The sequence below is a fragment of the Peromyscus maniculatus genome, chromosome 13 (genome assembly GCF_049852395.1).
Source record: "Peromyscus maniculatus bairdii isolate BWxNUB_F1_BW_parent chromosome 13, HU_Pman_BW_mat_3.1, whole genome shotgun sequence".
Taxonomy (NCBI): domain Eukaryota; kingdom Metazoa; phylum Chordata; class Mammalia; order Rodentia; family Cricetidae; genus Peromyscus; species Peromyscus maniculatus.
In genome coordinates this window covers 38,722,100-38,794,188 of record NC_134864.1, presented here as the reverse complement: position 1 = coordinate 38,794,188, position 72,089 = coordinate 38,722,100, and the positions used below count along the sequence as shown (strand labels likewise).

The window sequence follows — 72,089 nt, the reverse complement described above, 5'->3', positions numbered from 1 at the left end:
ACATTAAAGTGATGAGTAGGGTTTTAGGGAGTTATTATGTCAGCTTATGTTATCTTTATCCTCTCGTGAAGGCAGCAGAAATCAAGTTAGCCCACAGAGTCGGAAAAATGTTACCTAAAACATTTTGGATTATCTTGTGTTGTGGACTGAGTTGTGCCCTGTACCCCAAAGATATGCCAAGGCCTTGCCTGCCTGTACCTGTGAATGTGACCCTGCTGGAAAAAGGATCTTCGTAGATGCCATCGTATTAGGATGAGCCAAGCTGGATTATGGTAAGCCTAAATCTAGTGAGTCTTCATAGGGAGAGAGATTCAGACATAGAGACACACACAGGGCAGGGCAGGCAGGTACCTGGAGATGAAGGCAGAAGTTAGTGTTATCTCTGCTACCACACAGGGGATGGCAGCATCTGCTGGCCATGACTGTAGACCAGGGGCGAGCAAGAGAGTATTCTTTCCTAGAGCCTTCCAAACAGAATCTGGCTCTGCCTTGATTGTGAACTTTAACCTTTGGAACTGTGTGTGTGTGTCTGTGCGCGTGTGCGCATGCCCATGCGCGCGCACGTTACTTTAAATGACCGGTGAATGCCTTTCTACAGCCGTACAGGAAAAATAGCAGAAATTGATATACAACACAGGGAGGCTGGGGATTCAAAGGCAAAAACTAAGCCCATTTCTCCCCTGGAAATAAGTTATTGATAGAAAGCGCCTGCATGCCTGTCCCTGGTGCTGTCCCATCCCCCTAAACCCTCAGAGCTGAGCCTGTGATGGAAGTGCCTGCGGTCTGGGGTTTCTCTCCATCAGCAAAGGAAGTGATCTCGCCACACACTCCCTCCGGACCACTCTTTTCTTGTGTAGGAGAGTGAGTCTTTCAGGCAGGATCTCTTCCAGGGTTCATAAAAAATGTACCAATTCAGTCCTTGTGCAGGAGTTAACATTCGCCCAAAGAATTTGCCGTCCACACATTGCATCCTCTGTTCTCGCGGAATCAGTTCTTGGAGTGGGAACAGATATACTCAGAAGCGACACTACATCCCACCCCCACCCCCGCACCAGACCCCCAGTTGTGTGGTGATCCGAATGCTGGTCCTCCTTCTCTGCAGGAAATGACATTGAGCTCAGTGAATTGCCACCTTCTGCTTCAGCAGCTCAGCCTCCTCTTCCCCTTGGTTGCCTTACTGGCAATCCATTTACCGTCATTTGCATGCTGAGGTCTTTATCCTCGGCATCAAGTGTTAATGGACGTTTAGAGAAGCTGCATCCAGGCAATTTGCTTAGCTTCCGAAAGCCTTCTCTAGCTAATCCAGAGAAGCCCACTGCTCTGGGGACCCTGGTTTTTCTGATTCCCTTTCCTGACAGATGCCGGAATTATTTTCTTACACCTTTTTGTGAGTTGTTCTTGTGTGCTTAATTCTATTAGTGGCTTATATCAGACATGAAAGTCATTTACTATTAAAATCAAGTGCCGTCGTCTCAAAAAGAAAATCCCAAGGCCTCTGCTCCTTCTGAACTCGCAACCAGCAGCAGGGCTGATGCACAAATAAAAACCTTCACATTCATTGTTTTCTGTCAATCTCGTTTCTTGCTGGGGAAGTGTGAAAGCGTGTTAGGTAAAGGAGGCCATGAGGTGAATTAGATCATCCACCACGCTGGTGTAAGGCTGGCCCTGATGTTGCTGCCTTTGCTGGTGACTCCCAGCCGCCTCTGGAGAACCTCTCACCTCTTCTGCCTCAAGTGCTAATCTGTTAGTGGCCACCTATGTACTCATCTGCTAAAAGCACTTCCCAGCTGCTTTGCAGCCAGCTGGTCATGTGACCTAGTTATGGGTCGTGATGTGTAATTAGAAGTTGGCTGGGAATTTCCGGGAACGTTATTTCTTTTTAATATAGGCATGTTTCTCCCCTCTTCCTGACTCCATTCTTTTTTTCTTCCCGGGCTAACTATGAAATGTCTGGAGCAGGAACAATCATCAGGTGACTTGAAGTGACAGCTAATAGAACTGTAGAGACCTTGTGCTGATGCAGTTAGCCAACACCAGGAACCTTTTTATCATCTTTTCTTTATCCCAGACTTCCTCCATGAAGAAATCCAATGCTCGTTTTAGCCATAACACTCTCTTAAGATTTCTGCTACATTCAGTTGGACTCTATTGCCACCTTGGGGGTTCCAAGAATCCAGCGTGCCATAGATTTTATGATATGTGGAGCTGGAAGGACTATACACCAGCGGTGAGGATGGGCAGGGCTCACACATGGTGTACACATTATCCTTTTCTTGTATTCTCAACTCACCCTCTGGTTGAGGGTTTTGTTGGTGCTCTGGATTGGCATAAGAGGCCAGAACTCACAGCCTGAAGAAATCACGCCATGTCCCATCTGTCGCTCTCTCTGTGGCAGGGGTTAAAATAACCCTGCTGTGTGTGGGTTTTGTAGGCATTGGTTAATGGTCTTACCTGGTAGCTTGGTCTTTCCTGTTCCTTTGTCACCTAGGCTACCCCAGACCAAATCACGTGGTATAAAACTTCTTGCCAGACCCCCAAAACTTATAAAACCCAGATCTTTTCCTTCAGGCAACCTCCCATGGCCAGCTTCTGCGCTCCCCCTGACTCCCCGTCACCCTCTCATGACAGTCTCTCTCCTGTCCCTTGGGATGAAGTTCTTCACCAGGTTTTAAAGGGAAGCCCCTCCTTCCCTTTAAGGATTTATTATGCTGTTTTTAATATATTGTGCTTTTTAAAACACTCCTCTGCCACAGGCCCTGATCATGCCCCCCCCCCCCCCATTAAGCCTCCCAGGTCTTGAAGGGCAATTATGTGTCAACTCCTTCCACAAACCAACAATAGTGCCTCCCACACCCCCTATATATCTAGCAATCATGTGGATTTGATCTGGGGGGCAGTGCTTTTAATGAACAACTTCTTCGTCCTTTCCTTACTAATTTCGCACTGTTTGAAAGAAAAAGGAAACCCCAACTCAGACAAGGATATTTTAGTGGTCTTTGGGGGAAAACATGTAGCCCTAAGGGACTTGGGAAGTATGAAGTTCTGGGAGTCGACAGAATATCACTTTTGTACACATTGTTCTGACGAAGGACCTGCATAGGAAAACCAAGAGCAAAGCTGGCCTGACTCATCTCTTCTCTCCATGGGCTCTCTAAAAGTTTGTTCCAGAATGTTTAAGTTATCATTGGCTACCACAGTCTAACGGATGGGCGCACACAGGGACTCATTAAATGATTTGGCTGGGGCCCGTGGATTTTAGAGGCTGTGAGTGACATAGACTCCTGTGTGGTAGAGAACTCCATGATTGCATCGGGACTATTTTTAGGGTGGGGTGCCCTCTCTCCAAAGCCCTGCTGTGTGAGCTTCCTGCGTGGATAAACAAATGAACAGCCATCAGAGATAGGGCACTAATGACAGACCCAATGAGTTTCATAAGGGTTACCAACAGGAACATGGTCAACCATGAGTGAATGCACCACTGAGGAAGACGTCTCAGCAACTTTAACTGATAACAATAACCTATTTGTCATTGGGGAGGGGCACAGGGGACTCATGAGTTACTTTTCTCTAGTAACTGTTAACTGTCTATAAATCCTGAAGGATTCATATGGACCTTGTGAGTCCTTCTTGCTCTGTGATGGAATGGAAATGGGTCCAATCTTGTGCACGCCTCCTGTGGATAACTGACAGCTGCTGGGAGTTCAAGAGGCCAATGGGCATGCTGTTTCCAGAGGGCAGCACTCTAGAATTGGGGTGAGCAGTGTTCAGGGAGTGGAAGGAATCCTCTTATAAGGGCTCAGGACTTCCCTGAGTCTGGCTTTGGTCAGGTCTGGGGGCTAATATCCACTTATAAGTGAGTACATATTATGTTTGTCTTTTTGGGTCTGGATTACCTCACTCTGATGATTTTTCTAGTTTCTTCCATTTGCCAGCAAATTTCATAATGTCATTGTTTTTAATAGGTGAGTAATACTTCAATGTGTAGTGTACCACATTTTCTTTTCCATTCTTCAGTTGAGGGATGTCTAGGTTGTTTCCAGTTTCTGGCTACTACAAATAAAGCTGGTATGAACATAGCTGATCAAGTGTCCTTGTGGTATGGTGGAACATCCTTTGGGTAGATGCCCAGGAGTGGTATAGCTGTGTCTTGAGGTAGGTCTATTCCCAGTTTTCTGAGAAACTGCCATATTGATTTTCAAAGTGGCGGTACAACTTTGCACTCCCACCAGCAGTGGAGGAGTGTTCACCTTGCTCCACATCTTAGCCATTCTGACAGGTGTAAATTTTCTACATTATTATCCCCAGCTTATAGATGAAGTGCTCTGGAGAGGAACACATGGAAACAGTCCGTGTGCTGTTTAAGTCTTTGTAACATGGAGAATCCAACCAAGCTCCATCTCCTTGACCTCAGCATGTACTTGTCTCCTCTTTGACCTCAAATGGAACCATGGAATCTTCTAAATGCTTAGTTGCTTTTGTATACCTGTTACAGTCAAGGCAGGTTCACCCCTATTCCTATCTGAGCCTGAGGCTATCTTGTGATAAAAACTCAGAATCCATTGCACTGCTTTTTGATAAATAGGTTGGATTGATCCCAACATGTATCTGTTCCTTTGATTTTCTAGTGTAGAGAATAGATGGCACAATGCTATTTTCTTGACAAAGACATGAATCAATGTTTGTAGAAGATCAACTATGAGTATCCAAAACTTATTGTTCATCTACCTACCCACCTATCCACTTACCCATCCATCCATCCATCCATCCATCCATCCATCCATCCATCCATCCATGAATCCAATCTATCCCAATCCATCTTCTCATTTATCCATTCATCTACCTATTTATCCATCCCTCTGCCATCCATTCACCCATATATCCATCCATCCATCCATGTATCCAAGTATCCAATCCAATCCAGTCCAATCCATCTATTCATCTACCCACCCATCTATCCATTTATCTTTACACCAACCCATCCATACATCTACCTATCTGACTATCCAGTCCATCCATCCACCCACCTGTCTACTCATTCACATATTTAACAAGCAGGTGTTTATGGAGCTTCCATCATGTGCTCCATTAAGCCATGTGCTGTAGACTACCTGAGGCATGCCCCAGAAGGAGGAAGGAGGGGTAACCTCAGTAAAAGTGATGGTTATTTCAGGTCCATTTAGACTTCAGAAAAAAGCAAGGGATTAGTGTTGAGGGCTGGATTGGGGGAGCCTGAGCTTGCTCATTGCTTCTGTGTCATTCATTGTCCTGTGTTTTTCTTAAGCTAGATACGGCCTCCTTCCTCCGTGTCTCCTTAGAACACTCACTGCTGTTTGCTTCCTATGGATGGGCAGCTGGGAAACTGGGAAAGGCTATTTATCAGTTGCTCAAGCCCTCAACAGAGCCCACTCTTTCCATCACGTGGTTCTATCTTGTTAGCACAAGCTGCTGCGAACGAGCCGTCATCTACCATTCTCAGAACTGCTCCATCTTTGGGTCTTCTCCATTTATCAGGCCTGAGTGGAGGCACAGAAAAGAGCCGTCACTTCCCCCAGGTCACACAGCTAATCAGTTACAGTTAGGACGTTCAAGCCTGAGACTGTCAGACTCCCGAGTTCCTCTTGTATTCCCTTTCTTGCTGGCATCTCCCCCTGATCTCATGGAGCCGTTCCCAAAAGCTATGTATAGTAGGAAGCTGGTTAAAAAATGAAACAAACAAACAAACCAAAAAACAGCCAGGTGGTGGGGGCGCACGCCTTTAATCCCAGTACTCAGAGACAGATGCAGGAGGATCTCTGAATTCGAGGCCAGCCTGGTCTACAGAGTGAGTTCCAAGACAGCCAGCACTACACAGAGAAACTCTGTCTTGAAAACAAACAAACAACCCCCCCAACCAAAACCAAACCAAACCAAACCAAACCAAACCAAACCAAACCAAACCAAATCAAAAAACACCCCCCAAACAAACAAACAACAATGACAAAACAAAAAAACCAAAACCAAAATCCCAAGTCAAAACCAAACCAAACCACTGAGAGCAGAGGCAACAGGGAAAATACGTCTCCTCTGTAGGGCAGCCTCTGTGTATGGGCACACCAAGGGATGATGGGAAGGGAGGCTCCACTTGAGACTTGCTGGTTGTTGTGCTGGGGCTAAGAATGTGTGACCCTTATACTCGCTCTTGGGCATTTCCCAATGCTACCATTTTTTCCTAGTCCTTAGCTTCCTCCGGAATGTTTGGTTCCCAGTTGTTGCTCTAAGCCCTAGCTGGACCCTCCTGACCTGCACTCAACCCCCTCAGACCTAAACCCAACTGCTTGGTCAAACCAGGTGAATGTCTGACTGCTTCAGTGAGGAGAGCCGTCAGGGACCAGAGTATAAACCAATGTCTTGTCTGGACCCAAGTCCAGAATGACTAGCCCGGAGGAGATCTCTAGAAATGGCTGTTTGTTCTCTGCAACATAGTATCATAGCTATGGCTTCCTGCCCAATTTAGAAAAGAAACAAAAAGAAACAAAACTGTAGTTTTTTTTCTGATGACTTCTCAACACTCCCATATAAACCCTGATGTTCTGGGCTGGAATCCATAAAGGCAGATTTTGCACAGTGGGCCACATGGTCCAGGCACTCTTGGGCTTGTGTCTCTTCTGATCCAATTACATTTCTAGACTAAACCACCTTCATTTCTCACCTCCTAATTGATTTCTCCTCCACTGCCTCTACAGTTTTCCCTTTCCTCAGCAGCTACTCCGATCCTTCTAAATTGTGAGTCTGATTGGGTCACCCTTCTGCTCGATGGCCCCTAATGGCTTTTTATTGTCCCGAGAAGAGCCAAAGTCTTGCCAGTGGCCTCTGATGATTGAGGGCGGGGGGGGGGGGGGGTGGGGGGGGGGGACGGACGGGGACGGACTGGACAGCCATTGTTTTGGGCTTTGCAGGGCATGATGTCTGCATACACGTCTGCTGTAGCGTGAGAAAAGTCATGGAGGATGAGAGAAGGCATGGGCGTGGCTCCGTCCTGGCACAAGAAGGAAAAGGAATCTGGGGTTGGATTTGGTTTATAATTGGCAGGCTCCTGTGCCTTTTAGGGATTTAGCCTATGATACCCCTTGACCTTTTGGCCTTCTGCTCCTGTCTTGTGTTTCAGCCTCATGGGCCCCTGCAAAATCAGCAAACGCTTGCTTGGACCTCGACACTGGCTGTGGTCAGTCTAGAACATTCTTCCCCTGTGACTTTGAGTGCTACATTGGCTTTGTTCCTGTTTGCAAATCATTACCAAGAGCCGTTCCTCCCCGATCACTTCATCTGAAATGGCAAGATTCACTTTCGGCACGCCCTCCTCTTGACACTGCTTTCTTCTGCTGTGAGACTTTTGCTACCACCTGACATCGCAGCCCAATGCACGAATCAATGATTCTTGGGGGGGGCGGGTATTACCACGTGCCTCCTTCATGCCAAGCAGGGAGCTGAAATTCCACTAGAGAACAAAACAAAGGCTTTGTTATCATCATACACGAGTAGAGCTTAAATAAACATAAAGATGGGAGCTAGAGATAGCTCTGGGTAAAATGAGGCTGGGCAAGGGGACAGGTTGTGGGGATGCAACCCTCCGTCCCCCTTCCCCCTCCCCCACACTGCATTTGCCTTCTGAGTTACTACTACAGCAAGCTTTTGATCCTTACCTCTGCTGCAGTCAGAATGTGACAAAAAAAAAAAAATCATAGAGCCGACAGGGGGCGCCACAGCTCTTTAAAGAGGTGCGATCCAGACCCAGGCAGCCAGGCTTCTGAACAACGCAGGAAGGGAGCTGAAGGCTGCAGTCTAGGGACTGGGAAGTTGGAAGTTATGGGATGTAACAGGATCTGAACACCACAGCAGCCGCACCGCAAGTGTTTTCTATGGAGCGCTGCCTAAGCTACGGGGCCTTGCGGAACAATGCGCTTCTAAGTTAGATGCTTAATAAATCAGCCAGGCATGCATTATTATGCCGCAACGGAGCCCTTGTTGTGTCTTAATGCTCAATTATCCAGTGCAGAATCTGGGTCGGGCTTTCTATCATCTTGGACGTGTGGCAGGGACTGGCCCAGGTCTAATTGCTCTACACGAGAGCGGATGCTTTCGCTTCTTAGCAAAGCGAGACGCTCGGGTTGATATTTACGTGGAAGGGAACTAACTCACTTCAAGTCACAGGTTAGGAGAATTAGACCTTGACGCAGACCGTCCTTAAGGTGGTCCTACACCACTTGGCTGGCAGTTCACAGATAGTTTCTTGCCCCAAATCTTAAGATGAGTGAGAATTGAAGCTTCCGGTCTGACTACCGACTCTGGGTCCTGTACTAGGTTCTATCTGGCACATTCTCAGGACATCATGGTGTCCTTCCTATGCCTGTGGCGGGGGCCATAGACAGTAACGACTTTCCACTCTGACTCTTAAGTTAGTCGGCAGCCAGAAGAAGCCTCATTTATGTGAACACAAATGGATAATCAATTAAAAAAGAGCCAAACAAAGAAACCCTGACTCTTAGATTTTATGGACCTCTGGTGGTGTGGGCCCAGCGGCCTCTTGTTCTCAGAATAAAGGCAGGAGCAAAACCACGCCATGTTGTTGAACTCTGCCTGCCGGCTCTCGGCTGCTCTAGCATTCTCTGGAGCGGAGACAGGCAGGCACAGCAGCTGGAGAGCAAGCATCATGGCTTGAGGGCTCCTTTGCTGGCTTTCATACGCGATTTACGTACATGTTTGCTGGCTTTTATATGCGATTTACATACATCTGCATAGTCCATGCTCTGTCCACGTCTTTGCCAGTTCATTCCCTCCTCAGAGGGTCAGAGATGGGCCAGAGTCCCCCAGGACTACAATTTCTGTTAGGATTCCATGTAAGAGTCTGCTCAGTGGGGTCCTAACCGGTTGTTTGTCTGCAAGGCCGACTCTATTTACAAGTGCCGGGGGATATAGCCCATGTGACTACAGTGGTCTGTGTGCCCTTTGGATTCCTACATCAGGGCTTGAAGAGGAACAGTCCTAGATGAGAAATGGGAATCAAAACCACAATGAGACATTGCGACTCACAAACCGAGAAGTTGGCGGCTGGAGAGATGGCTCAGTGGTTAAGAGCACTTTGACTGCTCTTCCAGAGGATCCAGGTTCAATTCCCAGCACCCTCAAGGCAGCTAACAACTGTCTGTAACTCCAAGATCTGATACCCTCACACAGACAGACATGCAGGCAATATACCAATGCACATGAAATAAACATAAATAAATACATTTAAAAAAACCCCAGGAAGTCGGTTAAAATGATAAAAGATTGGTAATGCTAAGAGCTGACAAGAATATGGGTCAAGCGAACTTCTCATATGTAGTTGGAAGAGTATAGATTGGCATGGTCACTGTAGAGGATCACCATACAGGAGCATTTAGAGGTAAATGCATTGCCCCCGTATGCAAGATATTATGCTCTGAGGTCTTTCTGAGGTCTTTCTCCATGGGGTGCATGTGCTTAGTGAGATACATGTCTCAGGATATTTATTCAGAATATCGAAATATTGGAAACTGTCCAACTGGATAAACAGACTATCAAAATGTGTGCAAAAAACGGGCTGTGCTCTTGCAGTAGAAATAGTACACAGCAAAGAAAAAGGAAGAGTGTAGTGTACATTGAACAACACAGATGAATGCACAGATGCAACTCTGGGAACAGAAAACGAACACAAGAGCGTCCGTACTGCAGCAGCATCCTGTGTGTGTGAAGAGCAAGAACAGGTAAGCTCATCTGTAGAGAGAGGAGTCAGCCCCTGCTTACCTCTGGGGAAGAGAATGGGCCAGGAAGGGACATGCTGGAGCCTGCTGGGGAGACAGGAATGCCATATCAGTGTGTAAAAGTCCATCTAGTCTCCTGAAGTTTGGATACTTTACAGTGTATCTGTCAGACTTACATAAAACTAAAGGAGAACAAGAGGGATCTGGGTGAGGAAGTCTGCAGGATCCTTCTGGTACTGGGCCCCTACTGTGACTTCCAGGACTTGGCCTTTGTTTTCCAAAGTCCTAACATCACTTACTGCATGGACTGTGTTGTTCGGTAGCCAGACATCAGCTCTATGACTTGCCCGTCAGCTTAATGTTCCAACATGCTCCGAGCCTGTCATCTGCCTCTTCGATTTGAATAATATATTCCTACCTTTCAGGTGTGCCTAACTTCACACTCAGCTGAGGGTGACAGTTTGGTCCTTGTCCTTTAGCCCATGCTCACGAGAAGATGGTCGGGAGGTCTCTCTCATCCCCTTGATAAGCTTTCCAGAGCTACTGCACTGGGACACGTGGAGAGGAAGCCCTCCAGGTTGCTGAACACACTGCTCTGGATTGGATAGCCCTACGGAATCTCATTAGAATGCATAGAGCTGTCTGGACTTCTTTGGGCTAGGAGAGTTCTTGGAAGCTGAAGACCTAAACAGACCTTCTTGCATCCTTTCCTTTGGACTAGGAGTGGCACAACCCCAAGCAGGCTAATGGTGCCTCCCTGGCTCTTTCTTACCCTGTGGTAGACATTAATAATCAATTGTAGCACCTTTCTAATAAGAGTAAGTGGGGCCGGGCGTTGGTGGCGCACGCCTTTAATCCCAGCACTCGGGAGGCAGAGGCAGGCGGATCTTTGTGAGTTCGAGGCCAGCCTGGGCTACCAAGTGAGTTCCAGGAAAGGCGCAAAGCTACACAGAGAAACCCTGTCTCGAAAAAAAAAAAAAAAAAAAAAAAAAAAAAAAAAAAAAAAAAGAGTAAGTGGGAAAGTACTCCAAGTTAGTGCAAAGGAACAAAATGTGCAATTAAGGCTGCAGAAGTGCTGCATGTGTACATGCGTTTGTATATGTGCATTTGTATATGTACAGGTGTATACATGTGTGTATGGATGTCACATCCTGACACCGGGTTTCTTCCTCAACCATTCTCCATTTTGTTTCTGAGACTGGCTCTCTCACTGAACCCTAGAACTCACTGGTTTGCCCAGGCTGATTGATCTGCCCCACCCACCTCCATGATCCTCATGTTTCTGCTTTCCCAGCCCTAGGTTGTAGACACCACTGTGCCTGGCTTTTTAATGCAAGTGCTGAGAATCTGAACTCAGGTCCACTTGCTTGCACAACAAATACTTTACTGACTAAACTGTCTCCCCACCCTGCCCTGTTCTCGGAAGTCCTGGACCTCTTCCCAAAACATGACTGTATATTGTACACCAGCTGCAAAGGGCAGCAGAGACACAGAGTCCTAGTCCTAGACCCGGTTCCCTAGAAACCTATGGAAAAAGGAGAATTTGTTTCATCACGTGAGTCAGGAAAGGGCCAGAGGTGAGCTAAGTATGAAATCTCAGGCAAAGGGACCCTGGGAGTGATGTTTCTCAGAGAGAAGGAACACAACAGAGTGGTCAGCATAAGATCGAGAGAGAGAGAGAGAGAGAGAGAGAGAGAGAGAGAGAGAGAGAGAGAGAGAGAGAGAGAGAGACAGAGACAGAGACAGAGACAGAGAGAGACACAGAGACACACACACAGAGACTCTGAAGCTTCAAAGGCCTAGGGAGAGATGAATCCCCAGGCCCTCCTGAAGGGCTGTGTGTATAGGAAGTGCCCCACTAGCGCCAGGGAAGTCTTGAAAAGAGGAGCCCCAGGCGTGGCTGTGGAAAGCAAAGGTGTATTCAAACGGGACCTATGGAAAGGTGAAACATGAACACACTCCCCCATTCAAGGTAATTTCAAAAGATGCTGTGTCAGCATAGCAGTCCTTAATCCTTGCCTATTCTGGGGGTGGGGCAGGGAGAGAAGAGTCTTCATGGTCTGTGCCTGTTGGACACACCACTGTAAGAAATGGAGAAGGGCTGAAGGGTCAGGTGTTACTTATAGGTGCCCTCATTATATAGGTAACTCTGGGAGATGCCGGGCCCCTCAGGCTCCTGCAAGACCCCCTGGATTAGAAACACCATGTGGTTCCAGAACCTTCCAGACTCTGTGAAGCAGACGGGAGACTTCCATCTCACTGGTCAAGAGACACAAAGGACACACTCTCCAGTGTGTTAACTCATTTTGCTTTCCTAGTCGGGTGGTGTGCCACTGATTGTACGCACCCACGGCTGAGATGTGGGATGCAAGGGGCCTGTGTTCGCCTCCCACCTTCAAGTCATTCTCGCCTTACTCAAAGTGAAGAATGTTTTGGGTTTTTTTTTCCTCCTTTTGTGGAGTGTGGACACCTGGCCCAGGTTTCACCACCTGCTGCCTGTTAAAATTCTTTAACCTCTCTGGACCCCAGTTTCCTTGTTGGCACTTAGAAAGGAGTAGGCCTGACTTGCAACGCTGGCCCTTACTTGGGAGTCATGTGCTCATCTGGCTCCGGGTTGTGGGACTCATGTTTCTTTGTTCATTAGGAACAAAGAACAGGACTTAAAATTTAAAAGTTGTACCGTAGTTTAACATCAATACCTTCGTTTTTTTAGGCAACATTTTTTCCTTAAGAGGAGGGAGCTGGCTGGAGTAAAGAGACCTGGTTTTTTTTTTTCTGTCTTTTTTAAACATTAAAGCCCCCCGTCTTCAGGGAAGAAGAGGCCGTTGGATGTGTTTTGAATGTTTTAAATCAAAGCCTGCTGAGGGATGGAGAGCTATAGGTTTCAATAAGCACCTTCTTGCAGTCATCTGAAGACTTTCGCTTATAAGGATAATGGAATCTTCAGAAACCCTAGGAGACATGCCAGAAAGAAGTCATACACATCAGTGGAATTTTCCTAAACGACCCCCCTCCCCATTGGCCCCTCAGGAGGGTCTCCTCCACAGATTCCAAAGATATCTGCAGCCTCCTTGGTCTGTCTGGGAGAAGGAGAACCTTCCACGCAGATCTCCCCACCCACAGATCTCAGGCCTGTTGTTGACCACCCTGACTCCTGGAGCCCGAGTTCCCAGCATGCACTAGGGTGACTGCTGAGTGGCAAATGCTTCTATTGGAAGTCTAGGGGTCCGGGGCAGCTGCTGGTTCCCCGACACCTCTTCTCACAGCGCTGCTTTAGTGAAAGTAACAGAACAAATGTAGTACTCCTGGATGATATATGCAGGCTTCTTTTAACTATGGAATCTGGAGCCTGGGGTTTGCAGGGTTCGGTCTGATGCTGTGAAATCTGTGTGCAGGCCCCAACACACCGCCCATGCCTGGCTTCTACTTGGGAGGGAGATGGGTAGAGCTGGCTTCTTCCCTTTTATAGGTTTTCTTGAGATGCTGCCAAAATTCATTCCAAGCTATTTAAAGATTAAGAAATGCATTTTTGAGAACTTGATTTGATGTAATTTCAGGAAAAGACAAATGCATCTAGAGAAGACAACGCAGAAACCCTCAAAGACCCAGTTGAAAGAATGAGTTGATGTTTAATTAAAAGCAGTGGGCACGAATGGATTCTGCACATTTTCGGGGATCAGGTTACCTGGAAAGAAAGGAAAATTGTGGATGGGTATAATATAAACAAAAAGGGAGTTCAAATGAGGACTTTAAGAAATTAAAATCAAAAGGGACTCTTCAAAAAGAGTGTCCATCTTGGGTATTAACCTCCAACATCGAAATGAAAACAATTTTGAAAAGCTTAAAAAAAAAAAAAAAAAAGGCAACCCACATTTGGGCATTCTTCAGATCTCTTGGCCTCCAGCTTTCTGTGGGAAGCTAGGCTTTCCCATCCTTTGCTTGATGGGTCTTACATTTATTCTCTAAGTGCATCTAGGATTTCTTGCCAGCTCTCCAAACCACACCAACATGAAAGAAAAGGATGCTCTGCCCTCTTGGATGTGAGGCACTCTCAGGTTTTGAGTGAAGTTTATGATTAAAACATACCAGACAGTAACTAGGAGATTCTGGCTCTTGCATAGTGGGTCGCTTAGGGGAAATTATTTTGTCTCCCTGAGATCCCCTTCTTTCCATATGAGATGAGGAAAGGCGTCATAGGCCATCTGGGGGACTCACTAGTCAGTGATCTTGTCACCTCATTCCCCTAGAGTCCCATGTAGTTGTTTAACGTCCCCGAGTTGGTAGTTGGCCCCTAATGATCAGATTCTAGAGCCTTCTGCAGAAACTTCAGCGTCAGGAGGAGGTAAGCTGAGTGGCACAGATGATCTTAACCCCAAGTCCAAGAAGCTAATGTATCTGTGACTTGAAATAGGGCAGCCACGAGTGCTGGAAAAGTATCTAGTGCACCTGATGAATATAATTTTAATTTTATTTAATTCCAGTTAATTTTGACTTACATTTAAACAGCTGCACGTGGATAATGGCTAACATATTCAAATGATAGATTTTGCGTGTTGGTACAATAAGATCCCTGAAGCTGGGTATTTTAAGAATAGAGGTTTATTTGGTCTTTGATGCTGGTGTTAGGACAGTTCAAAGAGCATGGTCCTGGCAGCTGGAGTGAACCCCTGGCTGCTCTGTGTCACAATATGATGGCTAAGTGGCTTTGTAGAGAAGGAACACATGAAAGCAGAAACAAGAGAAGTAATTGCAAAAGGAAGGTCTGCCTTTGTAACAACTCGAATTTGCTTTAACCCATCCAGGCTGGGTAGACCTAACCTACCCCGATGAGATGGCCATTAATCCGTTCCAAGGGTGGTACCCTAGTGGCATATTCATCCCCCGTGAGGCTCTGCCTCTTGAAGGTTCTGCTTCCAGTTCACGAACCTTCGGTGGAAACCATGAAAACCCTAGCAGGTGGCTGTGGGAGTCTTTCTACATTTTAACATATGACAATCCCATCCATACTCTGTTGCTTTGGCCACCATTGCTGACCAACAGCATTCACCCCATTTTTTTTTTCCTTCGGGGCCTGGTTGATCCAGGTCCACTTCTAACTGCTAGAGAAACAAGATGAGTAAGGTGCAGCCCTTGAGAGCTCCCCGCCTTGTGGGAAAGAATCACAGACTTCTAGAAATGCTGGCTGTTAAGGGTGGGGCTCCCGGGAAAGTAAGTGGAGCCATTTGTCAATAACCATTGCGCACGGCCCTTTAACATTCTCTGCACAGGGATGCACGGCCAGGCATTTGCTCCACGTTCATCTGGCCCACTTTTCTTCCCTTAACCTCTGAAGCTAAAAGTAACCTGGACATTTGCCAGGTGCTGACTCAAAACTGGGTTATTTTTAGCTTTGGGTGCCTTGAAACCTAGTTAGGGAAAAAACGACCTCAAGGAACGGAAGATTCGGAGTTTCGCTTGGCAGATGCGCTGCGTGCATTTTGAATGTCAGATGGCGGACCAGGTACTGGGGGTCATAGCCATGAAGGTGACAGGTACTGTGAACCCTTCATTTTGGGCAGCTGCCACGGCACTGTAGGGGCGAAGGTAGACAATGTATAAGTCAACGGGGACAATTCCAGACAGTGTTAAGAAGAAAGGGAGATGGTGGCCATTAATATAAATAATAATTTTTTTTTTTTTTAAATCAACACAACACAACCAAATCCACTGGTCCCTACCCTGTACTCTCTGAGAAGCAGTTACGTGGGCAATGCAGAGTTTGGGTAAACATAAAAGAAGCTCCAGACCTGGCTGGGTTTGCTCGCCCTGGTGTGAATTTGGAGGCCCACAAGCTTTGCTGAGGTGGAAGGAAACGGTGTGCATGAAAGGGCTTCTAATTAGTTGAGCTCCTCCTAGGGTCTATTATTATTGTATGGTCTCCCACGACTCTTAGTTAGGGACTTCTGGTTCGGCATACAGGAGGGAAGGGGAGACTCTGCAGAGGAACTAAACACGTCTGGAGAAATGTCTGGGGGATGCTGTGTGTTAGGGTCTTCCGGAGTCGTCTTTGGAGCCTTTGGCTTCTCCAGGGAGACCTCTGCTTCTACAGAGGCTGATGAGCCACCTGACCTTAGTTATTCTTCACGTTGGGGACATATGTAAAGTGTTCCTAAAAAGCATCTTGGGGCAGAACTTTTTTCTTTGAAATGGAGTAGATGTCAAGAGTGGATGATGAGCTCTCCAGTGGAAGGGACTGATAGAACATTAAAGGCATTCAGGCCACTGGCTCCCACTTTGTGACCTGGCTCCCTCCTAGAACAAAGTAGGTGTGACACTGTGACATCAGTCTTGGGAGAATCCCTGGAACAGGGTAGGGGAGGCTCTATGGCTGAATCAGGCACCGGCCATTCCTGTGATGCTGTCCAAACCCAGCAGTTCATCTTTGGATCGACACAACAAAGTTGAGACCAATTGAAATTACTTCAGGGGCTGACTGTCAATCAGCTTTAGAGCAGGGCACACTATACTGAAAAAAAAATCCTAAACTCATCTCATCCCACAATCCCCTAATTTAACCGGAAACAAAAGGCCAGATTGGGGGGAAGGGCGTTGCCCAAGGCTTTAGAGTTGGTGGCAGGTCTCTGATGACTAGATCCTAGATTCACCTGCAGAGGCTGAGGGGTCCTTTTCTGCCATTGTTCCCTCTAAGATCACCTAACACAGTGCCAGTGATGAGTAACCATGTGGTACTGTGAACATACATTGGATGTGTGTTCTAAGTACAGTGCTGAGCACTCAACACTGCCTCATCAAATTCTTGGTACTCCAAGCCTCCCATTTGTCCCTCCTCTCCTCTTCTCTATCTCTTGGTGCCCATGATATGCTCCATGTGGAGTATGAAAGATTCTTCCTGGCTCTCTGCGGTCTTCTGGTTTCGGCGCAGGGGGTGTATGGAGAAGTAGCGGGAGGAAGCAGCGTGAACTCAAAGCATTTGTTCCTTTAGATTCATCCCTGCAGGGTTAGTGCCACGGGCCATTTGGACCTTTCCTTCCTCCTTTGGGCTTTGGCTCCGTGGTTGGGATTTCTTTGTCTGTAGGTTGGTTTGCTTGTGTGTGTCTGGTGTGGCTGACCTTGGATTAAGCCCATTCAAAGGCCTCCCTGTTAAATGTGGAGCAGAACCCCACAGAGTAAGTGCATATGGCGCCCCAGTTCACAGCTCAGGAAAGGGAGACAAGCCACACAGTAGGTGAGTCCTGGGAACTCCAGAAGTGTTAGTCCTAGACTGCCCCTGACACTCCCCTCCTAGAGCCAAGAAACATGGGTGGGTGGATGGATGAATGCTCCCGAGCTTGGCATTTCCAACACCAAGAGAGTGTGCTGTTCCTAAGTCTCTGAAAATCTGTCCATTCTTATTAGGCTGTTTTGTCTATCACTCAGGCCAGGGCCATTAAGTGCCTGGCAGGCAGCCTGTAAGAGGGGACAGTGTGGTGAGGTTCAGAGAAAGCAGACAGTAACATTGGTTTCTCTGCTTGGAAGCTTAAAGCAACAATAAACAAATAAACTGAAAAACCAGAGGGACTGGAGAGAGAGTTCAGTGGGTAAGAGTTCTTACTGTTCTTCCAGAGAACATGAATTCGTTTCCCAGAACCCAGGCTGGGCAGATTGTATTTGCCCACAACTCTAGCTAGCTCCAGGGCATCCCAAACCCTCTTCAGGCACATACTTGCACATATGTGTCACACACACACACACACACACACACACACACACACACACACACACACACATAAAATTAAGTGCCCTGAAAAAACAAGGTGACCTTAATCAATTAAAGGACCAGCAGCAAATAGCCCCCTGCCTGTGGGCAGCCTCTGGGGATGATTTCCTCTGGTGGAGACGGTCTGTCAGTATGACATGCTGCCCCGAACTGCACATCGTCTCTCCTCTCATCTGAGAACATTTTCCTCTACTCTGAATTGTGCAAGCTCAGACTGGGAGTGACAGGAGCCTACAGCTCTGCTGACCTACTTCCTGGCTGGCTCTCCAGCCGGCAGCCCCGTACAGCGTTCATTTAACCAGCTTTTCAAGGTCAGGACTTTCCAGCGTGGAGGCTAGCTTTTTGCTTGACACAAAGCCAGGTACCATCAATTGTCCTACTTACTAAAATTTCAGCGTTCCCTTTCTTTAGCTGAGTGGGAAGCATGGGGTGGGCTCCTGTTTAGGACAGATAACAAATGTAGTTGCTTTGTGCCTAAATTGGCCACTTGGTCTAAACTCCGGGTGTTTAAAAAGCAGGTTTTTCACTATTGTGAGACGCCTGGGCAGAGCCGAATGCGAACAGGGAAGGATCTAGGTGTCTGGTGGATGGTCACACTCCCCCCCCACTTTTTGTGATGCAGACAAATGTATGCGCCACATAAACACAATATCTTATTTTTTTTCACTCTTATGAAAGGATCATATGAAGCCAGCTCTCCACAGATAAAAAGCGACTGCTTTGTGTATCTATTATGGCACCTTTCATCTCGACAGGCTTTGTGAGAAACTTCTAGCCAGACTTACATTCTTCTCTGGTTTGATAAAGACAAATTGTATTCAGTGAGAGAGAAGGAGGAAAAGTTTCTTGATTATTCTCTAAATAAAAAGTCAAGAGGAATGCGATTCTTTTTGCCTTCGAGTACTTAAAGAAGCCGGCCCGCCTTCAAAACGACCTCGAGTCTTCTCTGGCTCTTCAGCACACTGAGCACTTGATCTGAGAGGAGCCTGCTCTAGCTGGGGCGCGGTGCGTGCTCATTAGGGACTAGAGCACGCGCCACACGTGCCTGCTAATCATGGGCAAGCCGGGGCGGGTGATGTGGGGAGCTGGTTTAAGCCTACCCTCTGCAGTTGGGGTCAGCTTTGCTCCCTGCTAGCTGCATGGATTTTGACAGGTTGCTCCCCTGACCCCGGTGCCTCAGTTTCCCCGCCTGGAGTGCAGAGAACAGCAGCAGTACCCTTTTAAGATGTGTGAGGGCTGAGTGTCAAGTGTTTCAAACCACAGGGAGCCCAGCGTTAGCTTTTGACTTAGTCCATTGCTCTAACAAGACAACATGGAGTGGGCAATTTGTAAACAATAGTACTCAGCTCTCGAGGCTGGGAGACTCACATCAGTGTGAGGCAGATTTGCTTCCGGTAAAGTTTTCTCCTTATGCACAAGGTCCCTGGACAATGAAAGCGGGATCTCTCTGGCAGGGAAGGCCCCAGTGACCTAGCCACACCCCAAAGGCCCTACTTGTTGCTGCTTTTGTATCAGGGTTAGGTTTCACGCATGTATGCTGGGGGGACACAGACATTGAGACAGCAGCTTTTGCTAAGCATCAACAATTGTGACCATGGAACAGAAAGCTAGGAAGAAACCTAGTTCTGTGTGTGAGGGTATGGATACATGTGTGCATATGTTCATGAATACATGTATGTATGTATGAATGTACATATGCATGCATGAGTGTACAAATAAGTGCACATATATACAAATACAGGTATATGTTCACATGTCCACAAATAAATGTACATGTGTTCATGAATGCATTGTGTGTATTTGTGAATGCATGTATTTATGCATGAGTGCATGAATGAATGTATATATGAATGCATGGGTATATTTAAGAATATATGCATGTGTGTGCATGAATGTGTATATCTATGAATGCATGTATGTATGCATGAATGAATATGTACATGTTAGTGAATATGTGTATTATATGAATGTATGTGCATGTATATGCATGTATACATGAATATATGTGTGCTTTGCTGAATATATATGTAGGTATGGATGCATAAATGTATGTATGTGTATGTATGAATACAGGTATATTTATGAATGTATGTTTGTATGCATGAGTGCATGAATGAATATGTATATGTGTGAATGCATGCATACATGTATGAGTATATATGTGAATGTATGTATGTATGTATGTATTTGTAAAGGCCTGAATGGATATGTATATGTGTGAATGCATGCATGAGCACATGTGTGTGTTCATGAGTGAATTTGTATATATGCATGTATGCACAGGTACATGTGTATGTATGAATTCATTTATGTGTGTGTACACAGAGGAAGAGCTGAGTTGCTGTGTTCTGGGAGAAAGGAATCAGGGGAAATGGAGCGAAGAAAGACTGGTCCTGGGTATTCTGCAAAAGGCTGAGATTCAGGTGTCCTGGGGACAGAGTCTTTCTCTGTCCCCTTTCGATTTAAGAAGGAAGATCGGAAGATCCAGGTATGTCCTGGGTTGCTGCGCTGCCTGGCCATCTGATGTTTTAGATTTTGCAGACACAACCTTCAGAGCTCACAGTGTCCTGAGGCCCATTGGGCAGGGGATGACTTCTGAGACGGAGTCCGCCTCAATGGCCGTTGTCACTCAAGAAGCCCCGCCAGCAGCCTGAAGCCAGTCAACAGTCTCTGCCACAGGAGTGGGTCACACAGGCTGCAGGCGCTTATGACCTCATGATTTAAAGTGTAGAATCTTTTGACCTTGCCCATTTGTCGTAAGCGAATTGCAAACATAAGAATTTTAATGGAATCATAGCAATTTTATCATTTTTGAAAACATATTTCTTAAACAACCTCAATAATTCATCTAACATTCTTATTAATATTCTGACGAGCATAGTAAATCCTTTTAATTTGTTTTCTATCTTTTATGAAATTTTAATTTTTATTAGGTCCAGAGAAAGAGAAGCTTTCTCTGGAAATGGGGGGAAGGAAGGGGAAGGTCAGAGTGGAGAAAGAAGTCAAGAAACTCAGAGGGACAGATGTGCAAACGTGGACACAAAGGCATGGAGAAAACCTCAGAGACGAAGGCGCAGGCTCAGAGAAAGTGAGAGATCCACAGAGGGAGACCCACAGGAGCCAGGGAGACAGAAGCTCAAAGAAACATCACATGTGAGGAGAGGGAAAAGGAGAGTAAGTAACAGAGAAAATGCATACACACATATGCACACATACATACACACATACATACACACATACATACACATACACACACATACATACACATACACACATACATACACACACACACATACACACACACATACACATACATACACACATACACACACATACACATACACATACATACACACATACACACACATACACATACATACACATACACACATACATACACATACACACATACATACACACATACACACATACATACACACATATGCACACACATACACATACATACACATACACACACATACACATACACATACACACACATACACACACATACATACACATACACACATACATACACACATATACATATATACACACATACACATACACATACATACATACACACACATACACACAAATACACACACATACACACACATACACACACAAATACACACGCATACACACACATACACACACATACACATACATACACATACATACATACATACACACACAGACACACATATACACACACATACACACACGTACCCACATACACACATACATGCACATATACACATATACACACATATACATACACATACATACACACATACATACACACATACATGTACACACACATACACACATACATACACATACATACACATACACACATACACACACATACACCTACACACACATATATACACACATACACATACATACACACACACATACATACACACACATACACACACATACACACACACATACACACATACACACACATACACACATACACACACATACACACATACATACACACATACACATACACATACACACATACATGCCTACACATACATACACATACACACACATACACACATACATACACATACACACATACATACACACATATACATACACACACACATACACACACACACCTCATACCATACCAAGGAAACAACAGTCATTCTGGGGAACTGAGAGCTAAATTTCTGGTTACCAGGGCATTAAAATGCTATTGGGGTCAAGCAATGGAGTTAAACTACCTATAGGATCAAAATGGTGGGACTGAGGTTGAACACACACACACACACACACACACACACACACACACACACACACACACACACACAGCTTCTCACATAGGCTTGATAAAAGCAAGTTATTTACTTTAAGAGAATCTTCCTTTAGCTCAAGGTCTGGCAGAAAAATCCTTTTCTGGTTGGATGATCAATGTCACGTGACCTCATAAATATGTTTTTTCTTCCTTCCTGGGTTGGATGCCTCTTGATCCTCTGACTCCCCTCCACCCCCAGTGGCCTGTCCGCATTCTTCTTCTCTGTTCCTGAGATCAGTGGTGGACAGACAAGGTGTAGCTATTGTCCCCTCTACACTCGGGAGCTGGCAAATCTTGTGAGGTTTTGGGGGGTGGGGGCTGGTGAGCCTGAGCACTTGATACGGGAGACAGAAATGAAATGTCTGTGACCAAGGCACCATGGCTGTGAGTCTCATACGAAGCAGCATTTTATGTAGCTATTGCAAGACCTCAAAATCCTTACGGTTTCTTAAATCCCAGGGAAATGGGCTCCAAGACACAGAGAATGTCAACTAGATCTTTGAAATTCCCTTTGGTTGCTCCTGAGAACCTTATTCCTACAGCAGTACCTTCCGATTGACAATAGCTCACTTTTATATTCACGATCTCACCCTGTCAAGGTCTAGTCTAAAATCACCCTCAGAGAATATTGTGCTGTAACTTTTAAAAAGCCCCAATCCCCTCGATTTATGCATTTAATTTATTGTGTTTCTCTGTCAGGGCCTTCCTTTACACATAACCCAAACCCAGTTGTGAGTGCCTCACACACACACCGCTAAGCTACGATGTCAGAAGGCATTTTTTTAATTTCAGGCTTGAAATTCCCACAGTGCACTTTCAAGTCCCTTGTTCTTTGGGAATTTATACGAAAATTCCCACCCCCTCCCAGCCTCCTACTTTCTGCCCCCTTTGGAAGCAGTTAATTAATTTCATTTCTCAAAGATGCTTTGTCTCCTTAAGTATTTCAGTCTGGCTAGTCTTCCTCTGGGTATCACCTTTCATCAGCGCTTTCCGTAGACTTGTTCAGAAATAGCTCATTGTGGGCCAGTTGTCTCTGCTTGCTAGGACGGTTGCTTATGAGGTCAAGGTCTGTCTGCAGTACCCGGGAGTGCCTGATCTGGGCCACGTACTCAGAGCAAGACGGCCCAATCTCTCTGACTCTCTGATCCCATCTCAAAGATTCCGGGAGATGTGACTGAAGCTGGGGAAGGATTCAGGGCGGCCTTATACACTGAACGTAAGAACTAAGAAAGGTGAGGAACAAGACCAAACTAGTGCCTTGAGAGCCCAGAGCAAAGCACTGTCAAGCCATCTGTCAAGCCAACAGGGCTAAGAATGGGAGATAGAACCAAGAGTCGGTGGCCAGACAAAGGGTAGCTTAGGAAGGGATTAGGGAAAATGGCGTCCAGGATGTCTGCTGTGACCTTTGCCGGGCGTGGACAGCTCAGATTTATGGTTTGGCCAGTATGCAACACACAGGATAGAGGGCAGGTACACGGTCACTGGATTAGAAGTTTAGGCTATGGAAGGGTCTGTTTACCATGCACCACCCCTCAGGGGCTTCCATGCCACATGGAATGGAATGGGGCAGCCTCCTTTTCCTCAGAGCAAGAATAGAGGCACTTCCTGACACGTCTATGCACAAGGCGTGATTACTCTGCCTTCTTCCTGGTCAACTGCTTTGCATGATTGGACCCGGAAAACAGGTCTGTGGTAACCCATTGCTTCTTTTATTGACCCCTTTCAACTTCCTATCTCGGGCCAGGAGCTGGAATGAGGAGGTCTTGGGGGAGAGCAGACCAGGAGAACAGGGAGAAGGTGTGCGGAGGTGAATGCCCATGGATGATGTGGTTTCAGGCAAAAGTCAGCATGGTCTAAACTGAGGAGAGTCTGAAAAGTCCTTGTGACGTTGGGACCGGGTCATGCAGTGACAGCTGAGGGTAGGGTTGGAGAGGGGCCAGGTCAATGGCAGTAGACTGGAATCCCGTGCAGGGGAAGTTCACAGTTCTGGGGAGTGCATCCACCATCATCAGTATTGCCCCGTGACCTTCGAATGGCAGTGGCTCCATCATAAAATCTAAAATGGCAATGGTCGAGGAGTTCAGTTATGGGGGTGCAGGTGTCCCCTAAGCCTGTGTGTTCCTAGAGGCTGTTAGGTTTCTGAGAAATGTATTGGATTCCACGCTGTACAGGAGCACAGGGAACTCCCTGCTTCTGCCTCCACCCTGCGACCTTTGCCAAATCCAGACATGGTGCATTATTCTTTCCCCATGGCACATGGAGCCAGAGCTGGTTTATTTATTCATTTTTTATTTTTTTTATTTTTTATTTTTTTTTTTACCGAGGAGCCTCACTTAATGAGTGCCTAAAATGTTTACTTCATATCAGGCAGGATTAGAACTAACTGCATTGACTTGACTAATTCTATCTGTGGCTAGATTGGGACACCATTTGTTCATGGGGTGGGAGCTGAGGAGCCTTTAGAATTGGGTACATTCTTTTTTTAATATTTATTTTGTGTGTATGAGTGTCTTGCCTGCATGTATGTATGTGAACGATGTTATGTACCCTTGTCCAAGGAGGTCAGAGGAAGGTATCAGATTTCATGGAACTGGAGTCACATAGGATGGTGGGCCCTATGCGATGCTGGGACTGGTCCTCTGTGAGAGCAACAAGTGCTTTTTAACCACTGAGCTATCTCTCCAGCCCCTCACGCAGGGCACTTGGCTGTTGCCATATAGCATAAGAAATCATCTTCCAGTGTGAAAATGATGTCACTTCACACGATGATTTAGGAGTAGGGAAGTCAGAATTCAGACACAGGCCCGCCTGAGGAGGCCTGGGTAACATGGACCACATGGAGGATGAGGTGCTTTGTTACAGAATATTGTAGAAACGACAGGTCTGGCCCTCGGCTTTAGGGGGGCGGGCTAAAAGGAGAGACCTAACAGCTGGCATGCAGCTGTTTGAGTATCTGAGTCAATCTCGCTAAGGGGCTGGACAGGTGAGCAAGCCACCCTGAACATCCGAGCCCCGTGGACACCTGAATGCCTGCAGATGTAGCAGTCTCACGTGGAGCAGTGAGTCGCCTGTCACACCTAATTCGTGTGCAAAATCATAAGAGAAAAGAAAATAGTTTCAAGCCACTTATCTTGGGGTGGTGTGGTATGCAGCAGCAGATACCGAACACGGGAGACACACACCCTTTAGAGCTGAATCTGTAACAAGGGATATAAACTCCACCTTTGGAATGGACTCTAGGCTATTATCTATTTTTGTAAATAAAGGTTATTAGAACATAGTTATGACTATTTAAGTGTTGCCGATGGCTGCTTCCGTACTGCAATGTCAGGGTCAAGTCGTTGGAACAGAGACTTTGTAGTCTGCTAAGTGAAAATATTTTACCATCTGGTTCTTTACAGGCGATGTTCATCAGTGCCCCAATCTGTTACACTAGTCTATGACAAGGTGACAAAGAAGATGGATTCTAAAACAGCATGTAAATCTGTGGTGGGACACTAGTCCTGGGATGATAGGAACAAACGTCTACTCACCCCAGATATGGAACTAATAATGAACCTAGTAAGGACAGACGACCAACGCCGACTTTGGTGAACCAATAAGTAAGTTTTATTGGGGTTACTTACAGGACTATGGATGAAGGTTACTTACAGGAGTAGAAGTAACTAAGAGACAGCTTCAGAACCAAAGCCCACCCCAGCATGGGTGACAGCTCACAAAAGCTGTGCACACTGCACAGCCTGCAGGCATCTTAACAGGTAGGAGAGTGTCCTTTCCAGGTGGCCCAGTTGGTCTGAGCCTCTTCCAGGCAGCTTTACCTATTCCAGGCAGTTGGGCTGCTCTCTGCCTATTTTAGGTAGCTTGATTGGTTTTGACAGTTACCTCTCACAGCAGTCTGTACTACCTTTATATTCAGGAAGAAGGAGGGGCCTAGTGTATTGGTCAGTTTTAGGGCCTTCCTGAAACCTTTGAGTTGTTTACTTCCTGATCTTAACATGTTTTCCTGAACTGTGGAACGTTCCACCTCCTGTAGTTTCACCAGCCTACATTATCTGTCTTAAGAAATGTCCCTCTAAGACGGAAGGTTTTAATCTCGGAGGGAACTGCCACTCAACAGAAGCCTGATGCTCAAAGCCCACTGGCTTTATAGGAGATGGCTTGCCTCCATGTAGAAGAAATGTCTCATTGTCTTTGGCTGTAGCAGTGGTGGGTTTTCCCTAAGACACATCTTTCTTCTGTTTCATAGTAGCACAGAGTAGGTTTGTGGATGGTTACGTTGTATTTAACAAAAATTCAGTCTCCTTTTTCTACCTCCATGAGACTGGTATGCATCTATCTCTCCCTTTCTGATGTCTTTGACTGTGAAGCTTGTTTTGGTGTGTGCCAGGTAAGAGGGTATGACATTAACCAAGGTTTTTAATGTGTCTGTGTGGTTTGGCATAAGTTCCTGCTGTCTGCATGAGAGAAGCATTGTCTCAGAAGGGACCACAGAGCAGAACTAAACCTGACCTGTGGCCTAGATTGCAAACTGGTCCAGATCCATGTGCAGCCGAGGCCAGCAGAGTACAATGAATCCGTAGACCCACAAACAGTACTTTTTTTTTTCCTTTTCCAGTGACCATTATTAGTTACTGAAAGTTTTTGTAGTTGTTGTGCGGTATATTTCAGATGTAACTAGCTGATACAAAGCCCAAGATGCATAGACAAACAGAATATTCCTTACAGATATGCTACTAGCCCATATAGCTTCTGTGTCAAAATTAGAGAAAGCATCTGTGAAGGTTTTCTGTCAGAAAATTGCTATCTAATGTTTATGCTATGAGGCACCTGGTTGCTAAGCATGGAATGGTCCTAGCAGTTAGACAGAGCCATGAAATCTGTTTCGTGCATGTCACCCAGTTCCAGGCATCACCTTTGTGCAGTGAGCAGCGCAACCGTGAGTGATGAGTGTGTACTGTGAGAGACCGCAGTAAGCGAGAAGAGCTATGGTTAACTTCTGGTGTGTCGGAGGCAGACAAAAGTAGCTTGCCGGGTGATAGCACTTTTGAGTTGACATATGTCCAAGGACATATGTCCTTGTATTTCTTCACAGACAAATTCTAATCTTTTTTTTTTTTTCTCTTGGGATTAGAGAGGTGGGCCAGGGCAAAAGTAGTGTTCTCAGCAGGAAAGAAAAGAAAAAAGCCATCAAAAAATGTTAATTTTGGAGGCTGGGCAGATGGCTCAGCAGTTAAGAGTGTTTTTACTCTCTTCTAAGGGATTTGAGTTCTGTTCCCAACATCCACATCAGGCTGCTGACAACCACCAGCTACAAGGAATCTGACTCCCTCTTCTGGTCTCAGTGGACACCTGAACTCACCTGCACACACACACACACACACACACACACACACACACACACACACACACACAAAAAAAAAAAAAAAAAATTAAGAATGTTCATTTCTCTGGGATAAACACGAGATCAAAATCCTTATTCTTTGCTTTCATTTTTTTTTCTTCCTTTCTAGGGTGATGGAGGAGAGTAGATTCACCAGCAAGCCACAATCGACAGTGTGCAATCAAATTAGTCTTTCCCAGTGCCTTATCCAAATGAGGTCAGGAGAAGATGCATAACTTTCCGAACTGCTGCTGTTACCTGGCTCAGGCCTGTGCATCCCACAGTGCTGGGGGCAGGGGCCACACCTCACCCATGGCTGTGGGAAACCTAGATTGTACAGTGGGAAACAAAACAGAAAAGATGTATTTTGAATTTTGGTCCTTGATTTATTAATGACTTGTGTTTCAGTCTTAGTTACAAAATGAGAACACTAATTATGCTTCCAATGCTTGTTAGGGGGATTAAATGAAGACAATGTACAAGAATAATCTAGAGCGGAGGAATATTTTGGGGCTGAGTAAGAAGCATGCATCTCTTTCCTCATTTGGGATGCCTTTCCATCTATATTTTTCTCTCTTGTAGTTCACCACTGCATACACCAGGCTAGTTGGCACAGGAGCTCCACCTGACTTTACCTCCCATCTCCCCGTTGGAACACAGGGCTCACAGATACATTTTTTTTTTAATATTAAGATTTTTTTTATTCATTTTTACATACCAACCACAGACCTCTCTCTCTTCCCTTTTCATGTCCCCCAGCCTTGCCCCCCCCAACACACCCCCATTTCCTCCCCTGACAAGGTGAGGCCTCCCATGGGGAGTCAGTAGAGCCTGGTACATTCAGTTGAGGCAGACCAAACCCCTCCTCCTGCATCAAGGCTGTGCAAGGTGTCCCACCATAGGTACCGGGGTCCAAAAAGCCAGCTCATGCATCAGGCATGGATCCTAATCCTACTGCCAGGGGCCCCTTAAGGAGATCAAGCTACACAACTGTCTTGCTTATACAGAGGGCCTAGTCCAGTCCCACGTGAAAGAGATACCATAATAGAAGGTGATATGGGAACAGGGAGAAACCTGATTCTAGGGAAGTTCCCAGGAATCCACAAGGATTACCCCAGCTTAGACTACTAGCAATAGTGGAGGGTGCCTGAAGTGGCTTACCCCGGTAATCAGATCGGTGAATACTGTAACTATCATCATAGAGTAACTGATGGAAGCAGATGCAGAGATCCACAGCCAAGCACCAGGCTGAGCTCCAGGAGTCCAGTTGAAGAGAGAAGAGGGATTCTATGAGCAAGGAGCATCAAGCTCATGATGGGGAAACTTACAGAGACAACCAAACCAAGCTAGTGGGAACTCATGAACTTTAGACCACAGACAACTCTTCTATCCGTCCAGGTTTACAGCGTTCTGGGGGGGGGGGGGTTGAACACAGGTCTTCAAACTTGCACGGCAAACACTTTTGCTCATTAAGCCATCTCCCCAGTCCTTCTCTTCCCTTCTTGCTGCTATCTTGTTCTAAAAGTCGTGAAAACAAGCAGATGATTGTACTTGCTCAGTTAGACCCAGGCAAGGCCCTGGCGTATCTACATTTCCTTCTAGGTTATAAAGTCCCAGAAGAGGGATCTTATTTATACTGTGTGCCAGGGCCCAGCTGGTGCCAGACACATGGCGAGCAAGTATGATGCTTATTGAATTCAGACTGTTTTATCCTGGAATAAGTGAAAGGCTAACTATATCACATCACAGTCATTTTTCAGTCCATCCATCCAATAAATATTTATTGCTTGCCCACCATCCGCATGACTGAATTTTATGGCTAAGGATAGAGATGGCGAAACCGACAATTTTACTTAGAAAGCAAATGCTCCCTAGCATTCTTCTTCTTCAAGTTTCTGGGTCAGCCTAAGATGTCTTGCAACAAAGGTAAACAGAAGACTAGATTGCACACTGAGGCAGGTAGACTGTACTGAAGCCCTGCCTCCCCACTTACTTTAAAATATGTCACTGAAAACTATTGTTCCAAAATGTTAGTGCTTGAATTTCCAATAAATAGGTGTTTACAAATTAGAATTTATAAATGTGATGCTAGTGATATTTGGCTTTTCAAAATCTGTCCATCAAGGACCTGAATAAGATGTAAGTTGAGGAAACAGCTGTCAGACATTCATTTGAGAAGCTGTCCCCTCTGCATCCAGCCTGAGGCCTGACTTAAGTTATTTGGTTTTTCAGACCTGACACAACTTGTCACCTTTAGCCTAATTAAAGCATCCCCCTGTGCGATTGCTGTAATACTTACATCAGCTCTAAAACTCCAAGCATGCTTCAGCTGCTGACCACAGGAAGGCTAACAGTGCTCTGGTCTCTAAGGAGTTGACCCCTCTGAGAACATGTCTTTAAATCAGCCAATCACAACATTTCAGGTAAGTTTAAGGGATAATGCCCACTGATTGTGTGTGTGCGTGTGCGCGTGTGTGCACGCACGCGCACGTGTGCATACACACTTGTATGTGTATACCTCTGTATGTGAAGGTCAGTGGACAACCTTGATGTTATTTCTCTGGTTCTGTTCCACTATTTGTCTGTCTGTCAGTCTGTTTTGTTTGTTTGTTTGTTTTGAGACAGAGTCTCTCACTGGCCTGGAACATGCAGCATAGGCTAAGCTCCCTGACCAGCCAGCCCCAGGGATCTGCCTGTCTCCACTTCTCCAGCTCTGGGGTTACCAACATGTCCAGCATTTTTAAACCGTGTTCTGAGGGTTGAACTCAGGCTCTGGTGCTTGCAAGGTAAGTGGGTTACTGACTGGACTGTCTTCCTAGCCTGTGTCTGTGGATCTTAATGAAGGCATAGCTGTGAGATGGTTCTCCCTCCTTCCCTCCCTCCCCCTTCCCTCCTTCCCCCTCCTCTCCCTCTTTCCACTCCTTTTGAACATAAATTCCTCACCCTCACACGTGACTCACACACACACACAGTAGCTCCTTGTAGCTGCTGTCAAGAGACAGCTAACCTCAATACCAAATTAAAACAAAGCACATACACAAACAGAATTGCTATGGGATAGTGTGTATGTCAAATGCTCTGATTGGTCAATAAATAAAACACTGATTGGCCAGTGGCCAGGCAGGAAGTATAGGCGGGACTAACAGAGAGGAGAATTGAGAGAACAAAAGGCAGAGGGAGACACTGCCAGCCGCTGCCATGACAAGCAGCATGTGAAGATGCCGGTAAGCCACGAGCCACGTGGCAAGGTATAGATTTATGGAAATGGATTAATTTACGATATAAGAACAGTTAGCAAGAAGCCTGCCACAGCCATACAGTTTGTAAGCAATATAAGTCTCTGTGTTTACTTGGTTGGGTCTGAGTGGCTGTGGGACTGGCGTGTGACAGATATTTGTCCTGACTGTGGGCAAGGCAGGAAAACTCGAGCTACACAGAACCAGGGCCATCAGAATATGAAATCACGCCACGAGCACAGCTGCCCAGAAGGCAACCAACCCTTGCTGCAAAGGTGTAGAGAACACTTTGGGCTGAGCAGACCATATGGGTTTCAGTGCCATCTCTCAGGCTCTCGCAGCCTGATAATCAGCCACGCACATAAACAAGAATGGGTGTGGCTCTGCTCCAATAAAACTTTATTTACAGGAGCAGGGTGTAGGCTGAGTTTAGCCTGCAGGCTGGAGTTGTTGATCTCTGATTTATAGGAACAGGCTTTATCATCTTTAGAATTCTCTAGAGTTATTCTCTCTCATCTTCAGGGTCCTCATGTATAGAAGTGCTAATGAATCACGCCCCAGGGAATGTGGAGAAGGTCAAGTAAGGTGGGACAGAAGAGTGCTTGGGACTGTCAGAGCTTCCCTCCTGGCAGTTAGTTCCCTTTTGAGCATCCAGTGCTGCAAGCCTTGCCTCCCTCTTCTATTGCCTGCACTGGGATAGTCTGCCTATTGCTAGTATTTCACACTTAGGAAAGCGAAGAACTAATACAATGGCCTAAGGGGGCTCACTGTTAGAGGCTACCTGTCTAGCTAGCACTCCAGGGAGAAGCTTCTAGAGCCAGGGACCTCTCTCCTTTCTCCATTTCTCTCCTTACTTTGATGCGTTACCCTTCACCTGTGTTTTCTGTCTTTGTTCTTACTATCCAAGGAAATGGGACTTCTAAGTTGCAAATCATGGAGTCAGATTTGCGTCATGTCTGCACAGTCCAGTAGCACACAGGTGTAGTCCGTAGGTGAGGGAGCTTTGTGTTGCATGGGCTCTGTATGCAGAAGGGGTTGGCATTGTCATAATTTGAATTTTGGAGGCACTGAGGGTTATGATAAATGGTGCTGGTGGCAGCACTGGTTACCGGTGAAAAAGTCACGGGCCATGGCCACGACTACTAGAGTTACAAAGAGCTTTATTAGAAAGAAGGAGGGAATAGGAGAGAGGAGAGCCAGGCCTGGAGAGAAAGAAAGATGGCAGGAGCAGAACAGAGAGCAGAGAGCAGAGAAGGAAGAGAGAGAGAGAGAGAGAGAGAGAGAGAGAGAGAGAGAGAGAGAGAGAGAGAGAGAGAGAGAGAGAGAGAGAGAGAGAGAGAGAGAGAGAGAGAGAGAGAGAGAGAGAGAGAGAGAGAGAGAGAGAGCAGAGAAAGAGGGCCGGGTCCGCATCCGGCTTTTTTAAGACTCAGATTGTATGACTATGTAGTCACCAGTGCCTGCTGATGATGTAAGATGCTAGACCCTGAGCTGCGCATGTACAGAATCCTAACAGACATGATAGAATTCTTACTCCTGTCGCAGGAGATGATATGAATTGGGGCAAAATAACCTCATTTCTTCATATGATGAAATAGTTAAAATACCTCTCTCATAGTGGTATTGGAGTGAACTATATAAAACATGTCAACAAAAGGTCAGCTGATCAGTTCAATATATATTTATTCATATTTACATAAAATTCCTGTATGTATGACATAAAAGACTCTTGGGGAGGAATTAGTAGGAGGGAGACTAAGGAGGGGGTAATGGGGGTATAGGAATATGAGCAAAGTATCATGGTATATGTGTATAAAAAAGTCTAATGAAATCCATCATTTTGTATGCTAATTAGAAAAAGAACAATAGTTTGCACAAGGGACCGGTACACAGAGACTCATGTTTCTTTTCATTGTACTCCCCCAGAGCTGGAATTGTAGCTTGTGCATAAATAGTATTGAATAAACAGATTTTTCTCACATAAATGTACTGATTATGGGTTTTCTTCCCTCTACGTCTCCCAGTTCTTCCCCACCTCCCCCCCCCCCCCCTTTTTTTGTTTTTCGATATGGTTTCACTGTGTAGCTTTGTACCTTTCCTGGAACTCACTCTGTAGCACAGGCTGGCCTCAAACTCACAGAGATCCGCCTGCCTCTGGCTCGCAAGTGCTGGGATTAAAGGCATGCGCCACCACCGCCCAGCCAGATCCACCACCTTTCTGTCTCTCATTAGGAAAAAAAACGGGCTTCTTTATTTTATTATTAGGGATAATAGCAGGATAAAATAAAACATAACAAGATAAAGCAAAAAAACTAACACATCAGAACTGGACAAAACAAACAAACAGGAGGAAAGAACCCAAGAAAAGACACAAGAAACAGACACAGATGCAGAGATCCATTTGTTCGCACACTCGGGAATCCCATAAAAATACTAACCTGGAAATCATACTATATACCCAAAGGACCCGTGAAGGCAGGCCCTGTGCATGCTGCCTCAGTCTCTGTGTGTTGATTCTGTTGATTTAGAGGGCCTTGTTTCCTTGGTGTCCTCCATCCCCTCTGGCTCTTAGACTCTTCCCACCCCTCTTTTGCAGGGTACCCTGAGCCTTGTGGGGAGGGATTTGATGGAGACATCTCATTTAGACTGAGTGTTCCAAGGGCTCTCATTCTCTGCATATTGTCTGGTTGTGGGTCTCTGTATGTATTTCCATCTGATGCAGGAGGAAGTTTCTCTGATGATGGTTAAGCAAGGCACTGATCTATGGGTATAGCAGAATGTCATTAGGAGTCATTTTATTGCTGTGTTCTTTTAGTAGACCAATAGTATTTGATTTTACCCTAGGTCCCCATGCTATCTAGTCCCAGGTTCTTGGTCACCCAAGCAGTGTGGGGCAGAGGTTCTACCTCTTCGAGTGGGTCTTAAGTCAAAATAGATGTTGGTTGGTTACTTTTACAAGCTTTGTGCCTTTATTGCACTAGCATATATTGCAGGTAGAATACCATTGCAGACCAGCGGGTTTGTAGCTGGATTGGTGTTTACATTTCTCCCTTGGTCACTTGCAGAGTACCTTCCTGAACCAAAGATGCTAACACACCACAGGGGTGAAGGCACTATGGAGGCACCAGCTTGATTTCTCTATGTTCAGTGAATTGTGTAGGTGCTGTCTTCAGCAATGTGGTCTTACCATCAGTTTGTGGAGAGCAACCTATAGTCTTGCCAACAGCTTGAGTTGTTTAGAGGTTCCTATGGGACCCTTTTGGCCAATAACTCAATTAGATGTAACCCATTCCTAATATTAGAAGCTTCATTTGATGACAAGTGCTAGTTAGGTGAGGTTCTATTTCCCCCATTTTTTGGCAATTTCGTTTAGATTACTTTCATGTATAAAAATATTTTAGAAAGCGTCTACTATATTAGGTTTCCATACTACCCCTCAAGTGACACATGATTTTAGATGTCCCTCCCTATATTCCCTCTACTGTTCGCTGTAGCTAGAGAGCTTCTCTCCAGGTCTGCCCAGCCCCCACAGCCCACTTATAAAATAAACACACAGGTGCTTATATTATTTAAACTGTTTGGCCTAATGGCTCAGGCTTCTAGCTAGCTGTTCTTATATCTTAAATTAACCCATTTCTATAAATCAATACCTTGCCACATGGCTCATGGCTTACCAGTATCTTACATGTTGGTACTCATGGCAGTGCCTATTGTTGTGATGTTCTGTTCAGAAAATATTTTCCTATGCCAATGAGTTTAAGGCTATTCCCCATTTCCTCTTCTAATAGGTTCAGTGTATCTGGTTTTATGCTATAGTCTTTGATCCATTTGGAGTTGAATTTTATGCAGGGTGATAAATATGGATTTATTTAGATTCTTCTACATGCAGCCATCCAGTTTGACCAGCACCATTTGTTGAAGATACTGTCTTTTTTTACAGTGTGTATTTCTGGCCTTATTATAAAGATAAGGCATCCATAGGTGTATGGATTTATGTCTAGTTCTTCAGTTCAATCCCATTGATCAATGTGTTTACTTTTGTGCCAATACCATACTATTTTTTTTTTAAATTACTATAGCTCTGTAGTATGCTTTGAGGTGGGGAATGCTGATACCTCCAGAAATTCTCTTATTATCCAGAGGTGTTAGCTATCCTGGACTGTTTGTGTTTCCATATAAAGCTGAAAATTGTCCTTTCAAGATCTGTGACAAATTGTGTTGAAATTTTGATGGGGATGGCATTGAATCTGTGTATTGCTTTAGTAGGGTGGCCATTTTCTACTGTTAATCCTATTCATCCATGAGCATGGAAGATCTTTCCATCTTTTGATATCTTCTTCAATTTCTTTCTATTGTGTCTTAAAGTATTTATCATACAAATCTTTCACTAGTTTGGTTAGAGTTACCCCAAGGTATTTTATATTATTTGAGGCTATTGTGAAAGGTGTTTTTTCCCTGATTTATTTCTCAGTCTGTTTGTCATTTGTATATATATTTGCAAGTAAATTTTGTATCCAGCTACTTTCCTGAAAGTGTTTCTCAGTTGAATTTTATGTATGCTATCATATCATCTGTAAGTAAAGATACGTTGACTTCTTCCTTTCCAGTTTGTATCCTGTTGGTCTCTTTTAGTTGTCTTATTGCTTTAGCTAGGACTTCAAGTACTATATTAAATAGGTATGGAGAGAGTGGACAACCTTGTCTTGTCCCTGATTTAAGTGGAATTGCTTTGAATTTCTCTCCATTTAAGTTAATGTTGGCCACGGGCTTGCTGTAAATTGCCTTTATTATGTTGAAGTATGTCCCTTGTATTCCTAATCTCTCCAGGACTTTTATTATGAAGAGGTATTGGATTTTGTCAATGGCCTTTTCTGCATCTAATGATATCATCATGTATTTTTTATCTTTCAGTTTGTTTAAATGGTGGATTATATTTATTGATTTATGTATGTTGAACAATCCCTGCATCTCTTCTAGTGGTGTTTTAATAAATACCACTAGTAATATTTGTAGACAGGCCTCTTCTCATTTCCTTCTGGATGAATAGAGAAATTAGGCTAGGTATGTGTTTGGTATGCCCAGAAACTGCTTCTCATCTTCAAAACAGTATCTCTCTGGGCCATCAGAGTATAACCCTTACTGTTCATTCACCCCAGGCATGAAGGATACTAATAGTCTCAAGGGTGGTTACTCTAGGTGGGGAAGTAGTAAGGCAGGAGTGGTCACTGGAACATGTGTGTAGGCCATTGTTGCAAACTTAAATGGCTTCTTATTCCTTTTTGCACCCTATATGGTAATACTTGAGGCAGGCCAACTTTAGAAAGAAAAGGGGGTTGTTCATTTCCCATCTAGGGAGGCTAAAAGTCCAAAGAGCATGGCACAGTCTTTTGATGAGGGCCCCTCTTAACTGCATTAGATCATGGTGATGGTGATGGTGAAAATGTGTATGGAAGAAAGACACATCTCAAAACATGAAGCCAGAGATGGATTCAGGGGTTGGGCTTGCTCTTGTAACAACACAAAGGTACATTACATCCCCTCAATGCCGGTATTCTCTTGAGTGTGGGTGAAGCTCACAGCTTCTCATCACAAACCAAGGCAGTGGCAACCATTTGTTCTAGTGGCCATAGTGTTCTACACTGCCACGTGCCTACATTAAACAACATGCCATTTCCTTTGGAAATCACTGTTGATCTGTACGTGTGTTTCTAGTGTATTCTGTGAGTGATACTCCTGAGTCCATTCTGTGTACTGGAGGTGGAAAAAGTATTTGTGCAGTTGCTGGATTTTTTTTCCTTCATTTTCCCTCTAATGAACATATTCACTTGAAAGAGTGATTAACAGTTAATTATGGTTGTTCAAACATGGGCATTGGGGAGATATTTTCTCAAAAGTGAATGAAGTTAGCCTCTCACTTCCAGGAAAACAACTGTCATAACTTGTTGGCAATGATGGAGTTGAAGCTTGAAAGCATTATTAAAATTCAGGAAAACTTGAATCGACTGCTGTGAGCTCGACAGCATCCCGGTACTTAAAATTGTTTTTCCTGATGAGATCACAGTGAAAACAAATGTGATTATTTAAAAATATTATACAGTGAAATGTGTCAACATTTGGGAAATCTGTAACTCAGTGAACGGATATTTTCCAAATGACTAATACATGGAGTTAGACAATCTCACATGGGTAAAAGGCTCATCTGGAGCAGGGGACAGACAACTGATTATAATGTTGTGGTGAATTCCTTGTTACGCTTTTGGTTTTCATGTTGTGGCTCACTGTTAGGCTTCATCACTTGCAGAATTTGGGTGTAGCAGCAAAGAAGAATAGCCCTAGACATGTGAAGAGGCTACTCAAACACTTCTGCATCCTCATTACCTGTACAGTTATATGGTGCCATGTTTACATACATGTTTTAAGCAAGCTATTATATCACAAGAGCTGGAATATGGAAGCAGATTTGAGAACACAGCAGATTTGGTTGAGGTAGGCATGAAAGAGTTCTTTGAAAAACATAAAACAATGCAAGTAGTCCAATGATCCTTTTTTTGTTTGTGAAGATAGTATTTTCCCTAAAAATATTGTAACTGTTAACATAGTCTATTTGTATTTTAATATTTTCTAAGTTTTAATTTTAATGTGCCAACACTGCCAGTCATAGGAAACATAAGCAGGGCTTCTTTGTGTGATTAATAATTTTTAAGAGCATGAATGGGTCTCAGGATTCAAGGCCTGCTACTCTAAGAAGTCCAGGCCTGGGGAAATGGCTCAATGGAGGAAGTGCTTGCCATGTAAGCTCAGGAAGCTGAATTTGGATCCTCAGGATCCCCACGCAGCTGGATGTGGTAGCATCTGTCTGTAGTTCTAGTACTCTCAAGGTGAGGTGGGAGATGGAGACAGGAGAGTCTTGGCTGCTGACAGGCCAGTTGACCTGGTGTACTTAGCAGTGACAAGAGACTCTCCCTGATTCAAATAAGATAGAAGATGAGACGTGGTGTGGTTGTCTTTTGATGTCCATACGTGTGCCATGGTATGCATATACACACAACTGCACGCGCGTGTGTACACACACACACACACACCAATGTAAAGAAGATGTATTTATATAAAAGAGCTTGCTTGAGTGTATGTATACGTCCCCTATGCACGCAGATCCCCACAGAAGCCAGAAGAGTTTGTCAGACCCCCTTGGAACTGGAATTCCAGACAGCTGTGGGGGCTGAGCCCTGAATACTGAACCTGAGTCCTCTGCAAGAGCAAGCGCTCTTAGTTGCTAAACCATCTTTCCAGCCCCACAGAAGATTTTTCTTCTTTTAAAAAGAGGCCCAGGACTTCCAGAGTACTGGGGAATGGCAGCTAAGGCTGTGCTTCTCCGTGAGGCAGTGAGGAGGAGTGGCTAGGCTGTGGCAGTGTTCAGAATATGCGCTCGGTCCAAGCAGGACAGCTATCTAGCACTCAAAATATATTGATTGTTAGATGTAGAAGGGATGATCAGATGTTCTAGTTTCTAAAGAAAGCCCAGAACTTCGGGCCTTAATGTGAAGTCTCTCAGATTTTAATTGGCAGTACACTGAAGTACATTTTTAGCTCGCTGTGTGGGCCCAAAGAAACCTCTGGGGCCAGCACGACACTGTGATGGACCTGAGTTCAACCTCTACTTCAGGCCGTGGGTTGATGTTGCTTTGTAACTGTGATGAAAATATTTATTATTAAGGGTTTGAAGAATTAGGAAAGATTTCCAAATTCTGCGGAGGTGATGCGATTCTTTTAAAGATGACAAAACCCATATATTGCTAGATGCTTAGAAGACCATTATATTCTGCATGAGGGACATTGTGCTCATGCTACCGGGAGCTGGGAGAGGGGAGGGGAGCTTGTCCTTTCTTCGTCTGAATTCTTTCTTCAGGAATTGAGTGCTTTTTGTCTCTACCCTTTACTGTAGCGAAATCAACTCCAGACAGCACAATAGCTCTTTGTTTTGTTACAGTATGGTTATACTCTACTGTTCGCAATGCTTCGCCTCCGTCTAAGTTGGCAAAAAAAAGAAATGAAGCGATGCTGGGTTCCGTGACGTTCAGCAGCTCACAGCTCCGTTGGTAACAGGAGCGAAAAACAGCTCACAAGTGCAATTGGAAAATGTGTCAGAATTGTCTGAATAAAAATGCCTTTTAATCTAATGTAGCAGGCTAATTTCAAGAAAGCAATCCACATAAAATATGCTTTTATGTTTCTAAATCAAATGACTTTAAATTTGCAAAGGGGACGGAATAACAAATGTTGCAAAGACGTAGGACTCCCTCAATAGCTTTTGATTTTCTGTTTATTTAAAACAAGCAAGCCCTTTCACAAACGAAACATCAATCATTTTGCTCAAGGTAATTGATGACAAGTTTTCAGTGCTACCATCATCTATTTTTTCATTTATGTGAAGTGAGAACCAAATCCATTTTTGAGGTCCATGGTGCATGGGAAACACATCCAGTGGAGTCATATCTTCATGGCATTGGATTTTTACTTCTTTCATTTCTACTCATGACTGGACAAGGCATTGAGTGAATGATCTGAAACAGACCTTGTATTTCACAATATGGAAGTAAGGGTGGTTATCAGAACTGAATGAAGGGTTGTCCTGGCAGATGGGGCAACTGTAGCAATCTAATAGGAGCTAGCCTCTGATGAGGGTTTATTACCTTGTTCAGAGTGTTGATCTAAATTCACTCCATGGACAAATTCTTTATTACAATGGATTTTTTAATTCTTTATTACAATGGATTTTTTAAAATGCATACTTATTTTATTTGTTTAGTTTTAATGTACATGTATGTATGTGTGTGTTGTCTGTATTTACATGAGCATGCAGTGCCCATGGAGGCTAGAAGAGGGTGTTGGTTCTCTCGAAGCCCGAGTTATAGACACTTGTGAGTCACTCAATGGGAGTGGTGGGTGATCAGGAAGTGTTCTTAACCACTGAGCCATCTCTCCAGCCCCTATAATGCCTCCTTAAGAGAGGTGCACTAGCCATTCTCAGAGAGTTATTCACCTAGCAATATGTAGCTACAAATTGAGGCATTAGCATTTGATCCTTGGCAGTAGGGTCTAGCTGTCTGTCTGTCCTTTCTGTCTTCCTCTCTATGGGTCTGTGATGCCAGTGAAGAACCAGGAGACGGGGATTGGTTGGGAGACTGTGGCTATAATTTCAGTTGCCTCAAGAACAAACATTCATTCACCTCAAGCCCTATTGTCATGGTCATTTGTAGTCAAACAAACCTTTTAGCAATCAATTTTCAGGACCCCATTTTAAGACAAAGAGTGTAAAAAAATTTTTCATTGATGAAAGATTATTTTGTTTGCTAAAAATGTAATTAATTTTATTTTTATGGTGTATATGTATCTTTGATGTATGTATGTGAGGATGTGTGCGTGTGTGCACATGTGTGGAGGTCAGAGAATAAGGAGTCAGAACTCTCTTTCTACCATGAGTCTCAGGGATTGAACTCACGTTGTCAGGCTTGTGTAGTGAACACTTTTATTCACTGAGCCAACTCACCTGCCAGTGAATGGTGAATTTGAATAAGGTGGTTGGGGGATTACTTTTAAAAGTCTAAGCTCTAAAAACTCCGGAAAATACTCTGCCTATGACAATGGTTTTATAATATCATCATCCATATGAGAATATAGAGATAATTCAGTTTGTTGGAATTTAAAAAAATAGAAATAGTTCAGAAAAGTCCCTTTGAACTTCATAATTTCTTCTTGGTAATGTCATTTACAGTCAGGTCGGCTGTCAGATTGGAGCAAACCGCTGGCGAGTTTCATTTGTAATTGAGATGTTGTGGCTGCTGCCGTCAGCTTGTGGGACTGCTCTGGGTTTTCCCCAGTAGATCCAGGAATTCTGATACATTTATTTCATATGTTTCCCATCAAAAAGAAAAAAAAGCATAAATGGTGCATTTATAATTGTATATACTGCGTTATTGAGTGTATTTCCTCAATAAGAGTGAACTTCTGTTCTTATTAGGCATTAATAAGAACCAAATCTTCTACTTGCAATTTTATATTTCTGATGATTGGAAGAATTTCCCACAGACTAGCTTCTGGTTCCATACATTTCAAATTACGTTTCTTCTCTAGTACCCACATACTTCATGCTGGGTGCCATACATCTTGTGGGTATTTTTGACTTGACATCTGGTTCTTGTCCTGGGGCCAGATAAGTTGGCCCAGTGAGTGTTCCTAAGAGCTGTTGCTACACCAGGATGGCTAAAACTGGCTTCATGCACAGAAGTAACTATCCACCAGATTCACATGAGTGCATCCCAGCCGAATGGTTCAGGTAGGTCTATAAAATGCCACTCCAAAACCTGAGACCCAGAGAAAGCTTGACAGAGTGTAAGAGCAATGGGGGCAGAGGACTTACCACTCTTAACATATTGAAGATAACATCTATTTTTTGCACGTCTTAGAAATGTGGTTGAGCATGTGAATATTGCCAGGAATCCTCAACTGGGCTTCATGACAAACTCCTCAAGTAATTGGAGAGAAAGAGCGCATCGTTGGCAGGTAGAGAAGAGCTTGACAGACGTATTATCTTGAAGAGCGTTTGATTAGTGCCAGCTAATCATCTAAGTAAAGCAGTTTTAAAAAGAGGCAAGAAATGAACATGAATTAATAATTTAATTAATCCAGAGGTTATAGCCTCATGGGCATTGAATGTCACAATAAGCAAGCTCCTAATAGGTATCTTGAAAATCTTGCTCTACAGTCATGGGACTGAGTGGGTTTTTGTGAGTTGGAGTGAAAGTTCTCCAGAAATTTTAATAATTCTCCTAGAAAATTCTATTATTGCTGTCCAGATTATTTGTGCACATTTTAAGACCATTGTTTGATGAAACAAATTGATCAGGCAGTACATTAATAGTAATTTATAATTATATATAAATTGATAATGATCTATGTATGTTAAAGCATTTATACATTTCACTAAATTAATAAGTTAAATGTTCTAATGAGAAATGATCGTTTCAAGCATGTCTTTGTAATGCAAGCAGCTATTAACTCTCATTGGTATAAGCAATACTCATATCATTTATCACTCTTCTGTGTGTAAGCCACCTCAGGCTAATCTGGACTAGCCTGTGCTCTAAGCTGTGAGCTCTATTTAAGTTTGTAGCACTATAGTGATGTTGGATTTTTCTATTCCTATGTAATGTAGTACTTGAATTCATAGCCAGAGCAATAAGGCAAGAGAAAGAAATAAGAGGAATACAAATAGAAAAGGAAGAAATCAAGGGATCACTCTCAGCTGATGGTGTCCTCTCCATACCTGAAAACCCAAAGGACACCATCAGAAAACTGTTAGACCAGCTAAACATTTGTAGTGAAGCAGCAGGAAACAAAACTAATTTAACAGCAAATGTGTGTAGGTGCACCCCCACACACTTGCTCCTGGTTATGGTCACAGGACAACCTCTGATGTCATGACTCCAGGCACTGTCTACCATGTTGTTGTTTTTAATTATTTATTTTGTTCTTTGAGATTATAATACAATTGCTTCATTTCCCTCTTCCCTTTCCTCCCTCCAAACCCTCCCACTTATCCTGTCTTGTGTTTTTTTTTTTTTTTTTCACTCATGGCCTCTTTTATTTATTTTTTTTAAATTTTCATTAATTGTTGTTAAATACTGTCTTAGTCACTGTCCTGTTCCTGTTAAGAGACACCATGACCAAAGCAAGTCTTATAACAGAAAGCACTTAACTGGGGCTGGCTTAGTTTCAGAGGCTTAGTCCATTATCATTATGGTGGGAAGCATGACAGCATTCAGGCAAAGAGAGAGAGCTTCCATCTTCCATGTTTTTTATATAGGCTTCCAGCAGAAGGTGTGGTCCAGATTAAAGACGGATCTTCCCACCTCAAAGATCCAGATTAGAAGTAGGTCTTCCCACTTCAAACGATTTAATTAAGAAACAAATCCCTTGCAGGTGTGTTCAGTCATTAGAGTTTTAGTTAATTCCAGATATAATCAATTTGACAACCAAGAATAGCCAACACACACACACACACATACACACACACACACACACACACACACACACACACACTACAGTATATGTGTGTGTATGTATACATATATAGTGTATATATAGTATATATATAGTTTATATATATATACTACACACACATACACACACACACACACACACACATATATATATAAATATATATATATGTGTGTGTGTGTGTGTGTGTGTGTGTGTGTATGTATAAAATTTCCTAAATAAAAGTATATCTTGCTCAGTCTCTATAATGTTACTTGTATGTTTTCAGGACTGATCATTTAGTATCGGATAATCAAATGAGGGTTCTTCCCCAGTGAAGACTATTTTGCCCACTCTCCACATTCTTTAGTTGCTTTAGTACTCTAGTACTTTGTGAGGTGTTGAGGCCTTGTGGTTTTTCCCTGCCCACTTTGGCATGCCCATGGTTGTTCTCTTTGCTCAGTTCATGTTTTGGCAGTCATGGTGGTGAGACTTTATGGGTGCAGCCTCTGACATTCCTAGGTGTCTTAGTTACTTTTCTATTGCTGTGACAAAGTGCCATGACCAAGAAAGCATCGAAGTGGGGCTCACAGTTCTAGAGGGTTTAGAGTCCATGACCATCAATGGTGGGAGCAGGGCAGCAGGCAGGCAAGCATGGCACTGGAGCAGTGGCTGAGAGCTTACCTCCAATCCATAGCAGAAGGCAGAGTTATAATTGAGAATGGAGTGGGCTTTGGAAACCTCAAAATCCACCCCTAGTGACACACCTCCTCCAACAAGGCCACGCCTCCCAATCCTTCCTGAACAGGTATACCACCTGGGGACCAAGTATTCAAAAATATTAGCCTGAGGGGGTCATTCTCATTCAAACCACCACACTAGGAGGAGACATAATCTCATAGCAATCTCTCAGTTCCTCGGGCTCTTACAATCTCTGCCTTATTCTGCAATAATCCCCGTACTTTTGGAGCAGTTCTAGTATAGATATATTCCCTAGTACTGGACTCCACATCTCTGCATTTTTATTGGTTATGGTTTTCTGTAATGATCTCTATCTGTTGCGAGGAGAAGTTTCCTTGATGAAGGGTGAGGCTTACACTCATCTGTGGGTATAAGAACAAATATTTAGAATGTAATTAGGAGTGAGGAAGGAGATAAATATAGAAGAAGGAGGAGAGTAAAATAGCAGTAAGGATGCCTGAAATAGTAATAAGAAATCATGTTATTAATTATCTACCTTAAAATACCTATAACACACATAAGTCACTATGTAAATATACATACACAGTTTAAATGAAAATTTCCCATTAAGGCTGACAATGTTCCCTCCAGGACCTAAAGACCATCCACCTAACTAAACCCTCAATACAAAGCATGAGAAGCCCCCTTTTTATTATTGGTTAGGATTGCCCAAGAGAATCCCAAAATGTGGTAGGCTATTGCTATTGTCCTTGGTTGACCCCCAGAGGTAGAAGTTAAGTCTCTATTGCTGAAGACACCATGCATTTCTAAAACAGGGTCCAGAGGCCCCTGAGCTGAAACTGACCTGAATGCCTCCTCCCTGAAGACCGGCTTTCATGGTACCAGAAGGAGCCATGCAAGATTTCAAAGGAGGGAGACAACCACAAGTCCTACTCTGCTATGATGCCTATGATCCACAACAACCACCAACATGGCACAATAATTGCGCTGAAAGGGCCTGAAAAGTGCCCCGCAGGTGCAGTAGTGGCAGCCATGACTTGGTGGTAACCAACAGCTCTCTAGTTGGACTTAATTCCCACTCAGCAAGAGGGGAATCATGCTGGTAATAGAAACCTGCCAAACTACTCAGGTCTAGTGAAGTCATAGATCTTGTAGGAGAACCTCACAATCACCTCTTTACTAAATTAGCATAATCTCTACCTTTGTTTGTTGAGACAGGGTCTCTTCCTGGCCTAGAGCCTAGCAAATAAGCTGGGCCTTGAGCCTGAGGAGGCCACATGTCTCTGCATTCTTATGCAGTGGTTCTAAGCACACACCACTTATGCCCATCTTTTATTTTTATTTTTTTAATTTTTTTTTTTTTTGGTGTGGGTTCTGAGACTTGGACTCAGGTCCTCATGCATTCATGGCAAACACTTTACCAACTGAATCATCTCTCCAGTCTCAAACGTTCTTTTTGTGAATAGAGGGAATACACTGTAAAAATAATGAAAAAAAAGTATAATATGGTAAATAGTAAGGTAGTTGCATAGTTGTCAATTATCAAGTATATGTCTCTTGTGTATGTCTGCACCGTTCTTTTAGGTAACTGATGTGTGACGGGTTTGTTTATACCAACATCACCACAAACAAGATTATTGTGTTGTGGTAGGACATTAACTATGACTTCAGAGTCCTCAGGAGATAGGGATGCTTCATCCATTATAATTTTATAGAATCACCATTGTATATATGGTCCACCATTTATCAAAATACCACTGTGCAGAGAATTACCTCATTTGGTTGGGATGCCCAAGTTATAAGGATTGACCCCAGGTTGTAGCATATAGTCCTCTCTTCGTCACAAGGAGGGATATGCATTTCATAAACCTGAAATTTGAAACAGTGAGTCAAGGAGAATGGCAGTTAGTGGGACTGTCACTTTTTTGCTATGCACTGTAAGGACAACAGCACACAGGAACTAGCTTAGTGTCTTAGCTCTCTGTAACTTTGGGACATGCGGTTTTAATGAGTCTGACACCCATAGGCTCATATATTTGAATGCTTACTTACCAGGAAGTGGAACTGTTTGGGAAGAATTAGGAGGTGTGGCCTTGTTGGAGGAGGTGTGTCACTGGGGGGTGGGCTTTGAGGTTTCAAAAGCCCAGGCAAGGTCCAGTCTCTCTATTTGCCTGCGGATCAGGAAGTAAAGCTCTCAACTACTGCTCCAGTGCCATGCCTGCCTGTTTTCTGCCATGATGATAATGGATTAACCTTCTAAAACTGTAAGCAAGCTCCCAATGAAATGTTGTCTTTTATAAGAGTTGCCTTGATCATGGTGTCTTTTCATAGCAATAGAGTGGTCACTATGACAGGCTGTTACTTAATTTCTCTTTCTCTGGGTTCTTCTTCTTTACAGTGGAGATGGTGGTACTCGCCACATGACATTGTTCTGAGGACTGATAGAACACCTTGAAGTTGTATAGACTGTGCTTGTTACTCAGTAAAGACTCAGTGTTTGGATGTCCTTTATCTCCTGCTGAGGCCCAGGGGGTCTCCTGGCTCCTTTGCTGTCTGAGTCCTGCTTATTTCACTTCCCTTTGCATTGTGGGTAATAACGCAGCATCTTTCCAATGAATCTCTCTCCACCAGCTTCTATTTCTTGAAACAAATATAACTTAAAAGTAATAATGCTTAAGCCTAAGAGCTCCTTCACTTTAGGGAAAATTTTATACAGTGTGATGGGTTCCAACTGTGTGTGTGTGTGTGTGTGTGTGTGTGTGTGTGTGTGTGTGTTCTAGTAGCACAAAATGAGAGCACACATTTTGTTTGACAAAAAAAATTAAAAATCAATATTTGAGGCAATAAGTACTAAGAAGTAATGTGTACTGATGGCGCTTTACATCTGTGAATGGAAGCTGAGCCTGTTAGATCTATATAAAGAGGGAATAGACAAATTGATCTGGATAATGATGTGTTGTGAAATGGATCATCATTAATACATACACAAGGTGGTTATCAGTGCTTAAATGACCAAAATATTGACTTAAGTAACTTTATCTCCCAGTGTTACTAGAGAAAATTGCTGCATCTCACTGTATTATCAGCTTATATAGATCCAACTATATATAATACGCAGCCATAAATAAGAATCAGCCATTAGAGTTAGGGAGAAAGATCATTTTGATAGCCCACATTCCATCGCATTAGAGAGCGTAAAACCCAGTATTATGCACCAAATACACTTTTGTTTCGCAACTTGCTGTCTTTGTGATTTCCATAAATTAGATGTATGGTGGCAGGCTCAATTAACTCCACAGAATAAAAATAGTAATTTTCAAACTTAAAAGCATCTCTGTGTATCTATACAAGATGCTTCCATACCATTGAATGAATAATAAATACACTGATAAAAATAGCATTTTCATCAAATTTGGAGTGGAAAATAGAATCAGTGGGGATATTAATGAATAGGAAATCTCCAAATGAGTTCCCAAGTCCATTAAGAATTTTAATGCTGCATTTGAAACTCATAACTTCAGGCAATGCCCTGCCAGACTTGACTTTGACAATGCTCAGTAACCTGTTTTACGCACCTCCTTTTCTTTACACCTGAAACTTCCCAAGAGGAAGTTTCTGGAAGAAGCATCTATTTCACTTTTAGTAAGGCTTGAGTTCCTCTTCAGTAGGCTTGTGGACACAACACAGGAAGAATATTGATCATTTAAACTGGGTGAGATTTGGGAAGGCATCAATGCTCATCCTTGGCCAATAGATGGTATGTTGAAGCCTAGCGTGAAAATGTTCCCATGGAAGAACAAAGGGATCTGGCAGAGCCAAATTTCATGCCAAACCCCAGCTCAAGATTGTTTTTATTGTCTGTGTGAGCACTTATCTTCCATGCATGGAAACTGAACCCTGGAGAGGTTGCCTCACCAGGAACATTAAATGCTGCTCAATGGCTAATGGAGACCATCAAGCCTTTTGATGCTCTCTGTTGGTTGGGATCTGAGACTGTGGGTTTGTGAACTGATGGTAGGGATGGTTCCTTCAGCAGGGGATATTGGCAGCCACCAGTAAACACCCTGTGATCTACAGATGACTTCCTCTACAGCTTCCCACATCTACTAGGTTTTACTTTTCATGAGGACGTTTCTTTCATTCATAGCTAGACATTAGGCTGAAGATAAAAATACTAGTAGAAAAAGTATCAGTTCAAATTTGTGCCAACATACTCTAGATTTCCACAGACCTTGCCAGTCAGTGGGTACAGATATGATCTTAGTAACATTAGGACTAACGTTACTGACTCTAAACTGCCTGCCACTGGTGTAGATTTAAAAAAAAAAGCAGATGACTTCTAGCCTAGAGTCTTTGGGGTTTCCTGCCCACACATTGGGAGGACAGAAGTTCTAGAATCAACCTGTGCTTGGTAGTGACAGCCTCCTTTACACCGGCCTGCATATTCCCAGAGGGCTTTGCAAACCCAGCAATTGATTTACATAACCTTGTTGTTTATTATCTTCGACTCATTTGTCTTTATCAGTCTTGTCATTTCTCTGCTTCGGTTCATTCATTCAGCGGAATTTGATTGTGCTCCCATCTAATTACAATCCAGGAGCTGAGAGTACCATGATGGATGGCTAAGGGTGGTTCATGGACCAACAGCGCTTATATTCTAGAGGCAGATATAGATAGCACACAAGGCAACAGCAAAAAAAAAAAAAAAGGTTTACAGATTTTGGTGAGAGTTAGGTAGGAAATATACAACTCGTTATAATGACGGATAATGGCGGGTCTGAGAGCAAACCAGACCTACGTAGGGTAGTCAAGAAAGGCCTTTCTGAGTCCTAACCAGTAAGTAATGGCAAGAGATACAATAGCTCAGAAAGTGGGATTTAAGGTCAAGGCAGCAACAGGTGGGCTCTGAGAGCTGGCACAAGGCTGGTACAGCAGTGACTTCTATCTTGTTAGAGATATAGGGAAAATGAAGAGAATAATCAAGTGAAGGGGGTTCGAAGATCACAAATTCTGCACAAATGTTAATGGCTGTTGGTGGAAATACATATGGATTCAGGGGTGATTTGATCTAATCTAGTTAGTACAGAATATGGCCTCGGGAAGAAGATTGCAAAGTGGAATGCGAATCACCGCTTTACTGATGGCTGGCTGTATCCATCACTGGGGTGGATGGGGGTGGAGGGGTGGGGGGGTAGAAGTGGTGGGGGGGGCTGGGGGTAGTCTCTAGCAGCCTAAGGCCGTGCAGCAATCAAACCTTTACTAGTTTAACCAGAAGGAGATGCAATGGCAAGGGGCTATACCTCTGACTAAGTGTGAGAGGCACAGTGAAGAGCTGTGGTGCTGAGTGGCTGCTGCTGAGGGCTCTCTGCTCCTCCAAGAGGGAGAATTACAACCCCGGGGCGATGAATCACCATTTCAAGGCAAGATGTGAAAGCCAGAGGGGTCTCTAGCAGTATTTAAAGAAGCTTTAATCTCCTCTAATTGGCAAGCAGATGGAGTAGAGAACTTATTTGTTTGGGAAGTGGGGCCTCAGAGAAGACTGGAAGGACTCGGCTGCCCAGATTAAGGACCTAACAGGCAAGAGAGTACTCTACTGTATGGGATGAGGATAGCTGGGTCGATGCATTTAAGGTTTTGAATTCAAAATTCTTCCTGACATGTTGGGCCCATAGGAGAAGTCTGTCTCCTGGTTATGAAACCCTTGTTGTACTTCCTTGCTTGAGGATCATGCAGAGAGATCACACGGGACAGGCCAGTGACAACACCTCATTGTACCTCTGTTTCTTTATTTTTTCACCATTGAACCAATAACTAGGGGTGAATTCCCTTATGAGCAGATTGGAAAGAACTAGATATGTTAAAGGAGGAGAAAACTATAGGCCATAGGAGCTGTAGGGTATAGTCAATGTATATCAGTAGGAACTTAGAGAGGATGTAAGTGATTGAATCTCAAGGGATAGGTGGACCATAGATTTGGATAGGACATTGTTTACCAATATGGACTTTAATGATATGAAATGTTATGTATTATCGATGATTGCAGGTGATGGCAATGCATGGCTCTCTGGAGCTTTAGAGAAAGTGAGGGTTTCCATACACCAACTGAAGGTGATGATTTGACGGATGGCAAAGGGAAGGGATAAAAGACCCAGATGTGAAGGGAGCATGTGAGAGTGTAGCAGTCTATGAGACTACAAGTCTCCCCATTTGACTGATTTCCACAGGAAAGCCAAGAGGGATACCAATGTGGGTAAGAATTGTCATAGAGATTGGCCCCTAGAAGTCCAAAGGGCTGGGAGGATAGGGAATCATGTAGAACAGGATTCTGAAAGGAATAGTGGCCTGGTGGCTCAATTAAGAAGACTGATGTGACCACGGTCAGCAGTTAAAGCCAGAAGAACAGCTATGGGGACAGACCCAAGACAGTGAAGGCAATCTTGAATAAATGTGTTGAAAGAGAGGACAACAGGTCTCCCTTACAGTCTTCAAAATTAACTGAAGCACTAAGATTTTCTTTCTTTCTTTTCTTTTCTTTTCTTTTCTTTTCTTTTCTTTTCTTTTCTTTTCTTTTCTTTTCTTTTCTTTTCTTTTCTTTCTTTCTTTCTTTCTTTCTTCTTCTTTTTCTTTTTTTGCAAGTTCATTCTTTAAATTTGTTCTAGGAACACAACCACACTCCTGGAAATGTTCCTTTGAGGGGGCAGTTTTCTTATTAAAACACATACATTAGGGGAGGCACGTAATGGACACTGTTTTTCTCCTTCTGGATTCCTGCTCACCAATGATGCATCAGCCTCAGCCCCTGGAATAGTGGTGGCTCCTGGTTCACTGCTCTGAACTCAGAAGGAATTACATCTAGCCCCAGAGAACGGCTGCACCCAAGGTATGCACCTTATTCTAGGAGATAATCTATGGCCAATAACTGACTGCTTGGGAAATCAAAAGGCCTGGCTTCTTATGTCAGTTTGGAAGAATTGCAGCCTCAGAGTCCATCACAGGACTTTCTGAAGTCTCCACCCTAGCCTCGTTGTGGGGTAGTTGCTCCCTTCATCCAATTCTGCCTCCTTCCCTTCTTGATACCCTGGCAGTACTCTCCAGGCAACCTTTCATGGGCAGCTTCCCATCTCAGAGTCTGTTTCCAAGGATCCCAATTTAAGACACTGCAGCCATGGAAACAACCTCAAACCCGGCTCTTCGGTCCTTGTAGGTGAAGCCAAGGCCTAGAACCTTGATTGGACGGAATGTCTCTGTCCTCCTGGGAAAAGGGTATAAAAAGGTTTTAACCACGTTGCTCTGAGCTATTTGCATCTGGAGCCCAGGCCTCGGCTGGGGGTTTAAATTTGTGAGCAATCATTATTATATGCCTAGGGGGAAACTCCTTGGTTTGGGAAGTAGGGGAGGTAAAGGTAGGGGGTGCTGTGAGAATTTAGGCTGTGCCTTTTCAAGGAAAGGATTTTATAATGAGAGGCAGTAGGATAAAATCAAATGATGGAGAGGGAGAAGGAGGAAGAGGGAGAGTTCTGTCAAAGATATCGTGGACCACCTGTAGGTTTTTATCTTTAACAATGGTTCCACCGTATTACGTTCAGGTAGATGAACAATTGTTGGGCAAAGACACCTGAGGCAGGAGGCCCCTTCTGACATTTCAGAAGCTACATGCTCCTTTTCTGTTAAGCTAGAGGTTGTGATTCTTCGTCCATATTCTTCCAGTTCTGGTGCTTGGGGGGAATCCTTGGCCATCTCATTCATCAGAATTTCCTGCCTGCGGTCAGCTTGGTTAAACAGAGGCTACTGGGCGTGGCGAGCGTGGGACAGTTCAAAGCAAGCTTATTAAGCTCATGTATGAGCTCTTGGTAGGGAAAGGAAGCTCATCTGTGCGGAAGGACCTTGGTGTCAACTCCACTTCTTGGTGGGCCATGGCTGGCTAGCTGCCATGGCCAAGGGCTTGAACTGCAGCTGGCTAGTTCCATGTGCTCCGTGCCTGCCCTCTTGGGTGGCACTTTGCCCCTGAGGCTGAGAGGAGCAGTCCAGCTTGTGTAAAAATGGGTTCCCTGCTCAGGTTTGTAGATGGCTTGCCAGGCAGAAAAATGTGTTCTGCAGCAGGCTTTGCCAGCTGCAGTTTGTGGGTAAGGGGCGGGTGGAGGGAGCCCGGCTTGCATAGGCAGGGGGTTGTCATTTTTAGACCATGACTAATAAGAAATCTGGATTTTCTCAGTTGTAAAAACTCTTCCCAGCCTTCCCTTTCCCTCTCCACAAGGTAATTGCAAAAGTCTAGAGCTCTGGGGTTATTTTACGTTCTCTTTTGATGGCCTAAAGCGAATTAGAAGCTGGAAAACATTGTACATGGGAAACACTATATGTGTATTGTGTATTACATCTTAGGCTAAATGTTACATGAGAGCAAATGGTTTAAGGGAGTTTGTATTCACAAAAGAGGTTGGCAATCATCTTAAGCCCAACATTTGGCCCACATTAGCAATTTTCAAATATTCATGTTTATATTTGAATACAAAGATTTCTTATTTCAAACCAATTGCTGCTGATCAGTAGCATAACTTCAAATTTGCTACAGCCTACAGGGATGGGGAGGAGGGGAGGGCCGGAGTGAAAGGGAAACTTTGAACTGAGAGTCAGAAGGCCTTGATTTCCATCCTATTTGCTTGTTAGCGCCATGTTGGTCAATGTATTTCTTTTCCTCTCAGTCCATTGATGATGACAGTGGTGACTTCTGTCTTGTCAGAGATAGAGGGGAAATGAACAGAAGTAATAAATGTGAAAGGGGATCGAAAATCACAAATTCTACACAAATGTTAATAATGGCTGTTGGTGGAAATATATATGGAGCGATACTACAGCTTAAGAATATTCAAGCAACACCTAGTAAAATTCAGGTCCTGGTTCTGATTTTAAGCTATCTTAGTAAAGAAGGTTCTGAGATGTCATGGGTTTGAGTCATAAACAAGGAAGGCGTACAGCTCTAGGCTATATGGCTGTCAGTGAATTCCTTTCCCTTGATTCCTATATTCCAACAGTATTTGCTCTACCAAAGAAATGCCTCTGCTAATGTGTCTATTTCTTTGGAACTCATTACTGTAACTACTAGTTTTATCTCTTTGGAGTTTTTCAGTCATTGGGATTTCAAACCACATCACCTTTGCTTTTTAAAAACCCAACATTCTACAGTACTATTTTCACAAAACACTCCACTGTGCAACCTTTAGGAGAAGTGCAATGGTAAGAGTCTACCACAAAGCATGCAGTCTACCTGCCTGTCATCTAGTCATATTGTAGGACCAGCAACCATCTGTGAGGTAGGATAAGAAAAAGAATTGTATAATCAATCAAGTGAAGTCCATGTTCTCAAACCTTCACCAAACTTTCCCGTTTGCTTTAGGGAGCTGGAGTCAGTAGAATGTTTGGGTTTCAAGCAGCAGAGCAGACAACTTTCAATGTGGATGAACCTCAAGGAAATGCATTATTTCACCGAAGACCATAGCACCCAGTCAGGCTCTGGAATGAGTTCATCACAGTCTAGACTTCAACCTCCCCCTGACTTTGTCTTCATGTTGATGCCACACCCCACTCCTTGCTATTATTAAGAGGCCTGTTGCACTTCTAGATATCAAGACAACACAGAGACACTCTCCCAAGGAAGAAAGAGCCCCCCCAGCACCTTCTTCTCAGAATAGAGAAAACCAACTTTTATTTGATGCCTTAGGTAGATTTTCTTCCACGCCTAATTGGCTAGAGTTAACCCACATGAGCATCCATACACTAACACTTGGCAAAGAATTACTTTGTCTATAGTAGAGAGGGTGGATCTTCAGGGCTATGGGTGAGCTGCCTTTCTCTGCACCATTCGAATAATCAAAACAATGGTGTGAGCACCTGAAGAAACTTGGGTTCAGAAAGGATGGAAAGAACAGGGAAGAAACAAGTTGGGTAGACAGCCCAATGTATCCACTGTTAAACTCCTTCAGAACAGACTTTGTGTAACTAAAGCATCAAAGATGGCTATCCATGACTGCCAGAAGTATTCATATAACTCTTTAAATAAGAGCCAAGATTGAGAAGAAGTCAAAATAAGCAAGGGCAAATGAGGGATAAAAGCCTGACGAGGGGGAAGTGTCTTTCAATTCCTTTCCAAAGATGCTGGCAGCCTCCTTCAGAAGGAGACCGAAGGAGGAATCCCCAGGAAGGTCAGGAGTGGCTCCTGACATCATTTTCTTATTTCCTTTCTACTGAAATTATAAAAAGCAAAGGTGTACTCTGAGAGAATGTGGCAGAAAGCTGTGAGAAGTTATTTCAGAATTAAGCTATAAAAGAGGGAAATCATGATTTCCTAGATGGAAACAATTCCAGCTGGCAGTTGGGAAGAGCAATATAGGATTTTGATTCTAAATTGGCTTAAAATCCAGAGCAATCCCTAGGAGGCTTTGACTCTAAAGTAATTATGATGCTGAGTGATTTGGAAGGCATTCTGAGCAAATCTCGGGACTAAAGCTAACCTGGAAAAAAAAATCAAGTTGCAGTTGATAGGTATTGTTTACTCTTTTTATGTGTGCTTAAATGTGCTTTGTGTAAAAGCTTGTTCTGTAAAAACCACTGACTTTGTTGGTGACTATTGTTTGGGTGGAACACTACTGTTATGCTCCCCAACAGTTTGGTAGAAGAGTCTCAGTTGTACTTGCATCCAAGAGGGAAGCCACCCATCTGTCTGATGCTGTCCCTGAAATTCTGCAAATAGGAAAAGAAGCAGGCATCCCAGGATGGTGATGTTGCAGGCTTTCTCGGTTGCTATAGGCATTCCTAGCTTTGATTTGGGTGGGCAATGTCTGTGCTGCTGCCTAGGTGGTATGTTTCTGTCTCCTAAGCTTGCTTCTCTCTGGACACTCTCCCATTCCCAATGACGTCCTGCTCTTGGTAGACATGCCTCCCTGACTGAAGACACATCCTCTTCTGTTCCTGCCGGCATAGTTACTCCATCAGTTCTTGGAAATCCCTAGGATCGCTCAACCTTGCATATGACTTTCTAGACAAGGTCATTTCTGTCTGTAAAGCAGATGTCACAAGAACTGTTGCTGGTGAGAGATCTTGTCATACTGTCACCAGATTCTTCACATAAAACTTCTCAGGGGCTCAGTGGGGACAGTCAGATTCAGCTATGGCTGACAGAGGAGGTGACTATTTTGATGGCATAGTCATTGAGTTCTGACCTTTGTGATCTGATTGTCTCTAGCCATTTTTAGATTTTAAAAATTATTATTATTATTTTCTTGTTTATCTGTATTTCTTTTTTAAAATTTCTTTTTGGAGAATTTCATACATGAGCACTTCAGCTAAATGACTCCTCCTGCTCCCTTCCCAATTCTATTGCCTTCCACTTCCCCCGACTCCATCTCAAATTCATGACCTCTTCATCTCTAATTATTTTTGTTACACATACAAAACACACACATACACATTTACTATTATTGTTGTTGTTGGTGTTATGTGTATGTACGGTGTGTATGTGTGTCACACAGCATGTGTGTGGAGGTGTGAGGACTACTTTGTGTCGTTGGTTTTCTTCTTCTGTATTTACAGTTTATGGTTTCTAGGATTGAACTCAGATTGATCAGCAGGCTTTCACCCACCGACTCACCTCGCCAGTCTGATTCTTAGGGTGGAATTCAGCAGGGATGACTGCAGACACATGCCAGCAGTCTCTCAACACGGTCCTGGTGCAGATTTCAGCTATGTGTGCTTTTGTCACATAGTCACTGTGCTGGCTGGGATAAGCTGAGAGGAAGGGATCTTCATTGAGAAAATGCTTCTATGGCATTGGCCGGTAGACAAGTCTGTAGGATATTTTCTTGATTGATGGTTGATGTGGGAGGGTCCAGTGTCATTGCAGGTGGTACCACCTCTGGGTAGGTAGTTCTGGGTGCTGTAAGAAAGCAGACTGAGCAAACCACAGGGAGTAAGCCAGTAAGCAGCACTCCTCTGCATTAACTCCTGCCTTCAGATTCTTGCCTTAAGTTCCCGCCCCAACTTCTCTGGATTGATGAATTACAAGCTATAAGAGGAAATAAAATCCACCTTTTTTCCTCATTACTTTTGGTCATGGTATTTTATTAGAACAATAGGAACCCTAAGATAGTCACTGAGTCCATTGCTAACAAACTGTTGATTGAAATAAAGTTTCTTGACAGGGCACAGGTTAAAAGCAGAGAGTACTGTGGACAAGATCAGAGCTCAGGGTACCAGTTTGGGGTCTGTTGGTTGAGCTTGGACTAGCTGGATGATGGTACCATCATAAGGGAGCAGAATGGATAGATCGATTTTAATAGCATGCCAAAGAGGAGATTGAAAGGAGGCAGGTCCTACTTCTTCTGATGCCAGCAGAGTCATGCCATGTGCAGAGGCAAAACGTCTTTGTAGCCATATATACAGCCTTGATAATGAAAGCTGCACATTTCCCCCTCTTCTCCTCATGGTAATAAAGAAAAAGGGCGTGTGGGTTGGTATGGTTCCCCTTTTCTCAGTGGCATTTCTGTTGGGATGATCCCAGTGATAGCCCTTGGCTCTAGATGAGTGAGCCAAAGGTTCCTGTGAAATTCCTGAAGGAGGTCATCCATACCACAGCCATCTCTTACATGTGTTCTGTACTTCCTCTCCCGGATCTGTATGTTTTTACTTCCATTTATTATTATTTTTGTCTTTCAATAATAATAGAACCACTCATATGTTTTCTTTATTTTATAAGAAGTATGTTTTGTATATTCCCTTTTGTAATCCCTACAAAGCTCTGTAGTAACCTATGACTCTAAAATGAAACCAAGGCTCAGCAAACTGTCTAACATGGGAGTAAATGGTGAGGTGAGATGTGAACCCCAACTTGTGATTCTCTAGAGTCCAGTCCACTCAGCTGAGGGTGTCACCCTCTTTGAAGCCCCCCCCCATGTGGTGACTTAAAGCTAAGTGGATGATGGCCATGCAAATTGGCCGCCCATAACTTAAGGATTCCCACGTAACTCCACAGGCAGCTCACTATTTGACTTCTGTTTATGGAGGCAATAATGGCTGTACCATTGAAAGAAGTCCGCTTTTCTGTGTAAGAACTATTTCTCTCAGAGCTTGGTGGCTGAAAGTCAAATCAACAAATCCTATATTGTGTTTTCAGTTGTGATCGGAGTGGACCCTGTATAGAACAAAAGGAATTTAAATGTGAAGTTAAGATTGATGGTTACCATATGGCCGAGAAAGGAGCACAGAGGTAGCCACTCTCATCAGGAAAAGGCTAGGGTGTCATCCAAGGTTGTACAAAGAAAATGTTTAGTCCCAACCGCTGCTCTAATGTATATTCCTCTCTTCCTCTTGTAGTTAATTGGAGTCTGGGCTAAGGGGGACCGTGAATGGAGGAGAGCGGTTGAAAGTTGAGTGGAGCCATTGTTGAGACTTAAGTGAAAATTTGGCTCACAGTTTCTTCACTGTATTTGTGTTTCATTTCAGACCTCAGAATACTGGAGTTAAAAAATACACTGGTGTGTGTGTGTGTGTGTGTGTGTGTGTGTGTGTGTGTGTGTGTGTGTATGGTGGTGGTAATGCACTTAACAGCATGATTGATTTTGCAGATTCTCAGTGAAACTGGCTGGAGATCTATTCTTTCAATGACAGTACATCAAGCTCTGGAAGCATGTTTCGTTTTGAGTCGCCAGCGTGCAAGACGACAACTTCCGTGGCCTGGTTCCTGCCCCTTTGGACTTGTTGATGAGCTGTGCGTGACGCCTGGCAGTGGCACTGTTACGACAGAGGGTGTTTAGGGAGATGGCAGCGCCATTGCCCTTGGTACTCCAACTTAAAGCGCTGGAAATATAAATAAAAGATTGTCATGGTTTTCTTGGTTTGGGAAGAAAAAAGCTTTTCAACAGCCGTGTTATTCCACTCAGCCCCAGCTTTCTTTGCCAACAGCTCATTGAGGAGGATGGGGCTTGGAAGGGGGAAGCAGGGAAGTGGATCATTATTCAACAACTGGAATCACCTGGGGTCAATAACGTAGCGTCCACCCTGTCGTGTCCCCATTGCCACAGGAATCATCGAGGCTTGCTCTGAATACATACAGACTCACATGTAGCTCGAGGAATGACATGAAGATCCAATTCTCGGTTTGTATTTCTTTGACTCAGAGGATGCACCGTAAAAGCTCCCCGCTCAGAAGTGAAACAGTTGGCACCACTGAGCCAGAATCTTGATATCCTGAAATCCCAAATCTGTTTCTTTAGGTAGAGGCTAGGCAAGCCTGCATTTTTAGCCATCTTCACTCAGCCACTTGGCTCTCAGCTCTTCTGAAATGTCCTGGGTAGCCTGGTGGAAGCTGGGCTGAGGCAGCGTTTTTAGCATCAGATTGGATGCTGCTGAGGAGTTGACAGTTCCTAGTGGCCTGAGCCAGCCTCTGCTGGCAGGGTCCAGGACTCCTCATCCATGCTGCTGGCAGAGCTGTGCCCACTAGTAAATCCTGGTGTCTGAAACCTAGAAAGGGCGTCTGAGATTAGTGAGTAGTCTTTATCATTTTCCCGTAGAGGAAGAGCTCCTAGGAAAGATGAGTGACTGGTATAAGACCACAGGTCTCTTGGTCTTGGTTTAGCTCTCTGGTTCCCCTGGGCTCAGTTTCTTGGTAATGTACACCAGACTGCCACAAATTCTGGGTCTCCCATGAGGCTTCTCCTGGGACACTTACTGAGGTGGGTCTGAAGAGTTTGATGAATCTTGGCTGTGTTACACAGGCGCTTGGTGGAATGAATGGCCTTAGAAGGTCCCCAGGAAGCAGCTGCATCCGAAGGTCCCCTGTTTGAGCAGTGGACAAGCTTGTTTAGCACCTTCCAGGAGGTAAAAGCAAATGGAGCCAATTACATGTCCAGAATGCAGGAGCCTTCTTTTCCTCCCTTGATTCTCTGGTCTCCCATGGTGTATGAGTTCCTTGTTAAATTAATGTTTGCCTGTCTGGAGCGCCAGAGGGATAGACATTATAGGCCAATTAGAGATAAAAATCAAACCAACCAGAGCTGTCCTTTTAAAAATTAAAAGTGCTTTTTATGTGCTGTGGAGGTGTCGGCATTAACATAAAGACTAATTAGGACATTTTACAACATCCTGGTAACGGGCGAAACAATATTGTTGGTAACTTTAAAGATTATTAAGCATCTTTGGCACTTCAGGTCAGATATTTAAGACGTGTTCTGCTCTCACCTGCTGCTGCGGCACCAAGTATTTTATTGTCTCATAAGAAGAAATGAGCGTTTTGAAGGCCTAAGTGCCCTGCTGTAATGGACAGTCCCTCACTTTGCAAAGCCCTAAAGCACGGTCTCTGGGAAGACCTGACTGTGACTCCACATGGCATTTGTAGCAATGTTCATCAGTCTGCATGCAAGGCCATTTCAATCGGGGCTACCCGGAGAAACGCATCCCCCTCCAGGAAGCTGAGAGGGTTTGTGTGGCCTCAATAAAAGAAGCCAGAAGCTAGATAGTGCAGAATCCTATCATAATACTGTCTTTAGGGACAGGGGAGATGGTGTAAGGACCTGAGTTTAGTTCCCTGACAACCATGTATAAAGCCAGATTACACATCTGTAATCCCAGCACTAGGGAGGAAGAGAGGGGGAGAATCACACACACACACACACACACACACACACACACACACACACGCACGCACGCACGCACGCACGCACGCACGCACGCACACGCACACGCACGTGCACACGCACTCTTACAATGTTGCCCTTCGAGCAGAGATATCCCAATGATTGGGATGCTGAGCCCCTGCCTGAGTTCAAGGTCAGACTTTGCTACAAATACAAAAAGGGACCGTCTCAAAAACCAAATCCAGAGCTTAAGGAAAGAGAGTGAGTGACCTTTTACGTAGGGGCAGCTGTTTCTCTATGTTCGAGTAGATACTGGTCAGGTGAGGGTGGGGATGTGGGGCATTCTTTAATATTTTAGGGAAGATCTTGTGATTATTTTCCAGTTCTTCTAGGCCCTGTAAACTAGAGCTTATTCTTAAGAACTTGATAGAAGACAAAGGGCTGGTGGCAGATTTGGCTTGGCTGCTCAAAGTGGACGCCATTGTCATTTAAAGAATTGCACATTGTCTTAAAACTCAAGTGTCCTTTAACAAATGGGAACTGCATGGAGCTTTGACAAAGGAGGATGGTACATCTAAGTGTCTGAGATGCTTACGATCCATGTGCAGAGATTTCCAGAAAGCTAAGGCAATGTTAAACAGTTTCCAATAGAAGACTGTGCATTTAGATTGGTATTTATCTGGGAGACTGTTGGAAAGCTTCTCACATTTCTCACTATTTTAATTGAGACTAAAACCGCACAATTAGGCTTCACTTAGTTATCAGTGATAGTGGTGGCTATTTACTTTATAGGCTCGATAATATAATGAGTGCAAAGGAAACACAGGACAGAGGTAATCCTTAACTCTCAGCTTTGTGCTCTGGGATTTTTGCCACGTGACTTACTGTCATCAGGATTTCCAACGTAGATTTTCCAAAATATGGATCTTGAAATACTACCGTTTCCATTCTGCTGGCTCACCACATTCCAAATTTTCTGCTATGTCTTATTTATTGATTAAGTGTGCGTGTGTGCATGTACGCATGTGGGTGCAAGCTTGCCATGGTGTGTGTATGGAGGTCAGAGGACAACTAGTGGAGGTTGGTTGGTTCTCTTTGCTCTTCATATGGGTCCTGGGGATTGAACTCGGGTTGGCAGCAAGCACTTTACCTGCTAAGCCATTTCACCAGCCCCCCACATTCCAATTCCGAAATGAGGATTTCTCCTACAAAGCTATCTTTTAGAAAAGGTAAGCATATTGCAATCACATTTGTTGTCAGAAGGTTTCCTGTGTCCCACCCGGTCCCACAGCCTCTTGGTCCCAAGTAAACACACAGAGGCTTATATTAATTATCAACTGCATGGCCTATGGCTCAGGCTTCTTGCTAGCTAGCTCTTTCATCTTAAATTAACTCATTTCTATTAATCTATATGTTGCCTTGTGTCAGTGGTGTTACCAGTCTGCTGGCATCTTGTTGCTCCTTGGGCGGCTGGCTGACATCTCCTCTTCATGCCTGTCTCTTTCCTGTCTTTCTGCTTGGATTTCCCACCTGCCTCTAAGCTACCTTACCATAGGCCAAAGCAGCTTATTTATTAACCAATGGGAACAATATATATTCACAGCGTACAGAAAGACATCCCACAGTATGCATTTATTCATATTTTATTTATTTATTTATTTGTGTGTGTGTGTGTGTGTGTGTGTGTCTGTGTGTCTGTGTGTGTGTTCTTGTGGAGGCCAGGAGAGGACATTGGATCTCCAGGAAGAGGAGTCACACAGAGAGTTGTGAGATGCCGCATGGGTGCTGAGAACCTACACTGGGTTCTCTGCAGGAGCAGGAAGAGCCCTTACCACTGAGCCATCTCCCCGGCTCTGTATAATAAATCTTACTAAGCAAAATCTGAAACAAAAGAGCCAAGCTACGCATTGGTACAAACACTGCTAATGTTTTGTGTATTTCTTTTTAATCTTCCCCACTTATGCAGAGGTTAATTAAAATTTCATGTAATTGAATTTCCTTAATTGTGACCTAGAATTTGTACAGCTTCATTTTTCACCTTTCCATTTAATATAGTGTGTGTCTGAGTTACTTTATGGCATTTGTGAGTGGAATCTGCAAAAGCCTCATGATCTTGGACACTGCTTCAGCTTGGATGCTTTTAGATCCGTCCTCTGGAATGTCACACAGTCGGTCGGAGAGCAGAGAGCATGTTTAGAAACCTCATCTCAATCTTCCTTACTTTTCTGCCATCCCAGGCTACAGATATCAACCTTGGGACACGTGCATTTTTGCTGCTTGGCGGGGGGCCTGTCAGACATGAGACTCTTTCCTGAATGGACAGATGAGCTATGCTATTATGGATTAACTTGGATTTTTTTTTTGATTACTACTTAGCTTCTCTGTTTCCTGTGTTTTGTTAGCCAGTCCGATTTCTCAGCTATGCAAATGTACTTCTCAGTTTACCTCTTTACCTCAGTTCCTTTATCTCATTATTTACAGGTTTACAGTTTTTATGCCATTAAGTCCGCGGAGCTTTACTTTGCGGCTTTTTCTAAGCTTTTAAGCTCGGAAATTCCTTTTCACTCCAGAGATTTGACAAACATTTGCTTCAATTGCTTTTCAGTTTCTTCCTCTGGCTTAATTCTTTCACATTTTACCCTTTAGTGCATCTGGTCTTTATTTCCGTGAGTGGTGTGAGATAGGGATGCAAAATGTTTTTGTTTCCAAATTCCAGAACTATTTTTTTTTCTGATGAATTCCTTCTCCTTTTTGATTTGTGATGTCTTCTTCATCAAACATTAGTTTGTGTGTGGGTGTGTTTTTGTTGGCCTGCAGTATCTTATGGTCCTTTTTATTCAGGGATTTATTTTTGCGCGGTGATGAGTTTCTGACTAGGGAGTTAGCGACTTGGTTTGGAGTCAGAGAAATGAGGTGACGATGGACAACAGACTGTGTTGGTTGGAGATCCCTCTGAAGACCAAGCAAAAGCGAAATCTATAAAAATGAATTATGCTATCCTAAATTGTGGTTTATCTATCAGTCTCTTAATTGTGACCCCCCAAAGATTCATGTGTTGAGAGGTATTGTTCTTCCAGTATAGTAATATTAAGAGGTGATGGGGCCTTTAATGGTTGGTGTCTACTGAGAGCTTATTGGGTCATGAAAGGGACTACCCTAGGAAGGGATTTAAGGTACGTCTCATGGGACCCTGATTAGTTCTGCAAGAAGGTTGCGTTTTTGACTTCCTGTCTTGGCATGTGATCTCTCCTGCTGGCATGCACCATGGTGACATCTGCTGTGGTGTGCTACAGTCAGGTGTACCTGCACCAGAGTTGGCACCATACTGTTTGGACTTTCATCAGCTTCCAAGTTAAACTACATAAACCTTTTTTCTTTATAAAGTACCCAGCCTCTGGTATTTTGTTGTTGCCATGAAAAGTGGACCAATATAGGATGCTTATCAGAATTACCTGTGTAGTGTAAACTTTTATAAGACAATCGTGTGTAGTGGGTGGTTGTTTGAGCCATACCCTGAAGTACTGATCCTGGTGAGGTAGCAGGTAACTGTTAGACCTGCCTCTGACCTTGAGGTACATGCCTTTGGGGCATGGCCACTGGGGTGCCCTTAAGACCTGGGATGCAATACACATTCTCTTCTTTGCTACCTCATGGTTTTGGAGGCTGGAACAGACCAGGACAGAGCTTGCCGGAGAACAGCATTGGACTGCGCCTCACCCTCTAAGATCCTGCGACAGATTCCTTTATTCTGTCTTGTGAGTTAACCCCCAAATAAATTCCTTTGCTCACTAGATAGACTCCATGGATTAATTCCATTATTCTTGGGTTCCTTCAGTAGCACTTTTTGAATGATAGGTCTAAAGTGGGGTAGAGCATTGTTGTTTTAAAGATGTTTCACAGATGGTTCTGATACACATCCCCTAATTGCTGATGGTCTTGAACAGAGTCCCACTCTGGAACATACCAAGTTCGAGCCTGCTGCGTATTTTTGTGTAGCTCATGGGACAAGAATGAATTTTACATTTATTTTTACTTTGATTGTATATGTTGCAAGTGTGTGTGTGTATGTGTGTATGTATATATATATATCTCTGTGTGCATGTCTGTGTGTTTGTCTCTCTGTGTGTGCATATGTCTGTGTGTCTGTGTGTCCGTGTGTGTACTTGCACACATAATATATACATGAAAGAAGGACAGAAATCAACATTGGTTACACGCAAAAGCTCTCCGCTCTGTTTTTTAAGACAAAGTTCCTTTTCACTGAACTTGGATTTCGCCAACTGGGTAAGACAAGCTGGTAGGTGAGCTCCAGGCATCTGTCTTCTCAGTGCTAGGACCGTAGGCCTATTTCACCATACCCCACTTTCCACACTCATGCAGGAGATCCAAACTCCACTCACATGGCAGACACTTCATCTGCTGGACCATCTCTATAGCCCGTAACGTTTCCATTTTTAAGTGGTTAATTTTTTTTTTTTAAAGAATAATGTTTCAGGGGTGGAGAGATGGCTCAACAGTTTGGAACAGTGACTGCTCTTGCAGAGGATTTGATTCCCAGCACCCACACAGTAGCTCACAACCATCTGTAACTCCAATTCTAAGGGGATCTGATATTTTTTTTTTTCTGGTCTCTGTGGGCATTGCACACTCATGGTGCACAGTCATGGTGCACACATACAGACATACATTCAGGCAGAACACCCCTGCACATGAAAAGAAATCTCAAAAACACAGAGAAGAATAACGATTGATGATGTGAAAACTGTGTAAAATTCAAATTCCAGCATATAAGAGTAAAATCTTATTGGTTCACACTTGCACTCATGTGTTTATGTAAGCTGGATGGCTGCTCGTATATGTCAGAGTAGTTGTGAATGGAGACTGGATGGCCTAAGGAGACCCCAGATGTTTACTCTTTGGCATTTTAGTTTTAAAATATTTTATATGTATATATAATATATTAGGTAATATAATGTATAATATATAAAATATACTCCTGCTCTGGAGCACTGCAGCAAGAAGTTGAGTCCCTGGGCCAAGGATGTACAGAGCTACAATCCCAAAATGCCTTGCTGTTACCCTCTGCAGCAAAATGACTCTAGCTATGGCAAGGCTTTCAGAGTAAGAGACACAGCTGAAAGACACTGTCTATCACAGGCTTTTTGTTTTGTGCACTATTGTGAGTTTGACATTTTGAAATCCTATGCCGAAGCAGGCAGAAATGTTGCATAAAATAGAAATGAAATCTCTTCAATGTATGGCTAGATTAGAGAGAAAGGAAAGGTAATTGTCAGGGACATCAAACACACTGGAAACAGAAACAACGAACAACCCAGAGGGCTGGGACAGTACCAAAGGAGCTGATGGTAGTAGCTGGCCAGATCTTCTGATCTCAATGACCACCGTAGGACAAGGGGAAAGGGGAGGGTGTGTGTGGGGGGATGCAGGCGACATAACACTCAGGACCAATAAGGAGCTGGGTTGTAATGTCTCCCCTAAACTTCAGGATACCAAGAGGACACTGTGCACAATGAAAGTGTGAACGAGGAATGAAATCATTCAAACGGAGCAAAGGAATGTGCTATTCCAGCTTTGACCTGGATAAGGGAAAAGTTCTTTCTTGAGAACTGACAGGGCAAGCCAGGCTTTTGCAGAGTTGGGGCCAGGGTCCTCATCCTGTGGAAGGGCTGAAGGTCACAAGAATGAGGTTTAAAGTCCTTTCAAGTTGGCAGTGCCCCTGGATGTCTGAAAGCAGGAGATGCTTTCCCTTCCTGGAGGAGCAAACCACCCGATACCTGTATCCGTGTGTGTGTGTGTGTGTGTGACGTGACTCCCCCGCAGTGTTCTAATGCAGGTGAGCTTGCACACAGATAGCAAGGCCTCTGAGGAAGCGAGGCACCACCCATGAGAGCAGGAGCGACCATCAACGGCAGAAGCAGGACCCGTAAGACCTGCAGATAGAGGAATTACTGACTACAGAGTCTATTCACAGTGACAGAAGAGTACATCCAAAGTATGAGGAAGAAAGAAGAGTCCGTTGAAAATGGTCAACTGACTTGGAGAAGAAGGAGAAAGAGGTTCTAGAAACAACGTATTGAAATAATATAATGCTAACCCACCCCACTGTGGGTGGTGTAAGTGGCCATAAAATGGTTTGAGGATGAATTGTGGAGAACTCTGAAGGGCAGGACCAAGGAGCTTGGAACTTACTCCAGATGCCGGAGGAAACACTAAACTCTTGAAAACAGTGGCGGTCAGAGACGTATTCATGGACCCATCCTGTTCACCTCTAAGCCTGTCAACCTTTAGAGAGCACAGTGGGTGGCGTCTTCTGAGGCCCAGGAATGTTAGTATTGAACTCAAATATCAAGGTGGAAATAAGGGAGGGAGTAGGTACAACTGGTCAACCTAATTCTATCCTCACAGGGTGGAGGGGCAAATCAATTAACGAAAGTATGTGGTAAGTAATGTGACTACTGAGATACAAGAGACCGGAGATCAGAAGGCCAAGGAAAAGGTAGGACATGCACATGCACATGCACGCATGCACACACATGCACGTGCACGTGCACAGAGGAATGCAGGAAAACGATGAAGAGGAAATATACCAAAAGATAAGCACTTGTGATCTAGCTTCAGAATATTCAGTATCAGTATATTGTGGCTGAAGAAAGTCTCCCCCAGATTCTCATGTTGACACACTTTATTCCCAGTGAGATGGTATTAATGGATTGGGTCTTAGGGAAGTGATTTGCCACCGTGAATACAACTGGAGCCCTATCAAGGCGCCTGCTTGTTGCTTCTACCACATGAAGACACACTTGGAAGCGGAGTGCAAATCTTTACTAGATATTGAAATTTTTTAAATACCTTAATTTTGAACTTCCCAGCCTCCAGAGCTACAAACAATAGCATTCTATTGTCTAAGTTTTCCATGATCATAGGGAAGGAAGTCAGGAGCCTTGCAAATGCTCTCCCATTGAGTCGCACTCTCAGCTCTTACAATTCTATTGCTTTTGAGTTATCAAGCCCAAAGCATTTTGTTATAGCAACTGAATGGACTAAGATATAACACCCCAGAGTTAGCAGCAAACCAATATTATATATGGGTTCCAGAATTTTCTGTCACACTGAAGATCAAAGTTTTGTCTCTAAGATCATTCCTAAAATCTTCAGCTAGTAATATTTTCCTAATATCTTAGTTACTTTTCCCTTGCTGTGATAAAACACCATACCAAGGCAACTTATAAAAGAAAGCATTTAATGGGGGCTTACAGTTTCAAAGTGTGAGTCCAAGACCACCAACAAACATGCCAGGGATCATGGCAGCAGGCAGGCAGGCAGGCAGGCATGGTGTTGGAGCAGTAGCTAAGAGCTTGTATCTGATCTGCAAGAATGAGACAGAGAAAGATCTAAGTAGGAATAGTGTGGGCTTTTGAAACTTCAAAGCCTGTCCCCACTGACACACCTCCTTCACCAAGGCCACACCTCCTAATCCTTCCCAAACAGCTCCTTAACTGGGGACCAAACACTCATATGTATGAGTCCACAGGGTCATTCTTACTCAAACCACCATACCTAACATCCTATTTTTCAAAGCTACATCAACACTTTTCGTACACTTCGTGTTTTAATTGATGTTGTTACTCTATGCTTTGACATTGTGTCTCCTTCACTTCCTCAACTCCTACCCCTACCTTGTGAAGCCTAACTTTTTGACAATTTGCCCAGCCAGTTCCAAAGCTGTTCTCTGATTCTGCTTCAACCTATACTTTCTGTCTGATCACAGGTTAATCTCATTGTGAGACAGCATGCAATTAATGAGACTTATTATGTTAATGAGCACACACGTTATTATTTAATAATTGTCAGTGATAAAAACACTTATGGGTTAATTGTTATGATTATTATTGAAATAACAAGCTGAAGGTTGAATTTGTGTCTACAGCTTAATTAAAAAGAAATTTAAACAGAATTGTGAGCAAATGGCTGGTACACAGGAGTTACGGAATGTGGTTCAAGAATGTGAAATTTAACATTTGTCCACCTCAAGTGACAAATATGGTATAAAACGTACTCTGTTTGGAGACAGGATCTTACTCTATAGGCCAGGCTGGCCTTGAACTTGTGATCCCCATGCTTCTGCCTTAGTACTGACGATTACCATGACAGAAGGCAGAAGAAGAAAGGTTTTAATGCATAGGGACTAAGCTGAGATCTTACGCAGCCTCTAAGCAAAGCCGAACTGCCAGTCGAATATTCCATTTTGAAACAACACCAATGGGCGAAATATTAGACCTTATGATTGATTTGGATGTCAAGGTCTAGCAGTCATCATCACAGAGCATGAGCTGTCATCAGGTCAGGTGACCTGCCTTCCTGGTCGCCGAAGAGCCCTTGTTATTAAGTGATTCCTTTCCCCCTCCAAATGTTTCAGTTTTCTCAAATTGAAAGAGGCTTTAAATATAATGGAGATGAATATTTGTGGGGGTGGTGCTTCATATATATATCAAAGCACCCTCATCTGTTTGCCTTGTCTATTTGAGCATTAGTATCTATGAAGATCAATGAGGAGTATGTGTGTGTGTGTGCATGTGTGTGTGCATGCATGCATGCATGCGCGCACGTGTGTGTGTGTGTGTGTGTGTGTGTGTGTGTGTTCAAGCATATCTGCACACAGATACATGTAGATGTGAGACTGTTAGCCTACTTGCAGCAAAGACACTGTCTATAAATGGTTTGTGTAAAATCTTGTTCTGGAAACAATGTGTTGAAACGGACTTGTTAATGGCAAAGCAGGCTATAAGGGCATATCTAGTTTTGAGGAAATAGCGCCATGAAAAATGAATCATGTCTTTATTATTTATTATTCTTTATTATTTTAGAGTGTAGCCTTTTACAAAAAAAATACACATTTTGCTTTGTGTGTTTGTGTGGCTTGGATTCTGGCTGTTGATGTGGGCTAGGACCAAGAACTGATTTGCTTCAACTTTTTGTTTCATAGATGGTGAAACAGGACCAGGAAGGGGAAGTTATTTGACAAAGCTGAAGAGGAGACCTGCAGTTAATATGGAGTTAGAAATTCAACCCGGGCCATCTTGTTAAACTCTTGACCTGTTCTTCACTGTCTAAGAGTCGTCATATGGCAAGATCATTAGTGTTCACTGCCAACTTGACACAATCACTTGGGTTAAAAAAAAAAAAAAAAACAACTCAATAAAGGATTTCCTGTATCAGTTTGGCTTGTGAGTGTATGGTGGGGGCTGTCTTGGTTACATTAATTGATATGGGAGGAGCCAGTCCACTGTGAGTGGTACCATTCCCTGGGTTTGGGTCCTGGACTGTCTAAGCATGCAGAAAGTGAGCTAAGCACTAGTAAGCATGCATGAATTGATTTCTCTCTGCTTTTGACTGTAGCTATGATGTGAAAAGCTGTTTTAAATTCATGCTGCCTTGGCCTCCCTGCACTCATAGGCTCTAAACTGGAATTGTGAGCTCAAGTAAATCCTTTTCCCCCCTAAGTTGTTTTTGTTAGGATGTTTTCTCACAGCAACAGAAATGATACTAGAACAAAAAATGTCACATGCAACACTGTTTCATATTTGTAATAATTTTACAAATCTTTCCAGAACACACACACACACACACACACACACACACACACACACACACACACACACACACACACACAGTCTTAAAACTAGAAAAGAAAGGAAGTATCAGCACCACACTGCAATAAATGGCAGAATACTTGAGATTCATCACCTTGCTGTGTCGGCAAATGCTGAATAACTACTGCACAGTGCCAGCTAGGATTAGTTCCTTGGTCCCTCCAATGCTTAGCACTGCTAGGCCCACTGATGTGTTCCCTGCTCTTGGGGAATCTTCTAGACCACAGAGGTGTGGCTGCCTATAAGATGACGGCAGCCACTTAGCAGATGCCCGACAAGCCACAGCCTCATCAAGTGCTTCTTTACGTGAGCTAGAAAATGTCAGCCTCAGCATATGTGTGCTCAGGAGTGTGGGTGTGGCCTCTGCGAGTCCTTCTTCACCTCTGGCATCTGAGGATGAAGGGGGAAGGTGCCTTTTCACAGCCAGGGGAAGGTCCTGGAACCAGGCCGGCTCAGTGTGACAGCAAGGTGGCTTTAGGATCAGAACCAAGAGTCATTTTGTCTTCATTGATTGACTTCAGTTTCTGGAATGTTCTAAATGCTACCACAGGCTTCTTCTTGGGAACAGATTCATTATTGGTAGAGGGTAGAGATTTGGTCATTGGAGGCTCCCAGTGAGTCCTGCTGAGCTGCAAGGGGCTGTGGTTAGGAATGGAGCAGGAGCTTTCTGCCAAGGCAGTTCTTCCTCATCCGTTCAGGGGTCATGCAGGGAAGAGGACCACCTCCAGGACCACAGGCAAGTTCAGAGGGGAAGAAAGAACCCGAGCCCCGGAATCTGATCATAGGAGTGTGTGTGTGTGTGTGTGTGTGTGTGTGTGTGTGTGTGTTCAGTTAAAGCCCTTGCTGCCATGTGTCTGTTTCAAGGCAGCGCAGGGCTCTTGAATCCAATCAGGCTAGAACAATAGGTTTTAAAACTGGAAGGCAGATCCATCTTCAGCATTGGGACAAAGACAAGAAACATTTCCTTTGTTCTTTCAGACTGGTTTCGCATCTTCTAGATTATTGTCTGTGATGCTGGGAATGAATGCTATTTCAATCCACCTAGCTGCTTGTCGGTCTTAGAAGACAGCCGCGGGGGAAATGATCTTCCTTCTCAGTGAAGCATTGCTCCACGAGAAGCAACCAAGCAGACAAACAACTCAATAAGCCAACATTTAAGGAATCGGAACATCTCTATCAGTGTTTTAAAAAAAATCAATTTGTGGGAGTGTGTGTTTGGAAATACATGTTTTTCAAATTCAAAGGCAGTGTATGTATTTATCTGGTAATTTAGGGGACTATTATTAGCTGAATGTATTCAAAGCATTAAAAACTTCACAGCTAAACACATCTATGCATAAAGGGGGAATGGCTTCCCTCTGCCTTCCCAGTGGGCTTTCCTCTAAGGTTCTGTTTATGGACACTAGCGAGGGTCCAGCTCCTTGACAAGTTTAGTGGGTGACTGGGAGGGGATTTGCTCTCTACTTTAAGATCAGCAGATCTGAAAAATTGAATGGTGGCTCCCCACTCACTCAGAGCCCTGTCCCTTGCCTGGGGGAAGTTCTTAATCAGTGGTTCTTCACCTTCCTAATGCTGCGATCCTTTAATACTATCCTCATGTTGTGGTGACCCACAAACATTAAAATTATTTTTAATCACAACTTCACAACTACAATTTTGCTACTGTTATAAATCATAGCATAAATATCTATGTTTTCTGACAGTCTTAGGCAACCCCTGGGAAATGACTCCAAAGGGGTTTCAACCCACAGCTTGAGAACCGCTGTTCTTGATGGGAGCTTGGAAGGGGATGTGACAATCTACACATTTAAATGACGGTTATGTGCTTAAAGACAATGGGCATATACATGACTCTGGATAGGTAGTTGGTGTTGACTGCATGGACACCAAGGATAGATGTCTATATCTTGATGAAGTGGCTCACTCCATGCTAAAGGTAGATGTCACCACTAGGGGCAGAGAAGAGCCTGCAGGCTAGTCTGCTTGTGACAGTCCCAAGATCCAGTGCATAGGCATGATGGGATAGAATGCTTCTGTCTTCTTCCTCTTCGGAGAGCATTTGGGCAGAAAGATAGACACTCCATAATGCTGGATGCTGGATGTAGAGGTGTTTGGGAACATTTGATCACCAGAAAAGCTTCACCCTGGCAAGAATAAAGCTGTTCCCGGGGCCCAATTTGGTTTAAGAGCTGAGAGGACCCAAGAGTGGAAACTCCTAGTGTTAGTGTCATGGCGATGTTAAGTCTGAGCACACTGCAGCAAAAATGCAAGGTTTCTCCAGGGGGGTGGAGAAGCCGTGCAGTCTGCGCTTGGTCCTGGAATTCTTGCAGCACCTCGGAGGGGCGTGTGCTTAACTGTGCATACACGTGGCCCTGCCTTGCTTCAGTGAGACAGGGTTTCGTTATGTAGCCCAGGCTGCTCTTCAATGAGGACCATTCTGCCTCTGCTTCCTAAATGCTGGGATTATGGGCAAGCCTGGCCATCTGGGCTTCTCATCATACCCAATGCTGCAAACACTATCCCGATTTTAACTTCAATCACTGCAATATGTGGGGGTAAAGAGGGAAAGGGCTTAAATGAAACCGAATATAGAGGCCAGGGGACTGCCCAGTGGTACAATGTTTCCAGGGCATGCTTGAAGCCTTGGGTCCAATCCCCAGACCTCAAACTCAAATATAGAAGCAAGGGCTACTAAATTGTCTGCACTCTGAGTTCAACCAAGGTATTATATAATGACTAAACTGCAAATGAACCATATGAAAAAAATCTAATAAGTTAATTCCAGTCAGAGCTAAGATAGTACTGTTTTTAACTTTTTATTTTGACAGAATTTCAGAGTTATAGCGAAGTTGCAAGAACCGCAGTCTTTCCCTTATCCCTTTCATCTCGAGGCTCCAAATGGTAACATTTTGCTACTTTTGTTCTCTCTCTTTGACTGCTTGAGAAAACTCTGCAGACACAATGGCTCTGTCCCTGTCAATTCTTCAGGGTTTGTTTCTTGAAACCAAGGACACTCTGTTGCAGTAGCGTGGTTTGATCACCAATCTCAGAGAGGTAGTGTTAACACAGTGTAATTATTTGACCCATAGGCCCGAGGGCTGTCCGTCCGCCAATTGTCCTAACCTCAGTCTTTAGAGGAAAACAAAATCCCAGACCTCGCACAGCGTCTGTTGCTGCCGCTTGGTGCCCCTTTACTCTGTAGGGTTTCCCAGTCTGACTTAAAAGCAGTGTCTGTTTGTTTACACGCCACAAGAACAGATTAAAGGAGAGAATCAAAATATCACCGAGGTCCCAGGTTTCCTTTAATCTCTGTGATTAGAATTTCATACAAATAGAATTTTTAGTTGGATCCATGGTTACCTGTTCAGATACTACATTTCCCAGACTGTCTTCAGATGTTGTCATATAGCTTAAATCTTGGGCAATGGAAAGGAAGTAATAGAGGAAGACACCAAGGACTTCTAGATCAAGTCCTTAATTAAGGAGAGAGAATGGACTTTCCATTTATTCTATTCCTTTATACACATTTTTTGCATATGTATGTGTAAATGCTATGTATGTATATGTTGTATGTTTGCATATGTGTGTATGTGTGCAGGTGCACATGCATGTGTGCGCGTG

At 43.9% G+C, this 72,089-nt stretch overlaps 1 long non-coding RNA gene across 3 annotated transcripts; it reads left to right on the top strand.

Moving 5' to 3' along the window:
- The first annotated feature begins 14,885 nt into the window (after positions 1-14,885).
- Positions 14,886-67,992, top strand: LOC107399464 (uncharacterized). 3 transcript variants are annotated; one of them, XR_013044066.1, is made up of 6 exons: positions 14,886-15,286; positions 25,228-25,428; positions 27,337-27,423; positions 29,439-29,629; positions 29,832-29,992; positions 56,791-57,054. It is a non-coding gene; the product is annotated as an uncharacterized LOC107399464 (long non-coding RNA). The 3 variants fall into 3 exon arrangements; XR_001576099.3 differs by lacking the exons at positions 29,832-29,992; positions 56,791-57,054 and adding an exon at positions 67,802-67,992 and having other exon boundaries at positions 14,891-15,286; XR_013044067.1 differs by lacking the exon at positions 29,832-29,992 and having other exon boundaries at positions 14,891-15,286.
- Positions 67,993-72,089: the final 4,097 nt, after the last annotated feature.